This window comes from Calliopsis andreniformis, unplaced genomic scaffold (genome assembly GCF_051401765.1).
Source record: "Calliopsis andreniformis isolate RMS-2024a unplaced genomic scaffold, iyCalAndr_principal scaffold0014, whole genome shotgun sequence".
NCBI lineage: Eukaryota > Metazoa > Arthropoda > Insecta > Hymenoptera > Andrenidae > Calliopsis > Calliopsis andreniformis.
The window spans coordinates 17,177,484-17,249,572 of NW_027480427.1; the positions used below are offsets into that span (position 1 = coordinate 17,177,484).

Consider the following 72,089-nt stretch of genomic DNA (forward strand, 5'->3'; position numbering starts at 1 on the left):
CCAGGTCGTTGTTCCACCAGATCGAATAGTTAGGGCCTAAGAAGTGAACGCCACCAGCATAAAATACAATATAAATACAACAGTTCTTCCATCATATAAAACGAATAATTGCAACCAGTATGAAAGTTATGGTCATTTCTACGTTCCGGGAAACCCAGGCTTCACTCTATGGCGTTCTTCCACCACATCGAATAGCTACGGCCTCAGAAGTCAACGCCTGAAGCATAAAATACAATAAAAATACAACAGCCTTTCCATCCTATAACAGGAATAATTGCAACCAGTTTGATAGTGATGGTCATTTCTACGTTCCGAGCAACCTAGGCTTCACTCTAGGGCGTTGTTCCACCAGTTCGAATTGTTAGGGCCTAAGAAGTCAACGCCAGAAGCATAAGATACAATATAAATATAACAGTTTTTCCATCGTATAGAACGAATAATAGCATCCAGTGTGAAAGTTATGGTCATTTCTACGTTCCGGGCAACCTAGGCTTCACTCTAGGGCGTTGCTCCACCAGATCAAACAGTTAGTTCCTTAGAAGTCAACGCCCGAAGCATAGAATACAAAATAAATAGAACAGTTTTTCCATCGTATAAAACGAATAATAGCAACCAGTGTGAAAGTTATGATCATTTCTACGTTCTGGCAACCTAGGCTTCACCCCAGGGCGTTGTTCCACCAGATCGAATAGTTAGGGCCTAAGAAGTGAACGCCAGCAGCATAAAATACAATATAAATACAACAGTTCTTCCATCATATAAAACGAATAATTGCAACCAGTATGAAAGTTATGGTCATTTCTACGTTCCGGGCAACCTAGGCTTCACTCTATGGCGTTCTTCCAACACATCGAATAGTTGCGGCCTCAGAAGTCAACGCCTGAAGCATAAAATACAATAAAAATACAACAGTCTTTCCATCCTATAACAGGAATAATTGCAACCAGTTTGAAGATGATGGTCATTTCTACGTTCCGGGCAACCTAGGCTTCACTCTAGAGCGTTGCTCCACCAGATCGAATAGTTAGTGCCTTAGAAGTCAACGCCAGAAGCATAAAATACAATATAAATACAACAGGTTTTCCATCGTATAAAACGAATAATTGCAACCAGTATGAAACTTATGGTCATTTCTAAGTTCCGGGCAACCTAGGCCTCACTCTAGCGCGTTGTTCCACCAGACTGAATAATTAGGGCCTAAGGAGTGAACGCCAGCAGCATAAAATACAATATGAATACAACAGTTTTTCCATCATATAAAACGAATAATTGCAACCAGTATGAAAGTTATGGTCATTTCTACGTTCCGGGCAACCTAGGCTTCACTCTATGGCGTTCTTCCACCACATCGAATAGCTACGGCCTCAGAAGTCAACGCCTGAAGCATAAAATACAATAAAAATACAACAGTCTATCCATCCTATAACAGGAATAATTGCAACCCGTGTGAAAGTGATGGTCATTTGTAAGTTCCAGGCAACCTAGGCTTCACTCTAGGGCGTTGTTCCACCAGATCGAATTGTTAGGGGCTAAGAAGTCACCTCCAGAAGCATAAGATTCAATATAAATATCACAGTTTTTCCATCGTATAGAACGAATAATAGCAACCAGTGTGAAAGTTATGGTCATTTCTACGTTCCGGGCAGACTAGGCTTCACTCTAGGGCGTTGGTCCACCAGATCGAATAGTTAGGGCCTAAGAAGTGAACGCCAGAAGCGTAAAATGCAATAAAAATACAACAGTTTTTCCATCGTATAAGAGGATTAATTGCAACCAGTTTGAAAGTGATGGTCATTTCTCCTTTCCGGGCAACCTAGGCTTCACTCTGGGGCGTTGCTCCACTAGGTCGAATAGCTAGGGCCTTAGAAGTCAACGCCAGAAGCGTAAAATACAGTATAAATACAACAGTTTTTCCATTGTATAAAACGAATAATAGCATCCAGTGTGAAAGTTATGGCCATTTCTACGTTCCGGGCAACCTAGGCTTCACTCTACGGCGTTGCTCCACCAGATCAAACAGTTAGGGCCTTAGAAGTCAACGCCCGAAGCATAAAATACAAAATAAATAGAACAGTTTTTCCATTGTATAAAACGAATAATTAGTACCTGTGTAAAAGTTATGGTCATTTCTACGTTCCGGGCAACCTAGGCTTCACCCTAGGGCGTTGTTCCACCAGACCGAATAGTTAGTGCCTTAGAAGTCAACGCCAGAAGCATAAAATACAATATAAATACAACAGTTTTTCATCGTATAAAACGAATAATTGCAACCAGTATGAAAGATAACGTCATTTCTACTTTCCGGGCAACCTAGGCTTCACTCTAGGGCGTTGATTTAACAGATTGAATAGTTAGGGCCTTAGAAGTCAACGCCCGATGCATAAAATACAAAATAAGTAGAACAGTTTTTCAATCGTGTAAAACGAATAATTGCTACCGGTGTGAAAGTTATGGTCATTTCTACGCTCCGGTCAACCTAGGCTTCACCATAGGGCGTTATTCCACCAGATCGAATATTTAGGGCCTAAGAAGTGAACGCCAGAAGCATAAAATACAATATAAATACAACAGTTTTTCCATCATACAAAACGAATAATTGCAACCAGTATGAAAGCTAGGGTCATTTCTACTTTACGGGCAACCTAGGCTACACATTTGGGCGTTGCTCTTACAGATTGAATAGTTAGGGCCTTAGAAGTTAATGCCCGAAGCATAAAATGCAATAAAAATACAACAGTTTTTCCATCATATAACAGGAATATTTGCAACCAGTTTGAAAGTGATGGTAATTGCTACGTTCCGGGCAACTTATGCTTCACTCTAGGGCGTTGCTCCACCAGATCGAATAGTTAGTGCCTTAGAAGTCAACGCCAGAAGCATAAAATGCAATATAAATACAACAGTATTTCCATCGTATAAAACGACTAAGTGCAACCAGTATGAAAGTTAACGTCATTTCTACTTTCCGGGCAACCCAGGCTTCACCCTAGGGCGTTGTTCCAACAGATTGAATAGTTAGGGCCTTAGAAGTCAACGCCGGATGCATAAAATGCAATAGAAATACAACAGTTTTTCCATCGTATAAAAGGATTAATTGCAACCAGTTTGAAAGTGATGGTCATTTCTACGTTCCGGGCAACCTAGGCTTCACTCTAGGGCGTTGCTCCACCAGATCGAATAGTTAGGGCCTTAGAAGTCAACGCCAGAAGCATAAAATGCAATATAAGTACAACAGTTTTTCCATCGTATAAAATGAATAATTGCAAACATTGCGAAAGTAATGGTCATTCCACGTTCCGGGCAACCTAGGCGTCACTCTAGTGCGTTGCTCCACCACATCTAATTGCTACGGCCTTAGACGTCAACGACAGAAGCATAAAATACAATAAAGATGCAACAGCTTTTCCATCGTATAAAACGAATAATTGCACCCAGTGTGAAAGTTATTGTCATTTCTACTTTCTGCGCAACCTAGGCTTCACCCTAGGGCGTTGCTCCAACAGATTGAATAGTTAGGACCTTAGAAGTCAATGCCCGAAGCATAAAATGCAATAAAAATACAACAGTTTTTCCATCATATAACAGGAATAATTGCAACCAGTTTGAAAGTGATGGTCATTTCTACGTTCCGGGCAACCTAGGCTTCACTCGAGGGCGTTGCTCCACCAGATCGAATAGTTAGGGCCTTAGAAGTCAACGCCCGAAGCATAAAATGCAATAAAAATACAACAGTGTTTCCATCATATAACAGGAATAATAGCAACCAGTTTGGAAGTGATGGCCTATTCTACGTTCCGCGCAACCTAGGCTTCACTCCAGGGCGTTGCTCCACCAGATCGAATAGTTACGGCCTAAGAAGACAACGCCAGAAGCATAAAATTCGATATAAATACAACAGCTTTTCCATCGTATAAAACGAACAATTGCAACCAATGTGAAAGTTATGGTCATTGCTACGTTCCGGGAAACCCAGGCTTCACTCTATGGCGTTCTTCCACCACATCGAATAGCTACGGCCTCAGAAGTCAACGCCTGAAGCATAAAATACAATATAAATACAACAGTTTTTCCATCATATAAAACGAGTAATTGCAACCAGTATGAAAGTTGTGGTCATTTCTACTTTCCGGGCAACCTAGGCTACACCCTAGGGCGTTGCTCCAACAGATCGAATAGTTAGTGCCTTAGAAGTCAACGGCCGAAGCATAAAATACAAAATAAATAGAACTGTTTTTCCATCGTATAAAACGAATAATTGCAACCAGTGTGAAAGTTATGAACATTTCTACGTTCTGGCAACCTAGGCTTCACCCCAGGGCGTTGTTCCACCAGATCGAATAGTTATGGCCTAAGAGGTGAACGCCAGCAGCATAAAATACAATATAAATACAACAGTTCTTCCATCATATAAAACGAATAATTGCAACCAGTATGAAAGTTATGGTCATTTCTACGTTCCGGGCAACCTAGGCTTCACTCTATGGCGTTCTTCCACCACATCGAATAGCTACGGCCTCAGAAGTCAACGCCTGAAGCATAAAATACAATAAAAATACAACAGTCTTTCCATCCTATAACAGGAATAATTGCAACCCGTGTGAAAGTGATGGTCATTTGTAAGTTCCAGGCAACCTAGGCTTCACTCTAGGGCGTTGTTCCACCAGATCGAATTGTTAGGGGCTAAGAAGTCAACTCCAGAAGCATAAGATTCAATATAAATATAACAGTTTTTCCATCGTATAGAACGAGTAATAGCAACCAGTGTGAAAGTTATGGTCATTTCTACGTTCCGGGCAGACTAGGCTTCACTCTAGGGCGTTGGCCCACCAGATCGAATAGTTAGGGCCTAAGAAGTGAACGCCAGAAGCGTAAAATGCAATAAAAATACAACAGTTTTTCCATCGTATAACAGGATTAATTGCAACCAGTTTGAAAGTGATGGTCATTTCTCCTTTCCGGGCAACCTAGGCTTCACTCTGGGGCGTTGCTCCACTAGGTCGAATAGCTAGGGCCTTAGAAGTCAACGCCAGAAGCGTAAAATACAATATAAATACAACAGTTTTTCCATTGTATAAAACGAATAATTGCAACCAGTATGAAACTTATGGTCATTTCTAAGTTCCGGGCAACCTAGGCTTCACCCTAGGGCGTTGCTCCAACAGATTGAATAGTTAGGCCATTAGAAGTCAACGCCCGAAGCATAAAATACAATAAAAATGCAACAGTTTTTCCATCGCATAAAAGGATTAATTGCAACCAGTTTGAAAGTGATGGTCATTTCTACGTTCTGCGCAACCTAGGCTTCACTCCAGGGCGTTGCTCCACCAGATCGAATAGTTACGGCCTAAGAAGTCAACGCCAGAAGCATAAAATACGATATAAATACAACAGCTTTTCCATCGTATAAAACGAATAATTGCAACCAGTGTGAAAGTTATGGTCATTTCTACGTTCCGGGCAACCTAGGCATCACCCCAGGTCGTTGTTCCACCAGATCGAATAGTTAGGGCCTAAGAAGTGAACGCCAGCAGAATAAAATACAATATAAGTTCAACAGTTCTTCCATCATATAAAACGAATAATTGCAACCAGTATGAAAGTTATGGTCATTTCTACGTTCCGGGCAACCCAGGCTTCACTCTATGGCGTTCTTCCACCACATCGAATAGCTACGGCCTCTGAAGTCAACGCCTGATGCATAAAATACAATAAAAATACAACAGTCTTTCCATCCTATAACAGGAATAATTGCAACCCGTGTGAAAGTGATGGTCATTTGTACGTTCCAGGCAACCTAGGCTTCACTCTAGGGCGTTGTTCCACCAGATCGAATTGTTAGGGCCTAAGAAGTCAACGCCAGAAGCATAAGATGCAATATAAATACAACAGTTTTTCCATCGTGTAGAACGAATAATAGCAACCAGTGTGAAAGTTATGGTCATTTCTACGTTCCGGGCAGCCTAGGCTTCACTCTAGGGCGTTGCTGCAACAGATGGAATAGTTGGGGCCTTTGAAGTCAACGCCCGATGCATAAAATACAAAATAAATAGAACAGTTTTTCCATCATGTGAAACGAATAATTGCTACCAGTATGGAAGTGATGGTCATTTCTACGTTCCGGGCACCCTAGGCCTCACTCTAGGGCGTTGTTCCACCAGATTGAATAGTTAGGGCCTAAGAAATCAACGCCAGAAGCATAAAATACAATATAAATATAACAGTTTTTCCATCGTATAAAACGAATATTTTCAACCAGTGTGAATGTTATGGTCATTTCTACGTTCCGGGCAACCTAGGCATCACCCCAGGTCGTTGTTCCACCAGATCGAATAGTTAGGGCCTAAGAAGTGAACGCCAGCAGAATAAAATACAATATAGGTTCAACAGTTCTTCCATCATATAAAACGGGTAATTGCAACCAGTATGAAAGTTATGGTCATTTCTACGTCCCGGGCAACCCAGGCTTCACTCTATGGCGTTCTTCCACCACATCGAATAGCTACGGCCTCAGAAGTCAACGCCTGAAGCATAAAATACAATAAAAATACAACAGCCTTTCCATCCTATAACAGGAATAATTGCAACCAGTTTGATAGTGATGGTCATTTCTACGTTCCGGGGATCCTAGGCTTCACTCCAGGGCGTTGCTCCACCAGATCGAATAGTTAGTGCCTTAGAAGTCAACGCCAGAAACATAAAATACAATATAAACACAACAGTTTTTCCATCGTATAAAACGAATAATTGCTACCAGTATGGAAGTGATGCTCATTTCTACGTTCCCGGCAACCTAGGCCTCACTCTAGGGCGTTGTTCCACCAGATTGAATAGTTAGGGCCTAGGAAATCAACGCCAGAAGCATAAAATACAATACAAATATAACAGTCTTTCCATCGTATAAAACGAATAATTTCAACCAGTGTGAATGTTATGATCATTTCTACATTCGGAGCTACCTAGGCTTCACTCTAGGGCGTTGATCCACCAGATAGAATAGTTAGGGCCTTAGAAGTCAACACCAGAAGCATAAAATACAATATAAATACAACAGCCTTTCCATCCTATAACAGGAATAATTGCAACCAGTTTGATAGTGATGGTCATTGCTACGTTCCGGGCAACCTGGGCTTCACCCCAGGTCGTTGTTCCACCAGATCGAATAGTTAGGGCCTTAGAAGTGAACGCCAGCAGCATAAAATACAATATAAATACAACAGTTCTTCCATCATATAAAACGAATAATTGCAACCAGTATGAAAGTTATGGTCATTTCTACGTTCCGGGAAACCCAGGCTTCACTCTATGGCGTTCTTCCACCACATCGAATAGCTACGGCCTCAGAAGTCAACGCCTGAAGCATAAAATACAATAAAAATACAACAGCCTTTCCATCCTATAACAGGAATAATTGCAACCAGTTTGATAGTGATTTTCATTCCTACGTTCCGAGCAACCTAGGCTTCACTCTATGGCGTTCTTCCAACACATCGAATAGTTGCGGCCTCAGAAGTCAACGCCTGAAGCATAAAATACAATAAAAATACAACAGTCTTTCCATCCTATAACAGGAATAATTGCAACCAGTTTGAAGATGATGGTCATTTCTACGTTCCGGGCAACCTAGGCTTCACTCTAGAGCGTTGCTCCACCAGATCGAATAGTTAGTGCCTTAGAAGTCAACGCCAGAAGCATAAAATACAATATAAATACAACAGGTTTTCCATCGTATAAAACGAATAATTGCAACCAGTATGAAACTTATGGTCATTTCTAAGTTCCGGGCAACCTAGGCCTCACTCTAGCGCGTTGTTCCACCAGACTGAATAATTAGGGCCTAAGGAGTGAACGCCAGCAGCATAAAATACAATATGAATACAACAGTTTTTCCATCATATAAAACGAATAATTGCAACCAGTATGAAAGTTATGGTCATTTCTACGTTCCGGGCAACCTAGGCTTCACTCTATGGCGTTCTTCCACCACATCGAATAGCTACGGCCTCAGAAGTCAACGCCTGAAGCATAAAATACAATAAAAATACAACAGTCTTTCCATCCTATAACAGGAATAATTGCAACCCGTGTGAAAGTGATGGTCATTTGTAAGTTCCAGGCAACCTAGGCTTCACTCTAGGGCGTTGTTCCACCAGATCGAATTGTTAGGGGCTAAGAAGTCAACTCCAGAAGCATAAGATTCAATATAAATATAACAGTTTTTCCATCGTATAGAACGAGTAATAGCAACCAGTGTGAAAGTTATGGTCATTTCTACGTCCCGGGCAGACTAGGCTTCACTCTAGGGCGTTGGCCCACCAGATCGAATAGTTAGGGCCTAAGAAGTGAACGCCAGAAGCGTAAAATGCAATAAAAATACAACAGTTTTTCCATCGTATAACAGGATTAATTGCAACCAGTTTGAAAGTGATGGTCATTTCTCCTTTCCGGGCAACCTAGGCTTCACTCTGGGGCGTTGCTCCACTAGGTCGAATAGCTAGGGCCTTAGAAGTCAACGCCAGAAGCGTAAAATACAATATAAATACAACAGTTTTTCCATTGTATAAAACGAGTAATTGCAACCAGTATGAAAGTTGTGGTCATTTCTACTTTCCGGGCAACCTAGGCTACACCCTAGGGCGTTGCTCCAACAGATTGAATAGTTAGGGCCATAGAAGTCAATGCCCGAAGCATAAAATGCAATAAAAATACAACAGTTTTTCCATCGTATAAAAGGATTAATTGCTACCAGTATGGAAGTGATGGTCATTTCTACGTTCCGGGCACCCTAGGCCTCACTCTAGGGCGTTGTTCCACCAGATTGAATAGTTAGGGCCTAAGAAATCAACGCCAGAAGCATAAAATACAATATAAATATAACAGTTTTTCCATCGTATAAAACGAATATTTTCAACCAGTGTGAATGTTATGGTCATTTCTACGTTCCGGGCAACCTAGGCATCACCCCAGGTCGTTGTTCCACCAGATCGAATAGTTAGGGCCTAAGAAGTGAACGCCAGCAGAATAAAATACAATATAAGTTCAACAGTTCTTCCATCATATAAAACGGGTAATTGCAACCAGTATGAAAGTTATGGTCATTTCTACGTCCCGGGCAACCCAGGCTTCACTCTATGGCGTTCTTCCACCACATCGAATAGCTACGGCCTCAGAAGTCAACGCCTGAAGCATAAAATACAATAAAAATACAACAGCCTTTCCATCCTATAACAGGAATAATTGCAACCAGTTTGATAGTGATGGTCATTTCTACGTTCCGGGGATCCTAGGCTTCACTCCAGGGCGTTGCTCCACCAGATCGAATAGTTAGTGCCTTAGAAGTCAACGCCAGAAACATAAAATACAATATAAACACAACAGTTTTTCCATCGTATAAAACGAATAATTGCTACCAGTATGGAAGTGATGCTCATTTCTACGTTCCGGGCAACCTAGGCCTCACTCTAGGGCGTTGTTCCACCAGATTGAATAGTTAGGGCCTAAGAAATCAACGCCAGAAGCATAAAATACAATATAAATATAACAGTCTTTCCATCGTATAAAACGAATAATTTCAACCAGTGTGAATGTTATGATCATTTCTACATTCGGAGCTACCTAGGCTTCACTCTAGGGCGTTGATCCACCAGATAGAATAGTTAGGGCCTTAGAAGTCAACACCAGAAGCATAAAATACAATATAAATACAACAGCCTTTCCATCCTATAACAGGAATAATTGCAACCAGTTTGATAGTGATGGTCATTGCTACGTTCCGGGCAACCTGGGCTTCACCCCAGGTCGTTGTTCCACCAGATCGAATAGTTAGGGCCTTAGAAGTGAACGCCAGCAGCATAAAATACAATATAAATACAACAGTTCTTCCATCATATAAAACGAATAATTGCAACCAGTATGAAAGTTATGGTCATTTCTACGTTCCGGGAAACCCAGGCTTCACTCTATGGCGTTCTTCCACCACATCGAATAGCTACGGCCTCAGAAGTCAACGCCTGAAGCATAAAATACAATAAAAATACAACAGCCTTTCCATCCTATAACAGGAATAATTGCAACCAGTTTGATAGTGATTTTCATTCCTACGTTCCGAGCAACCTAGGCTTCACTCTACGGCGTTCTTCCAACACATCGAATAGTTGCGGCCTCAGAAGTCAACGCCTGAAGCATAAAATACAATAAAAATACAACAGTCTTTCCATCCTATAACAGGAATAATTGCAACCAGTTTGAAGATGATGGTCATTTCTACGTTCCGGGCAACCTAGGCTTCACTCTAGAGCGTTGCTCCACCAGATCGAATAGTTAGTGCCTTAGAAGTCAACGCCAGAAGCATAAAATACAATATAAATACAACAGGTTTTCCATCGTATAAAACGAATAATTGCAACCAGTATGAAACTTATGGTCATTTCTAAGTTCCGGGCAACCTAGGCCTCACTCTAGCGCGTTGTTCCACCAGACTGAATAATTAGGGCCTAAGGAGTGAACGCCAGCAGCATAAAATACAATATGAATACAACAGTTTTTCCATCATATAAAACGAATAATTGCAACCAGTATGAAAGTTATGGTCATTTCTACGTTCCGGGCAACCTAGGCTTCACTCTATGGCGTTCTTCCACCACATCGAATAGCTACGGCCTCAGAAGTCAACGCCTGAAGCATAAAATACAATAAAAATACAACAGTCTTTCCATCCTATAACAGGAATAATTGCAACCCGTGTGAAAGTGATGGTCATTTGTAAGTTCCAGGCAACCTAGGCTTCACTCTAGGGCGTTGTTCCACCAGATCGAATTGTTAGGGGCTAAGAAGTCAACTCCAGAAGCATAAGATTCAATATAAATATAACAGTTTTTCCATCGTATAGAACGAGTAATAGCAACCAGTGTGAAAGTTATGGTCATTTCTACGTCCCGGGCAGACTAGGCTTCACTCTAGGGCGTTGGCCCACCAGATCGAATAGTTAGGGCCTAAGAAGTGAACGCCAGAAGCGTAAAATGCAATAAAAATACAACAGTTTTTCCATCGTATAACAGGATTAATTGCAACCAGTTTGAAAGTGATGGTCATTTCTCCTTTCCGGGCAACCTAGGCTTCACTCTGGGGCGTTGCTCCACTAGGTCGAATAGCTAGGGCCTTAGAAGTCAACGCCAGAAGCGTAAAATACAATATAAATACAACAGTTTTTCCATTGTATAAAACGAGTAATTGCAACCAGTATGAAAGTTGTGGTCATTTCTACTTTCCGGGCAACCTAGGCTACACCCTAGGGCGTTGCTCCAACAGATTGAATAGTTAGGGCCATAGAAGTCAATGCCCGAAGCATAAAATGCAATAAAAATACAACAGTTTTTCCATCGTATAAAAGGATTAATTGCAACCAGTTTGAAAGTGATGGTCATTTCTACGTTCCGGGCAACCTAGGCTTTACTCTAGGGCGTTGCTCCAACAGATCGAATAGTTGGGGCCTTAGAGGTCAACGCCAGAAGCATAAAATGCAATAAAGATGCAACAGCTTTTCCATCGTATTAAACGAATAATTTCAACCAGTGTGAATGTTATTGTCATTTCTACATTCCGAGCAACCTAGGCTTCACTCAAGGGCGTTGATCCAACAGATTGAACAGTTAGGGCCTTAGGAGTCAACGCCCGAAGCATAAAATACAATATAAATATAACAGTTCTTCCATCATATAACAGGAATAATTGCAACCAGTTTGAAGGTGATGGTCATTTCTACGTTCCGGGCAACCTAGGCTTCACCCTAGGGCGTTGTTCCACCAGATGGAATAGCTGGGCCATAAGAAGTCAACGCCAGAAGCATAAAATACAATATAAATATAACTGTTTTTCCATCGTGTAAAACGAATAATTTCAACCAGTGTGAATGTTATGGTCATTTCTACATTCCGAGCAACCTAGGCTTCACTCTAGGTCGTTGATCCACCAGATAGATTAGAGAGGGCCTTAGAAGTCAACGCCAGAAGCATAAAATACAATATAAATATAACAGTTTTTCCATCGTATAAAACGAATATTAGCAATCAGTGTGAAAGTTATGGTCATTTCTAAGATCCGGGCAACCTAGGCTTCACCCAAGGGCGTCGCTCCAACAGATTGAATAGTTAGGGCCTTAGAAGTCATCGCCCGACGCATAAAATGCAATAAAAATGCAACAGTTTTTCCATCGTATAAAAGGATTAATTGCAACCAGTTTGAAAGTGATGGTCATTTCTACGTTCCGGGGAACCTAGGCTTCACCCTAGGGCGTTGTTCCGCCAGATGGAGTAGATAGGGCATAAGAAGTCAACCCCGACGCATAAAATGCAATAAAAATGCAACAGTTTTTCCATCGTATAAAAGGATTAATTGCAACCAGTTTGAAAGTGATGGTCATTTCTACGTTCCGGGCAACCTAGGCTTCACCCTAGGGCGTTGTTCCACCAGATGGAATAGCTGGGCCATAAGAAGTCAACGCCAGAAGCATAAAATACGGTATAAATACAACAGCTTTTCCATCGTATAAAATGTATAATTGCAAACATTGCGAAAGTAATGGTCATTTCTACGTTCCGGGCAACCTAGGCGTCACTCTAGTGCGTTGCTCCACCACATCTAATAGCTACGGCCTTAGAAGTCATCGACAGAAGCATAAAATACAATATAAATACAACATTTTTTCCATCATATAAAACGAATAATTGCAACCAGTATGAAAGCTATGGTCATTTCTACTTTACGGGCAACCTAGACTACACCCTAGGGCGTTGCTCCTACAGATTGAATAGTTAGGGCCTCAGAAGTCAATGCCCGAAGCATAAAATGCAATAAAAATACAACAGTTTTTCCATCATATAACAGGAGTATTTGCAACCTGTTTGAAAGTGATGGTATTTGCTACGTTCCGGGCAACTTAGGCTTAACTCTAGGGCGTTGCTCCACCAGATCGAATAGTTAGTGCCTTAGAAGTCAATGCCAGAAGCATAAAATACAATATAAATACAACAGTTTTTCCATCGTATAAAACGAATAATTGCAACCAGTATGAAAGATAACGTCATCTCTACTTTCCGGGCAACCTAGGCATCACCCTAGGGCGTTGCTTCAACAGATTGAATATTTAGGGCCTTAGAAGTCAACGCCAGAAGCATAAAATACAGTATAAATACAACAGTTCTTCCATCGTATAAAACGAATAATTGCAACCAGTATGAAAGTTAACGTCATTTCTACTTTCCGGGCAACCTAGGCTTCACTCTAGGGCGTTGATCCAACAGATTGAACAGTTAGAGCCTGAGGAGTGAACGCCCGAAGCATAAAATACAATATAAATATAACAGTTCTCCATCATATAACAGGAATAATTGCAACCAGTTTGAAAGTGATGGTCCTTTCTACGTTCCGGGCAACCTAGGCTTCACTCTAGGGCGTTGCTCCACGAGATCGAATAGTTAGTGCCTTAGAAGTCAACGCCAGAAGCATATAATACAATATAAATACAACAGTTTTTCCATCGTATAAAACGAATAATTGCTACCAGTATGGAAGTGATACTCATTTCTACGTTCCGGGCAACCTAGGCTACACTCTAGGGCGTTGCTCCACCAGATCGAATAGTTGGGGCCTTAGAAGTCAACGCCAGAAGCATAAAATACAATAAAGATGCAACAGCTTTTCCATCGTATAACAGGAATATTTGCAACCAGTTTGAAAGTGATGGTCACTTGTACGTTCCGGGCAACCTAGGCTTCACTCTAGGGCGTTGCTCCACCAGATCGAATAGCTAGGGCCGTAGAAGTCAAAGCCCGAAGCATAAAATACAAAATAAATAGTACAGTTTTTCCATTGTATAAAACGTATAATTGCTACCGGTGTGAAAGTTATGGTCATTTCTACGTCCCGGGCAACCTAGGCTTCACCCTAGGGCGTCGCTCCAACAGATTGAATAGTTAGGGCCTTAGAAGTCAACGCCCGAAGCATAAAATACAATATAAATATAACAGTTCTCCATCATATAACAGGAATAATTGCAACCAGTTTGAAAGTGATGGTCCTTTCTACGTTCCGGGCAACCTAGGCTTCACTCTAGGGCGTTGCTCCACGAGATCGAATAGTTAGTGCCTTAGAAGTCAACGCCAGAAGCATATAATACAATATAAATACAACAGTTTTTCCATCGTATAAAACGAATAATTGCTACCAGTACGGAAGTGATGCTCATTTCTACGTTCCGGGCAACCTAGGCTACACTCTAGGGCGTTGCTCCACCAGATCGAATAGTTGGGGCCTTAGAAGTCAACGCCAGAAGCATAAAATACAATAAAGATGCAACAGCTTTTCCATCGTATAACAGGAATATTTGCAACCAGTTTGAAAGTGATGGTCACTTGTACGTTCCGGGCAACCTAGGCTTCACTCTAGGGCGCTGCTCCACCAGATCGAATAGCTAGGGCCGTAGAAGTCAAAGCCCGAAGCATAAAATACAAAATAAATAGTACAGTTTTTCCATTGTATAAAACGTATAATTGCTACCGGTGTGAAAGTTATGGTCATTTCTACGTCGCGGGCAACCTAGGCTTCACCCTAGGGCGTCGCTCCAACAGATTGAATAGTTAGGGCCTTAGAAGTCAACACCCGAAGCATAAAATACAATATAAATATAACAGTTCTCCATCATATAACAGGAATAATTGCAACCAGTTTGAAAGTGATGGTCCTTTCTACGTTCCGGGCAACCTAGGCTTCACTCTAGGGCGTTGCTCCACGAGATCGAATAGTTAGTGCCTTAGAAGTCAACGCCAGAAGCATATAATACAATATAAATACAACAGTTTTTCCATCGTATAAAACGAATAATTGCTACCAGTATGGAAGTGATGCTCATTTCTACGTTCCGGGCAACCTAGGCTACACTCTAGGGCGTTGCTCCACCAGATCGAATAGTTGGGGCCTTAGAAGTCAACGCCAGAAGCATAAAATACAATAAAGATGCAACAGCTTTTCCATCGTATAACAGGAATATTTGCAACCAGTTTGAAAGTGATGGTCACTTGTACGTTCCGGGCAACCTAGGCTTCACTCTAGGGCGCTGCTCCACCAGATCGAATAGCTAGGGCCGTAGAAGTCAAAGCCCGAAGCATAAAATACAAAATAAATAGTACAGTTTTTCCATTGTATAAAACGTATAATTGCTACCGGTGTGAAAGTTATGGTCATTTCTACGTCCCGGGCAACCTAGGCTTCACCCTAGGGCGTCGCTCCAACAGATTGAATAGTTAGGGCCTTAGAAGTCAACGCCCGACGCATAAAATGCAATAAAAATGCAACATTTTTTCCATCCTATAAAAGGATTAATTGCAACCAGTTTGAAAGTGATGGTCATTTCTACGTTCCGGGTAACCTAGGCTTTACTCTAGGGCGTTGCTCCAACAGATCGAATAGTTGGGGCCTTAGAGGTCAACGCCAGAAGCATAAAATGCAATAAAGATGCAACAGCTTTTCCATCGTATTAAACGAATAATTTCAACCAGTGTGAATGTTATTGTCATTTCTACATTCCGAGCAACCTAGGCTTCACTCAAGGGCGTTGATCCAACAGATTGAACAGTTAGGGCCTTAGGAGTCAACGCCCGAAGCATAAAATACAATATAAATATAACAGTTCTTCCATCATATAACAGGAATAATTGCAACCAGTTTGAAGGTGATGGTCATTTCTACGTTCCGGGCAACCTAGGCATCACCCTAGGGCGTTGTTCCACCAGATGGAATAGCTGGGCCATAAGAAGTCAACGCCAGAAGCATAAAATACAATATAAATATAACTGTTTTTCCATCGTGTAAAACGAATAATTTCAACCAGTGTGAATGTTATGGTCATTTCTACATTCCGAGCAACCTAGGCTTCACTCTAGGTCGTTGATCCACCAGATAGATTAGAGAGGGCCTTAGAAGTCAACGCCAGAAGCATAAAATACAATATAAATATAACAGTTTTTCCATCGTATAAAACGAATATTAGCAATCAGTGTGAAAGTTATGGTCATTTCTAAGATCCGGGCAACCTAGGCTTCACCCAAGGGCGTCGCTCCAACAGATTGAATAGTTAGGGCCTTAGAAGTCATCGCCCGACGCATAAAATGCAATAAAAATGCAACAGTTTTTCCATCGTATAAAAGGATTAATTGCAACCAGTTTGAAAGTGATGGTCATTTCTACGTTCCGGGGAACCTAGGCTTCACCCTAGGGCGTTGTTCCGCCAGATGGAGTAGTTAGGGCATAAGAAGTCAACCCCGACGCATAAAATGCAATAAAAATGCAACAGTTTTTCCATCGTATAAAAGGATTAATTGCAACCAGTTTGAAAGTGATGGTCATTTCTACGTTCCGGGCAACCTAGGCTTCACCCTAGGGCGTTGTTCCACCAGATGGAATAGCTGGGCCATAAGAAGTCAACGCCAGAAGCATAAAATACGGTATAAATACAACAGCTTTTCCATCGTATAAAATGTATAATTGCAAACATTGCGAAAGCAATGGTCATTTCTACGTTCCGGGCAACCTAGGCGTCACTCTAGTGCGTTGCTCCACCACATCTAATAGCTACGGCCTTAGAAGTCATCGACAGAAGCATAAAATACAATATAAATACAACATTTTTTCCATCATATAAAACGAATAATTGCAACCAGTATGAAAGCTATGGTCATTTCTACTTTACGGGCAACCTAGACTACACCCTAGGGCGTTGCTCCTACAGATTGAATAGTTAGGGCCTCAGAAGTCAATGCCCGAAGCATAAAATGCAATAAAAATACAACAGTTTTTCCATCATATAACAGGAGTATTTGCAACCTGTTTGAAAGTGATGGTATTTGCTACGTTCCGGGCAACTTAGGCTTAACTCTAGGGCGTTGCTCCACCAGATCGAATAGTTAGTGCCTTAGAAGTCAATGCCAGAAGCATAAAATACAATATAAATACAACAGTTTTTCCATCGTATAAAACGAATAATTGCAACCAGTATGAAAGATAACGTCATCTCTACTTTCCGGGCAACCTAGGCATCACCCTAGGGCGTTGCTTCAACAGATTGAATATTTAGGGCCTTAGAAGTCAACGCCAGAAGCATAAAATACAGTATAAATACAACAGTTCTTCCATCGTATAAAACGAATAATTGCAACCAGTATGAAAGTTAACGTCATTTCTACTTTCCGGGCAACCTAGGCTTCACTCTAGGGCGTTGATCCAACAGATTGAACAGTTAGGGCCTGAGGAGTGAACGCCCGAAGCATAAAATACAATATAAATATAACAGTTCTCCATCATATAACAGGAATAATTGCAACCAGTTTGAAAGTGATGGTCCTTTCTACGTTCCGGGCAACCTAGGCTTCACTCTAGGGCGTTGCTCCACGAGATCGAATAGTTAGTGCCTTAGAAGTCAACGCCAGAAGCATATAATACAATATAAATACAACAGTTTTTCCATCGTATAAAACGAATAATTGCTACCAGTATGGAAGTGATGCTCATTTCTACGTTCCGGACAACCTAGGCTACACTCTAGGGCGTTGCTCCACCAGATCGAATAGTTGGGGCCTTAGAAGTCAACGCCAGAAGCATAAAATACAATAAAGATGCAACAGCTTTTCCATCGTATAACAGGAATATTTGCAACCAGTTTGAAAGTGATGGTCACTTGTACGTTCCGGCAACCTAGGCTTCACTCTAGGGCGTTGCTCCACCAGATCGAATAGCTAGGGCCGTAGAAGTCAAAGCCCGAAGCATAAAATACAAAATAAATAGTACAGTTTTTCCATTGTATAAAACGTATAATTGCTACCGGTGTGAAAGTTATGGTCATTTCTACGTCCCGGGCAACCTAGGCTTCACCCTAGGGCGTCGCTCCAACAGATTGAATAGTTAGGGCCTTAGAAGTCAACGCCCGAAGCATAAAATACAATATAAATATAACAGTTCTCCATCATATAACAGGAATAATTGCAACCAGTTTGAAAGTGATGGTCCTTTCTACGTTCCGGGCAACCTAGGCTTCACTCTAGGGCGTTGCTCCACGAGATCGAATAGTTAGTGCCTTAGAAGTCAACGCCAGAAGCATATAATACAATATAAATACAACAGTTTTTCCATCGTATAAAACGAATAATTGCTACCAGTATGGAAGTGATGCTCATTTCTACGTTCCGGGCAACCTAGGCTACACTCTAGGGCGTTGCTCCACCAGATCGAATAGTTGGGGCCTTAGAAGTCAACGCCAGAAGCATAAAATACAATAAAGATGCAACAGCTTTTCCATCGTATAACAGGAATATTTGCAACCAGTTTGAAAGTGATGGTCACTTGTACGTTCCGGGCAACCTAGGCTTCACTCTAGGGCGCTGCTCCACCAGATCGAATAGCTAGGGCCGTAGAAGTCAAAGCCCGAAGCATAAAATACAAAATAAATAGTACAGTTTTTCCATTGTATAAAACGTATAATTGCTACCGGTGTGAAAGTTATGGTCATTTCTACGTCCCGGGCAACCTACGCTTCACCCTAGGGCGTCGCTCCAACAGATTGAATAGTTAGGGCCTTAGAAGTCAACGCCCGACGCATAAAATGCAATAAAAATGCAACATTTTTTCCATCCTATAAAAGGATTAATTGCAACCAGTTTGAAAGTGATGGTCATTTCTACGTTCCGGGCAACCTAGGCTTTACTCTAGGGCGTTGCTCCAACAGATCGAATAGTTGGGGCCTTAGAGGTCAACGCCAGAAGCATAAAATGCAATAAAGATGCAACAGCTTTTCCATCGTATTAAACGAATAATTTCAACCAGTGTGAATGTTATTGTCATTTCTACATTCCGAGCAACCTAGGCTTCACTCAAGGGCGTTGATCCAACAGATTGAACAGTTAGGGCCTTAGGAGTCAACGCCCGAAGCATAAAATACAATATAAATATAACAGTTCTTCCATCATATAACAGGAATAATTGCAACCAGTTTGAAGGTGATGGTCATTTCTACGTTCCGGGCAACCTAGGCTTCACCCTAGGGCGTTGTTCCACCAGATGGAATAGCTGGGCCATAAGAAGTCAACGCCAGAAGCATAAAATACAATATAAATATAACTGTTTTTCCATCGTGTAAAACGAATAATTTCAACCAGTGTGAATGTTATGGTCATTTCTACATTCCGAGCAACCTAGGCTTCACTCTAGGTCGTTGATCCACCAGATAGATTAGAGAGGGCCTTAGAAGTCAACGCCAGAAGCATAAAATACAATATAAATATAACAGTTTTTCCATCGTATAAAACGAATATTAGCAATCAGTGTGAAAGTTATGGTCATTTCTAAGATCCGGGCAACCTAGGCTTCACCCAAGGGCGTCGCTCCAACAGATTGAATAGTTAGGGCCTTAGAAGTCATCGCCCGACGCATAAAATGCAATAAAAATGCAACAGTTTTTCCATCGTATAAAAGGATTAATTGCAACCAGTTTGAAAGTGATGGTCATTTCTACGTTCCGGGGAACCTAGGCTTCACCCTAGGGCGTTGTTCCGCCAGATGGAGTAGTTAGGGCATAAGAAGTCAACCCCGACGCATAAAATGCAATAAAAATGCAACAGTTTTTCCATCGTATAAAAGGATTAATTGCAACCAGTTTGAAAGTGATGGTCATTTCTACGCTCCGGGCAACCTAGGCTTCACCCTAGGGCGTTGTTCCACCAGATGGAATAGCTGGGCCATAAGAAGTCAACGCCAGAAGCATAAAATACGGTATAAATACAACAGCTTTTCCATCGTATAAAATGTATAATTGCAAACATTGCGAAAGTAATGGTCATTTCTACGTTCCGGGCAACCTAGGCGTCACTCTAGTGCGTTGCTCCACCACATCTAATAGCTACGGCCTTAGAAGTCATCGACAGAAGCATAAAATACAATATAAATACAACATTTTTTCCATCATATAAAACGAATAATTGCAACCAGTATGAAAGCTATGGTCATTTCTACTTTACGGGCAACCTAGACTACACCCTAGGGCGTTGCTCCTACAGATTGAATAGTTAGGGCCTCAGAAGTCAATGCCCGAAGCATAAAATGCAATAAAAATACAACAGTTTTTCCATCATATAACAGGAGTATTTGCAACCTGTTTGAAAGTGATGGTATTTGCTACGTTCCGGGCAACTTAGGCTTAACTCTAGGGCGTTGCTCCACCAGATCGAATAGTTAGTGCCTTAGAAGTCAATGCCAGAAGCATAAAATACAATATAAATACAACAGTTTTTCCATCGTATAAAACGAATAATTGCAACCAGTATGAAAGATAACGTCATCTCTACTTTCCGGGCAACCTAGGCATCACCCTAGGGCGTTGCTTCAACAGATTGAATATTTAGGGCCTTAGAAGTCAACGCCCGAAGCATAAAATACAATATAAATACAACAGTTTTTCCATCGTATAAAACGAATAATTGCAACCAGTATGAAAGTTAAAGTCATTTCTACTTTCCGGGCAACCTAGGCTTCACACTTGCGCGTTGCTCCAACAGATTGAATAGTTAGGGCCTTAGAAGTCAACGCCGGAAGCATAAAATACAATATAAATACAACAGTTTTTCAATCGTATAAAACGAGTAATTGCAACCAGTACGAAAGTTAACGTCATTTCTACGTTCCGGACAACCTAGGCTTCACCCTAGAGCGTTGCTCCAACAGATTGAATAGTTAGTGCCTTAGAAGTCAACGCCAGAAGCATAAAATACAATATAAACACAACAGTTTTTCCATCGTATAAAACGAATAATTGCTACCTGTATGGAAGTGATGGTCATTTCTACGTTCCGGGCAACCTAGGCCTCACTCTAGGGCGTTGTTCCACCAGATTGAATAGTTCGGGCCTAAGAAATCAAAGCCAGAAGCATAAAATACAATATAAATATAACAGTTTTTCCCTCATATAAAACGAATAATTTCAACCAGTGTGAATGTTATGGTCATTTGTACGTTCCAGGCAACCTAGGCTTCACTCTATGGCGTTCTTCCACCACGTCGAACAGCTACGGCCTCAGAAGTCAACGCCTGAAGGATAAAATACAATAAAAATACAACAGTCGTTGCATCCTATAACAGGAATAATTGCAACCCGTGTGGAAGTGAAGGTCATTTGAACGTTCCAGGCAACCTAGGCTTCACTCTAGGGCGTTGCTCCACCAGATCAAACAGTTAGTTCCTTAGAAGTCAACGCCCGAAGCACAAAATACAAAATAAATAGAACAGTTTTTCCATCGTATAAAACGAATAATAACAACCAGTGTGAAAGTTATGGTCATTTCTACGTTCCGGCAACCTAGGCTTCACACCAGGGCGTTGTTCCACCAGATCGAATAGTTAGGGCCTAAGAAGTGAACGCCAGAAGCATAAAATACAACATAAATACAACAGTTTTTCTATCATATAAAACGAGTAATTGCCACCAGTATGAAGGTTGTGGTCATTTCTACTTTCCGGGCAACCTAGGCTACACCCTAGGGCGTTGCTCCAACAGATTGAATAGTTAGGGCCTTAGAAGTGAATGGCCGAAGCATAAAATGCAATAAAAATGCAACAGTTTTTCCATCGTATAAAAGGATTCGTTGCAACCAGCTTGAAAGTGATGGTCATCTCTACGTTCCGGGCAACCTAGGCTTCACTCTAGGGCGTTGTTCCACCAGATCGAATTGTTAGGGCCTAAGAAGTCAACGCCAGAAGCATAAGATACAATATAAGGATAACAGTTTTTCCATCGTATAGAACGAATAATAGCAACCAGTGTGAAAGCTATGGTCACTTCTACGTTCCGGGCAACCTAGGCTTCACTCTAGGGCGTTGCTCCACCAGATCAAACAGTTAGGGCCTAAGAAGTCAACGACCGAAGCTTAAAATACAAAATAATTAGAACAGTTTTTGCATCGTGTAAAACGAATAATTGCTACCGGTGTGAAAATGATGGTCATTTCTACGTTCCGGGCAACCTAGGCTTCACCCTAGGGCGTTGCTCCAACAGATCGAATAGTTAGTGCCTTAGAAGTCAACGGCCGAAGCATAAAATACAAAATAAATAGAACTGTTTTTCCATCGTATAAAACGAATGATTGCTACCGGTGTGAAAGTTACTTGCATTTCTACGTTCCGGGCAATCTAGGCTTCACCCTAGGGCGTTGTTCCACCAGATGGAATAGTTAGGGCATAAGAAGTCAACGCCAGAAGCATAAAAGACGATATAAGTACAACAGTTTTTCCATCGTATAGAATGTATAATTGCAAACATTGCGAAAGTAATGGTCATTTCTACGTTCCGGGCAGCCTAGGCGTCACTCTAGTGCGTTGCTCCACCACATCTAATAGCTACGGCCTTAGACGTCAACGACAGAAGCATAAAATACAAAATAAATAGAACAGTTTTTCCATCGTACTAAACGAATAATTGCTACCGGTGTGAAAGTTATGGTCATTTATACGTTCCGGGCAACCTAGGCTTCACCATAGGGCGTTACTCCACCAGATCGAATAGTTAGGGCCTAAGAAGAGGACCCCAGAAGCATAAAATACAATATAAATACAACAGTTTTTCCATCATAAAAAACGAATTATTGCAACCAGTGTGAAAGTTATGGTCATTTCTACGTTCCGGGCAACCTAGGTGTACAGGAAAAGAATTGCCTCTTTTCTCTTTATTTGTCCACACACAGGGCTTATTGCTGATCGATTGATTCTTTCATACTGATCCTCACAGTTTATATCTCCTTAGCGCCATTGTTTCGCAGGTAACCGGAGAGCCAGAGCGGTCGACCCGTCGTGACCCAAACTTGTCATTAAACATAAATATTTTCAATTAACCCCATTAGCGATTCTCGTGACTCTTCCTGTAGCCTGGCGGCCCCGGATTGACCATTTTTGATCTCACCGTGCACGCTTTTTAACCTTCACACTCAGGGAGATGGCCTCCCTCTTGTGGTTTATGGCGGCCTAAGGTCGACGTTTTCACGTCTACCTTTGCACGCTTGGCTTGAACCACGACTAAACGCTGCTGCGTAGTCGAGTGTTTCTGTCAGCGAGAATTCGCGCGTTTTTTAGGGTAAACCCGCGCGTTTGAAGCCAATTCATCCGCAGATGCATACATGTCGGGACATTAATTTTCACTCCGGACCCCCCCGCTATGGCTCTTTTTTTGGACCTTCCTAGCCGCGTATATTCTCATCCTCATACAATTTCGCGCTTAATCTTACACATTCATCGGATTCAATCATCTTACAATGTTTTGATCACGTCAACGCACTCACATTGGACGCGGAAGCATTCACTCCATTCAGAGCTTCTCGGATAATTTGGAAACGGTGTTCCTTGGCGAGCTTCTTTTAGTTCACTTTGAACTAAACATAATCCGTACCACGATGCGAGTGAGTCAATCACACTCCACACTCTCTTACCTTTCCGCAACAAAAAGAACACACTTATACCTATCCGCAACATTCTCCCCCTCAAATTAAACATATTTAATTTTTAATTCAAACAAATGCTTCTTTCTTCTTGGAGTTAATTGAACTAGGAGGCTTAGCACCTAATTTTTATATCAACCAAAAATAATAATAATTAATTTTTCTTTGCGAATAGCAAATTATCATCCGAGCTCCATTACTTTCCAGCTATGCTAGCCCCGTTGTTCACTTGAACCACTTAATCTAATTAATTTTCGCGCGGGTCGTGTGAATACGCCCGCCGAGGTGCGCACTTTCGCGATCCTAACTACGCCGTCCGGTCCAGGGAATACTTCCGTCACTGTCCCTGTTTTCCACAAATTTCGCGGCGCCTGCAGATCGACGATAAGGACCAGGTCTCCCTTCTCTAGAGAATTTTCTGTTTCATGCCACTTCGCACGCGGTATCAATCCGTGTAGATACTCACGCAGCCAACGCCGCCAGTACGCGTTGGCGAAGGATTGCGCAATTTGCCACTGTTTTCTCAGGCAGGTCGCTTGTAGATCATACTTCTTTATCTTTATCTCGCCGGATGATGCTCCTATGAGGAAGTGATTCGGGGTCAGCGCTTCCTCATCTCGCGGATCCAAGGACACGTCTGTCAGCGGTCGCGAATTGACCGAATGTTCAATCTCTACCAGTAACGTGCTTAAAACTTCCTCGCTGGGAACTTGATTTAGCAGGGTTGCATTCAGGGCCACCTTTACCGACCGAATCAACCTCTCCCATGCTCCGCCCATATGGGGCGCGTCCGGTGGGTTAAATACCCATTTTATTTGTTTACTTAATGCATGGTCCACCAAGGCTTCGGTATCGATTGCCTTGGTCGCATCCCGAAGTTCTTTACTCGCACCCTTGAAGTTCGTACCGTTGTCGCTATAAACGACTAATGGCGTGCCTCTACGTGCTGCAAATCGTTGCAGAGCCATAATGGCAGAGCTCGCGCTCAGACTGTTGGCCAACTCTAAGTGAATCGCTCGCGTGGTAAGGCAAGTAAAAAGTACTCCCCAGCGTTTTTCTCTACGCCTTCCGATCTTAACTAACATCGGGCCAAAGTAATCAACGCCACAGTGTCTAAATGGTCTTTGTCCAAGCGCGACGCGTCCAGCTGGCAAAGCGGACATTGTCGGGTTCTGAGGTTTCGCCCGCCTCAGCCTACATATAATACACTTGCTTATTAACGAGCGTAGCACGCGTCTAAGACCGATTATGTAATACTTCTGCCGCATTTCATTGACGACCGTGTTATTGCTTCCATGATAATATCGTCGGTGGTAATTTTGTATCAGCAATCTAGTTGCGGCATGTTTGGCGTCTAAAATTATTGGTTGGTTGCAGAACTCCTCGTCTGCGAGTTTAATTACCCGTCCACTCGCTCTCAATATTCCAATTGCGTCTAGGAACGGTTTTAACGCTACAATTCGGCTTCCCTTGTTAACACTTTTTCCGGTCATTAATGCCTTCAGTTCATCCGCGAAAACGTCAGATTGTATCACGCGGTACCAATAGTTTTCCGCCTCGCTCACCGTCTCTACTGTAATCTGCGCTTGCGCTTTTCCCTTCCAACGATTAAACGCCGCTCTTACCCGTCGCGCAACTACAAGCAACCCTGGCCATCCCAGAAATTTCGCGACGAGCGGAATTTCGTACTCAGCACTGTGTATGACATACACTTGTGCTTTTCGTAACTCCATGCCGTCAATTGCTATCTTCTCCGCCTCGTCTATGGGTCTGTCCGTTGGCCAATTAGACTCCGCAAGTTGCAAAAACTCTGGGCCCACGAACCAACGTCCCGCAGGATCCAAGGCCTCGCTAGACCAGCGAGTCGCATCGTCGGCAGGATTCAATCTGGACGGGACCCATCGCCACTCTGAACTCAACGTCAGCTCGCCAATTTCGCCTAATCGATGAGCGACGAATACTTGGCGTATCCGCGGTTCCGACTTTATCCACCGAATGACTGTGATGGAATCGGACCATAAATATCGTCGGTTCACGTCCATCTTAAGCTCCTCCGTAACCGTTTTCGCTAACCTCGCCCCTAACAATGCAGCCTGTAGTTCCAATCGTGGCACGGATAACGGTTTTAAAGGTGCTACCCTCGTCTTCGCCATAACTAGCGCCACCCGCGTCCCGCTTTCCGTTGCTACCCGCAAGTAAGCGACCGCTGCGTAGCCCTTCAGGCTTGCATCACAGAACACGTGTATCTGCGTATCGCCGTAATGAAATCCCGCCGGTACATAGCAACGCGGTACCCGACAATTCTTTATGTTCATTAGGCCTTTCAGCCACGACAACCAGCCTATCTGTTCGTCGTCCCTTAGTTGGTGGTCCCACCCTATACCGCTGCGCCATACTTCCTGCATTAATATTTTCGCATTGAGCGTAAATGGTGAGAGGAAGCCCAATGGATCGTACACCGACATAATTATCCGAAGAAATTCTCGCTTAGTTGGTTTAATCGTCCCCATTAGTATTTTCTTCGGAATTCTCGCCATTCCTACATTGAATTCTAGCTTATCGTTTTGCGTGTCCCATATAAGGCCTAATACTCTCTCTCCCCCTCGGTCACACAAGCGCATCCCCTTCTCATTACCCGGTCGTGGAATTTCCGGTATCGAACTCACTAGACCCACGACATTGCTAGCCCAGTCGTGCATTTCAAAATCCGCCTCAGAATTAATTCTAATTGCGTCGCGAATAAGTCTCTTGGCCTCTTCACTAGTCCTCCGACTCGCTAAATAATCATCCATGTAGCTATCGTTGATGATACTTTTCACCGCATCAGGATACAACCCGGCATTCTCGCGGGCGTTTTTATTTTTTACGTATATCGCGGTACACGGCGACGACTTCGCCCCGAATATCAAACGCGTCATTTCGTAGGTTTCCGGGCTTCCTTGCCTATTCTTACCACGCCACAGAAACCTTTGCGCTCCACGATCCTCTTCTCTAATCTTTATCCGCAGGAACATGTCCTTTATATCCGCTTTAAACGCACATTCATGTAGTCTGAAACGCAACAATATACCTGGCAACGATTGTAACAAATCCGGCCCGGATTCGAGTTGGCCGTTTAAACTGACCCCCGTCGTCTTCGCGGCAGCATCGAACACGAGCCGAACTTTTCCCGGCTTAGTACTGCTTCGCACTCCAAAATGCGGCAAGTACCACGGTCGTGATGTAGTTACTTGGTCATTTACCTTCACCGCGTAACCATTTTCAATAAAGCGCTCCATCTCCGCGTGATATAATGACGCGTACTCCGGTTCGCGATCGAGTTTCCTTTCTAACGATATAAGCCTCTTTTGTGCGACGATTTTACCATTTACGTTCGGCGCGCACTTTTCGTTCCACAGTAGACCTGCTTCCCATGATTTTCCTACGCGACGGCTTGTCTCATCCAATAACCTTAGCGCGCGTTCGTGTTCATTAGCGTTTTTCATTTTTTCGCAAACTCCGAGACTGTCTATTTCAAAATATTGCCGAATCAATTGGTCCAGGTGTTCGTTGGGATCAAGCGCGATGTCCCCGTCTGGATCCCCTCGGTCCATCTGCTGCGTCCCGTACGTATTCAAAGTCGTTCCTGACGCTCCGCAGCCCGTCACAAGCCCATGCAACGCCCATCCCAAGGAACAGCGCGAAAGCGCGAGGCTCCTTCCTACCATCTCACGTAATTCTCGAGCAACTATCAAGTCCCAGTTGTCTTGTCCAATAAGTATCGTGGGCCGTGCATCGTGGTAGGATTTTATGTCTACATTTTCGACAGCCCTAACGTATCGCGCGATGTTTCCTGAAATGGACTGGACAGGAAGACTCAGCACACTTACCGCGACGGCTCTGTTTATTTTATACAAACTAAAGGCTCCTTCTATTTCAAATTCGACCCTCTCACAGTCGGGCATAATCTTCGCTCTAGGATCGATACTCTTTAAAGCTATTTTCATAGGCCTTCCTATTGCGCCTACGTCTCGAGATATCTTACGATCGATCAACGTTATTGTCGAGCCCTCGTCCAATAAGGCGAACGTGTTTACAGCATTTTTCGGCCCTACTATCCGAACGGGTAATATCTTTAGTAACACACGCGGTAACTCTAGTCAAATCTCTTCGGTCGCGTTGGCCACATTGACCTCTGTTCGCGATGTGTCTCGAGTGCGAGTCTCTCGGGTGGTCGGTTTGCTCGCCCTTCTCGCTGCTCTATAACAGGATCTCGGATCATGCAGAAGGCTGTGGTGGTTCCCTCTACAGACCGAACAGTTAGTGTCTCTGCAGTCTCCGCGGACATGTCCCTCACACAAACATTTGAAGCAAAGCTTATGTTTTTTCACTAAGAACCATCGCCGAGCCGCCCCCTCGCGCGCAAACCCTCTGCATTCCGCCGATCTATGGTTTGATCTATCGCAAAATACGCAGCTGGGGACTGACTTCCCGATGGAACTCTTACGGGCACTCGTTGCGCTGACTCCGAACACTTTCGCGCTTGAAGCAATCGGTTTTCTCGCTCCGCCACGGCCCTTCGAGACAATCGTCATTTGCGACGTTGACGTCGATCTAGGTTCTAGGCCAAATACACCTGCTGCCACAGCGAGCTCAGCTTCTTTGTACACAAAATCCGACAATTTTTCGAGTTCTGTTTTCTCCTGGGGTGCTTCTGCCGAATATTTGTGATACGCGTATCTAAGAGCGGATGGTAATTTACTTCCCACATTTTGTATCAAATCGGGGCTATGTAGATACCCTATAAGCTTGAGAGATCGGAAAGCTGTGACGGCACCTCGGAGTTTCGTTGCGAACTGTGCTATATTTATTTTACCAGTGTCTAGTTCCGGTAATTCCCTGATATCTGCGATGATTTTTCGCGCTATTATGTTCTTATTTCCGAAATTCAGCTCAAGGGTACGCATAATAGTCGCTGCGTCTTGACCCGTCGCCAGCAACGTGCTTACTGCATCCCTTGCTTCACCTTTTAGTGCCGCAAAAAGCCTCACAATATTTTCGCGGTCTGTATACGCCCCCATTTCCGAAGTTAAATCGTATGTTTCTTTGAAGTGGAGCCATTCTAACGGGTCCCCTGCGAATTTAGGCAACGAACCTGCTAATGTCAGGCGGTTCGCGACTCGCGAGCCCTCTCCGACTACAGATGCATCGCGTATTACACGCAAAGTGGACTCTATCGCATCCACCAAACGCGCGGTTGGGTCGATCGCGGGTCGCGGTTGTTCATTATTACGTTCTCCTGGAAGAGCCGTACTATTTACCCACTCCTGGAATCTGTCACCAGCGACTGCTGCTCTAGGTTCCTCATCCATGTAGGCACGCATGTTGTTTCCGGCAACCAAGGATCTCGAGGACGTGTCTGTAACGGGGGCCGCCATCTGCACTACGCTGGATTGTCGTTGCTCCTCTTCGGTATCTCTTGACTGCGACCTCCTCCTTTCCGACGATGGACGTCTCCTCAGACCCATTTGAATACCGGAGGGACCTGCACGTTCTTCACCGGATTGCTCGCCGGAGGTCCTCGCCATTTCTTCTCCGCTCAAATTTCGTGACCTCTTTGCCTGTCCACGAGTTGCTGCCGCTGGTCCTGGCGCGGCTCTCTTCTTGCTTCCCCGAGCAATGGAGCAACAAATCTTCCCAAACCGCACTCGCGAGAAACCCGCTCACTGAATATCGGACACCTTTCCTATTCTCAACCGGCGAAAGTCCCGGGTTTCGGCACCAAAAATGTACAGGAAAAGAATTGCCTCTTTTCTCTTTATTTGTCCACACACAGGGCTTATTGCTGATCGATTGATTCTTTCATACTGATCCTCACAGTTTATATCTCCTTAGCGCCATTGTTTCGCAGGTAACCGGAGAGCCAGAGCGGTCGACCCGTCGTGACCCAAACTTGTCATTAAACATAAATATTTTCAATTAACCCCATTAGCGATTCTCGTGACTCTTCCTGTAGCCTGGCGGCCCCGGATTGACCATTTTTGATCTCACCGTGCACGCTTTTTAACCTTCACACTCAGGGAGATGGCCTCCCTCTTGAGGTTTATGGCGGCCTAAGGTCGACGTTTTCACGTCTACCTTTGCACGCTTGGCTTGAACCACGACTAAACGCTGCTGCGTAGTCGAGTGTTTCTGTCAGCGAGAATTCGCGCGTTTTTTAGGGTAAACCCGCGCGTTTGAAGCCAATTCATCCGCAGATGCATACATGTCGGGACATTAATTTTCACTCCGGACCCCCCCGCTATGGCTCTTTTTTTGGACCTTCCTAGCCGCGTATATTCTCATCCTCATACAATTTCGCGCTTAATCTTACACATTCATCGGATTCAATCATCTTACAATGTTTTGATCACGTCAACGCACTCACATTGGACGCGGAAGCATTCACTCCATTCAGAGCTTCTCGGATAATTTGGAAACGGTGTTCCTTGGCGAGCTTCTTTTAGTTCACTTTGAACTAAACATAATCCGTACCACGATGCGAGTGAGTCAATCACACTCCACACTCTCTTACCTTTCCGCAACAAAAAGAACACACTTATACCTATCCGCAACACTAGGCTTCACCCTAGGGCTTTGCTCCAACAGATCGAATAGTTAGTGCCTTAGAAGTCAACGGCCGAAGCATAAAATACAATATAAATACAACAGTTTTTCCATCATATAAAACGAATAATTGCAACCAGGATGAAAGATAACGTCATTTCTACTTTCCGGGCAACCTAGGCATCACCTAGGGCGTTGCTCCAACAGATTGAATAGTTAGGGCCTAAGAAGTGAACGCCAGCAGCATAAAATACAATATAAATACAACAGTTCTTCCATCATATAAAACGAATAATTGCAACCAGTATGAAAGTTATGGTCATTTCTACGCTCCGGGCAACCCAGGCTTCACTCTATGGCGTTCTTCCACCACATCGAATAGCTACGGCCGCAGAAGTCAACGCCAGAAGCATAAAATACAATATAAACACAACAGTTTTTCCATCGTATAAAACGAATAATTGCTACCAGTATGGAAGTGATGGTCATTTCGGCGTTCCGGGCAACCTAGGCTTCACCCTAGGGCGTTGCTCCAACAGATCGAGTAGTTAGTGCCTTAGAAGTCAGCGGCCGAAGCATAAAATACAAAATAAATAGAACTGTTTTTCCATCGTATAAAACGACTAATTGCTACCGGTATGAAAGCTATTTCCATGTCTACGTTCCGGGCAACCTAGGCTTCACCCTAGGGCGTTGTTCCACCAGATGGAATAGTTAGGGCATAAGAAGTCAACGCCAGAAGCATAAAAGACGATATAAGTACAACAGTTTTTCTATCATATAAAACGAGTAATTGCAACCAGTATGAAAGTTGTGGTCATTTCTACTTTCCGGGCAACCTAGGCTACACCCTAGGGCGATGCTTCAACAGATTGAATAGTTAGGGCCTTAGAAGTCAATGGCCGAAGCGTAAAATGCAACAAAAATACAACAGTTTTTCCATCGTATAAGTGGATTAATTGCAACCAGCTTGAAAGTGATGGTCATTTCTACGTTCCGGGCAACCTAGGCTTCACTCTAGGGCGTTGCTCCACCAGATCGAATAGTTAGGGCCTTAGAAGTCAACGCCAGAATCATAAAATAGAATATAAATACAACAGTTTTTCCATCATATAACAGGAATAATTGCAACCAGTTTGAAAGTGATGGTCATTTCTACGTTCCGGGCAACCTAGGCTTCACTCTAGGGCGTTGCTCCACCAGATCGAATAGTTAGTGCCTCAGAAGTCAACGCCAGAAGCATAAAATACAATATAAATACAACAGTTTTTCCGACGTATAAAACGAATAATTGCAACCAGTATGAAAGTTATGGTCATTTCTACGTTTCGGGCAACCTAGGCTTCAGTCTATGGCGTTCTTCCTCTACATCGAATAGCAACGGCATCAGAAGTCAACGCCTGAAGCATAAAATACAATAAAAATACAACAGTCTTTCCGTCCTATAACAGGAATAATTGCAACCCGTGTGTAAGTGATGGTCATTTGTACGTTCCAGGCAACCTAGGCTTCACTCTAGGGCGTTGTTCCACCAGATCAAACAGCTAGGGCCTTAGAAGTCAACGCGCGAAGCATAAAATACAATATAAATATAACAGTTTTTCCATCGTGTAGAACGAATAATAGCAACCAGTGTGAAAGTTAACGTCATTTCTACTTTCCGGGCAACATAGGCTTCACCCTAGGGCGTTGCTCCAACAGATTGAATAGTTAGGGCCTTAGAAGTCAACGCCCGATGCATAAAATACAAAATAAATAGAACAGTTTTACCATCGTGTAAAACGAATAATTGCTACCGGTGTGAAAATTATGGTCATTTCTACGTTCCGGTCAACCTAGGCTTCACCATAGGGCGTTACTCCACCAGATCGAATAGATAGGGCCTAAGAAGTGAACGCCAGAAGCATAAAATACAATATAAATGCAACAGGTTTTCCATCATACAAAACGAATAATTGCAACCAGTATGAAAGCTAGGGTCATTTCTACTTTACGGGCAACCTAGGCTACAACCTAGGGCGTTTCTCTTACAGATTGAATAGTTGGGGCCCTAGAAGTTAATGCCCGAAGCATAAAATGCAATAAAAATACAACAGTTTTTCCATCGTATAAAAGGATTAGTTGCAACCAGTTTGAAAGTGATGGTCATTTCTACGTTCCGGGCAACCTAGGCTTCACTCGAGGGCGTTGCTCCACCACATCGAAATGTTACGGCCTAAGAAGTCAACGCCAGAAGCATAAAATACGATATAAATACAAGAGATTTTCCATCGTATAAAACGAATAATTGCAACCAGTGCGAAAGTTATAGTCACTTCTACGTTCCGGGCAACCTAGTCTTCACCCCAGGTCGTTGTTCCACCAGATCGAATTGTTAGGGCCTAAGAAGTCAACGCAAGAAGCATAAGATACAATATAAATATAACAGTTTTTCCATCATATAAAACGAATAATTGCAACCAGTATGAAAGTTATGATCTTTTCTACGTTCCGGGCAACCTAGGCTTCACTCTATGGCGTTCTTCCACCACATCGAATAGCTGCGGCCTCAGAAGTCAACGCCAGAATCATAAAATACAATGAAGATGCAACACCTTTTCCATCGTATTAAACGAATAATTTCAACCAGTGTGAATTTTATGGCCATTTCTACATTCCGAGCAACCTAGGCTTCACTCTAGGGCGTTGATCCAACAGATTGAATAGTTAGGGCCTTAGCAGTCAACGCCCGAAGCATAAAATACAATATAAGTACAACAGTTTTACCATCATATAACAGGAATAATTGCAACCAGTTTGAAAGTGATGGTCATTTCTACGTTCCGGGCAACCTAGGCTTCACTCTAGGGCGTTGCTCCACCAGATCGAATAGTTAGTGCCTTAGAAGTCAACGGCAGAAGCATAATATACAATATAAATACAACAGTTTTTCCGACGTATAAAACGAATAATTGCAACCAGTATGAAAGTTATGGTCATTTCTACGTTCCGCGCAACCTAGGCTTCCCTCTATGGCGTTCTTCCACTACATCGAACAGCAACGGCCTCAGAAGTCAACGCCTGAAGCATAAAATACAGTAAAAATACATCAGTCTTTCCGCCCTATAACAGGAATAATTGCAACCCGTGTGAAAGTGATGGTCATTTGTACGTTCCAGGCAACCTAGGCTTCACTCTAGGGCGGTGTTCCACCAGATCGAATTGTTAGGGCCTAAGAAGTGAACGCCAGCAGCATAAAATACAATATAAATACAACAGTTCTTCCATCATATAAAACGAATAATTGCAACCAGTATGAAAGTTATGGTCATTTCTACGTTCCGGGCAACCTAGGCTTCACTCTATGGCGTTCTTCCACCACATCGAATAGCTACGGCCTCAGAAGTCAACGCCTGAGGCATAAAATACACTAAAAATACAACAGTCTTTCCATCCCATAACAGGAATAATTGCAACCCGTGTGAAAGTGATGGTCATTTGTACGTTCCAGGCAAGCTAGGCTTCACTCTAGGGCGGTGTTCCACCAGATCGAATTGTTAGGGCCTAAGAAGTCAACGCCAGAAGCATAAGATACAATATAAACATGACAGTTTTTCCATCGTATAGAACGGATAATAGCATCCAGTGTGAACATTATGGTCATTTCTACGTTCCGGGCAACCTAGGCTTCACTCTAGGGCGTTGCTCCAACAGATCAAACAGTTAGTTCCTTAGAAGTCAACGCCCGAAGCATAAAGTACAAAATAAATAGAACAGTTTTTCCATCGTATAAAACGAATAATAGCAACCAGTGTGAGAGTTATGGTCATTTCTACGTTCGGGCAACCTGGGCTTCACTCTAGGGCGTTGTTCCACCAGATCAAGCAGCTAGGGCCTTAGAAGTCAACGCCCGAAGCATAAAATACAAAATAAATAGAACAGTTTTCCCATCGTGTAAAACGAATAATTGCTACCGGTGTGAAAATTATGGTCATTTCTACGTTCCGGTCAACCTAGGCTTCACCATAGGGCGTTACTCCACCAGATCAAACAGTTAGTTCCTTAGAAGTCAACGCCCGAAGCATAAAATACAAAATAAATAGAACAGTTTTTCCATCGCATAAAACGAATAATAGCAACCAGTGTGAAAGTTGTGGTCATTTCTACGTTCCGGGCAACCTAGGCTTCACCCTAGGTCGTTGTTCCACCAGAAGGAATAGTTAGGGCCTTAGAAGTCAACGCCCGAAGTATAAAATACAAAATAAATAGAACAGTTTTTCCATCTTATAAAACTAGTAATTTCAACCAGTGTGAAAGTAATGGGCATTTCTACGTTCCGGACAACCTAGGCTTCACTCTAGGGCGTTGCTCTACCACATCGAATAGCTACGGCCTTAGAAGTCAACGCCAGAAGCATAAAATACAATAAATATACAAGAGTTTTTCCATCGTATATCAGGAATAATTGCAACCAGTGTGAAAGTGATGGTCATTTCTCCGTTCCGGGCAACGTAGGCTTCACTCTAGGGCGTTGTTCCAACAGATCGAACACTTAGGGCCTAAGAAGGCACCGCCAGGAGCATAAAATACAATATAAATATAACAGTTTTTCCATCGTATAAAACGAATAATAGCAATCAGTGTGAAAGTTATGGTCATTTCTAAGTTCCGGGCAACCTAGGCTTCACCCTAGGGCGTCGCTCCAACAGATTGAATGGTTAGGGCCTTAGAAGTCAACGACCGACGCATAAAATGCAATAAAAATACATCAGTTTTTACATCGTATAAAAGGATTAATTGCAAACAGTTTGAAAGTGATGGTCATTTCTACGTTCCGGGCAACCTAGGCTTCACTCTAGGGCGTTGTTCCAGCAGATCGAATAGTTAGTGCCTCAGAAGTCAACGCCAGAAGCATAAAATACAATATAAATACAACAGTTTTTCCAACGTATAAAACGAATAATTGCAACCAGTATGAAAGTTATGGTCATTTCTACGTTCCGGGCAACCTAGGCCTCACTCTAGGGCGTTGTTCCACCAGATTGAATAGTTAGGGCCTTAGAAGTCAACGCCGGAAGCATAAAATGCAATAAAAATACATCAGTTTTTACATCGTATAAAAGGATTAATTGCAAACAGTTTGAATGTGATGGTCACTTCTACGTTCCGGACAACCTAGGCTTCACCCCAGGGCGCTGTTCCAACAGATTGAATAGTTAGGGCCTTAGAAGTCAACGCCAGAAGCATAAAATACAATATAAATACAACAGTTATTCTATCATATAAAACGAGTAATTGCAACCAGTATGAAGGTTGTGGTCATTTCTACTTTCCGGGCAACCTAGGCTACACCCTAGGGCGTTGCTCCAACAGATTGAATAGTTAGGGCCTTAGAAGTGAATGGCCGAAGCATAAAATGCAATAAAAATGCAACAGTTTTTCCATCGTATAAAAGGATTAGTTGCAACCAGCTTGAAAGTGATGGTCATTTCTACGTTCCGGGCAACCTAGGCTTCACTCTAGGGCGTTGCTCCACCAGATCGAATAGTTAGTGCCTTAGAAGTCAACGCCAGAAGCTTAAAATACAATATAAACACACCAGTTTTTCCATCGTATAAAACGAATAATTGCTACCAGTATGGAAGTGATGGTCATTTCCACGTTCCGGGCAACCTAGGCCTCACTCTAGGGCGTTGTTCCACCAGATCGAATTGTTAGGGCCTATGAAGTCAACGCCCGAAGCATAAAATACAAAATAAATAGAACAGTCTTCCCATCGTATAAAACGAATAATATCAACCAGTGTGAAAGTTATGGTCATTTCTACGTTCCGGGCAACCTAGGGTTCACCACAGGGCGTTGTCCCACCAGATCGAATAGTTAGGGCCTAAGAAGTGAACGCCAGCAGCATAAAATGCAATATAAATACAACAGTTTTTCCATCATATAAAACGAATAATTGCAACCAGTATGAAAGATAACGTCATTTCTACATTCCGAGCAACCTAGGCTTCACTCTAGGTCGTTGATCCACCAGATAGAATAGTGAGGGCCTTAGAAGTCAACGCCAGAAGCATAAAATTTAATGAAGATGCAACAGTTTTTCCATCATATAAAACGAATAATTGCAACCAGTATGAAGGCTATGGTCATTTCTACTTTACGGGCAACCTAGGCTACACCCTAGGGCGTTGCTCCTACAGATTGAATAGTTAGGGCCTTAGAAGTCAATGCCCGAAGCATCAAATGCAATAAAAATACAACAGTTTTTCCATCATATAACAGGAATATTTGCAACCAGTTTGAAAGTGATGGTCACTTGTACGTTCCGGGCAACCTAGGCTTCCCTCTAGGGCGTTGCTCCACCAGATCGAATAGCTAGGGCAGTAGAAGTCAACGCCCGAAGCATAAAATACAAAATAAATAGTACAGTTTTTCCATTGTATAAAACGTATAATTGCTACCGGTGTGAAAGTTATGGTCATTTCTACGTCCCGGGCAACCTAGGCTTCACCCTAGGTCGTTGTTCCACCAGATGGAATAGTTAGGGCCTTAGAAGTGAACGCCAGCAGCATAAAATGCAATATAAATACAACAGTTTTTCCATCATATAAAACGAATAATTGCAGCCAGTATGAAAGTTATGGTCATTTCTACTTGCCGGGCAACCTAGGCTACACCATAGGGCGTTGCTCCAGCAGTTTGAATAGTTAGGGCCTTAGAAGACAATGCCCGAAGCATAAAATGCAATAAAAATACAACAGTTTTTCCATCATATAACAGGAATAATTGCAACCAGTTTGAAAGTGATGGTCATTTCTACGTTCCGGGAAACCTCGGCTTCACTCTAGGGCGTTGCTCCGCCAGATCGAATAGTTAGTGCATTACAAGTCAACGCCAGAAGCATAAAATACAATATAAATACAACAGTTTTTCCATCGTATAAAACGAATAATTGCAACCAGTATGAAAGTTAACGTCATTTCTACTTTCCGGCCAACCTAGGCTTCACCCTTGCGCGTTGCTCCAACAGATTGAATAGTTAGGGCCTTAGAAGTCAACGCCGGAAGCATAAAATGCAATAAAAATACAACAGTTTTTCCATCGTATAAAAGGATTAATTGCAACCAGTTTGAAAGTGATGGTCATTTCTACGTTCCGGGCAACCTAGGCTTCACTGTAGGGCGTTGCTCCACCAGATCGAATAGTTGGGGCCTTAGAAGTCAACGCCAGAAGCATAAAATACAATAAAGATGCAACAGCTTTTCCATCGTATTAAACGAATAATTTCAACCAGTGTGAATGTTATTGTCATTTCTACATTCCGAGCAACCTAGGCTTCACTCAAGGACGTTGATCCAACAGATTGAACAGTTACGGCCTTAGGAGTCAACGCCCGAAGCATAAAATACAATATAAATATAACAGTTCTTCCATCATATAACAGGAATAATTGCAACCAGTTTGAAGGTGATGGTCACTTCTACGTTCCGGGCAACCTAGGCTTCACTCTAGGGCGCTGGTCCACGAGATCGAATAGTTAGTGCCTTAGAAGTCAACGCCAGAAGCATAAAATACAATATAAACACAACAGTTTTTCCATCGTATAAAACGAATAATTGCTACCAGTATGGAAGTGATGGTCATTTCTACGTTCCGGGCAACCTACGCCTCACTCTAGGGCGTTGTTCCACCAGATTGAATAGTTAGGGCCTAAGAAATCAACGCCAGAAGCATAAAATACAATATAAATATAACAGTTTTTCCATCGTATAAAACGAATAATTGCAGCCAGTATGAAAGTTATGGTCATTTCTACTTGCCGGGCAACCTAGGCTACACCATAGGGCGTTGCTCCAGCAGTTTGAATAGTTAGGGCCTTAGAAGACAATGCCCGAAGCATAAAATGCAATAAAAATACAACAGTTTTTCCATCATATAACAGGAATAATTGCAACCAGTTTGAAAGTGATGGTCATTTCTACGTTCCGGGAAACCTCGGCTTCACTCTAGGGCGTTGCTCCGCCAGATCGAATAGTTAGTGCATTACAAGTCAACGCCAGAAGCATAAAATACAATATAAATACAACAGTTTTTCCATCGTATAAAACGTATAATTGCAACCAGTATGAAAGTTAACGTCATTTCTACTTTCCGGCCAACCTAGGCTTCACCCTTGCGCGTTGCTCCAACAGATTGAATAGTTAGGCCCTTAGAAGTCAACGCCGGAAGCATAAAATGCAATAAAAATACAACAGTTTTTCCATCGTATAAAAGGATTAATTGCAACCAGTTTGAAAGTGATGGTCATTTCTACGTTCCGGGCAACCTAGGCTTCACTCTAGGGCGTTGCTCCACCAGATCGAATAGTTAGTGCCTTAGAAGTCAACGGCAGAAGCATAATATACAATATAAATACAACAGTTTTTCCGACGCATAAAACGAATAATTGCAACCAGTATGAAAGTTATGGTCATTTCTACGTTCCGCGCAACCTAGGCTTCCCTCTATGGCGTTCTTCCACTACATCGAACAGCAACGGCCTCAGAAGTCAACGCCTGAAGCATAAAATACAGTAAAAATACATCAGTCTTTCCGCCCTATAACAGGAATAATTGCAACCCGTGTGAAAGTGATGGTCATTTGTACGTTCCAGGCAACCTAGGCTTCACTCTAGGGCGGTGTTCCACCAGATCGAATTGTTAGGGCCTAAGAAGTGAACGCCAGCAGCATAAAATACAATATAAATACAACAGTTCTTCCATCATATAAAACGAATAATTGCAACCAGTATGAAAGTTATGGTCATTTCTACGTTCCGGGCAACCTAGGCTTCACTCTATGGCGTTCTTCCACCACATCGAATAGCTACGGCCTCAGAAGTCAACGCCTGAGGCATAAAATACACTAAAAATACAACAGTCTTTCCATCCCATAACAGGAATAATTGCAACCCGTGTGAAAGTGATGGTCATTTGTACGTTCCAGGCAAGCTAGGCTTCACTCTAGGGCGGTGTTCCACCAGATCGAATTGTTAGGGCCTAAGAAGTCAACGCCAGAAGCATAAGATACAATATAAACATGACAGTTTTTCCATCGTATAGAACGGATAATAGCATCCAGTGTGAACATTATGGTCATTTCTACGTTCCGGGCAACCTAGGCTTCACTCTAGGGCGTTGCTCCAACAGATCAAACAGTTAGTTCCTTAGAAGTCAACGCCCGAAGCATAAAGTACAAAATAAATAGAACAGTTTTTCCATCGTATAAAACGAATAATAGCAACAAGTGTGAGAGTTATGGTCATTTCTACGTTCGGGCAACCTGGGCTTCACTCTAGGGCGTTGTTCCACCAGATCAAGCAGCTAGGGCCTTAGAAGTCAACGCCCGAAGCATAAAATACAAAATAAATAGAACAGTTTTCCCATCGTGTAAAACGAATAATTGCTACCGGTGTGAAAATTATGGTCATTTCTACGTTCCGGTCAACCTAGGCTTCACCATAGGGCGTTACTCCACCAGATCAAACAGTTAGTTCCTTAGAAGTCAACGCCCGAAGCATAAAATACAAAATAAATAGAACAGTTTTTCCATCGCATAAAACGAATAATAGCAACCAGTGTGAAAGTTGTGGTCATTTCTACGTTCCGGGCAACCTAGGCTTCACCCTAGGTCGTTGTTCCACCAGAAGGAATAGTTAGGGCCTTAGAAGTCAACGCCCGAAGTATAAAATACAAAATAAATAGAACAGTTTTTCCATCTTATAAAACTAGTAATTTCAACCAGTGTGAAAGTAATGGGCATTTCTACGTTCCGGACAACCTAGGCTTCACTCTAGGGCGTTGCTCTACCACATCGAATAGCTACGGCCTTAGAAGTCAACGCCAGAAGCATAAAATACAATAAATATACAAGAGTTTTTCCATCGTATATCAGGAATAATTGCAACCAGTGTGAAAGTGATGGTCATTTCTCCGTTCCGGGCAACGTAGGCTTCACTCTAGGGCGTTGTTCCAACAGATCGAACACTTAGGGCCTAAGAAGGCACCGCCAGGAGCATAAAATACAATATAAATATAACAGTTTTTCCATCGTATAAAACGAATAATAGCAATCAGTGTGAAAGTTATGGTCATTTCTAAGTTCCGGGCAACCTAGGCTTCACCCTAGGGCGTCGCTCCAACAGATTGAATGGTTAGGGCCTTAGAAGTCAACGACCGACGCATAAAATGCAATAAAAATACATCAGTTTTTACATCGTATAAAAGGATTAATTGCAAACAGTTTGAAAGTGATGGTCATTTCTACGTTCCGGGCAACCTAGGCTTCACTCTAGGGCGTTGTTCCAGCAGATCGAATAGTTAGTGCCTCAGAAGTCAACGCCAGAAGCATAAAATACAATATAAATACAACAGTTTTTCCAACGTATAAAACGAATAATTGCAACCAGTATGAAAGTTATGGTCATTTCTACGTTCCGGGCAACCTAGGCCTCACTCTAGGGCGTTGTTCCACCAGATTGAATAGTTAGGGCCTTAGAAGTCAACGCCGGAAGCATAAAATGCAATAAAAATACATCAGTTTTTACATCGTATAAAAGGATTAATTGCAAACAGTTTGAATGTGATGGTCACTTCTACGTTCCGGACAACCTAGGCTTCACCCCAGGGCGCTGTTCCAACAGATTGAATAGTTAGGGCCTTAGAAGTCAACGCCAGAAGCATAAAATACAATATAAATACAACAGTTATTCTATCATATAAAACGAGTAATTGCAACCAGTATGAAGGTTGTGGTCATTTCTACTTTCCGGGCAACCTAGGCTACACCCTAGGGCGTTGCTCCAACAGATTGAATAGTTAGGGCCTTAGAAGTGAATGGCCGAAGCATAAAATGCAATAAAAATGCAACAGTTTTTCCATCGTATAAAAGGATTAGTTGCAACCAGCTTGAAAGTGATGGTCATTTCTACGTTCCGGGCAACCTAGGCTTCACTCTAGGGCGTTGCTCCACCAGATCGAATAGTTAGTGCCTTAGAAGTCAACGCCAGAAGCATAAAATACAATATAAACACAACAGTTTTTCCATCGTATAAAACGAATAATTGCTACCAGTATGGAAGTGATGGTCATTTCCACGTTCCGGGCAACCTAGGCCTCACTCTAGGGCGTTGTTCCACCAGATCGAATTGTTAGGGCCTATGAAGTCAACGCCCGAAGCATAAAATACAAAATAAATAGAACAGTCTTCCCATCGTATAAAACGAATAATATCAACCAGTGTGAAAGTTATGGTCATTTCTACGTTCCGGGCAACCTAGGGTTCACCACAGGGCGTTGTCCCACCAGATCGAATAGTTAGGGCCTAAGAAGTGAACGCCAGCAGCATAAAATGCAATATAAATACAACAGTTTTTCCATCATATAAAACGAATAATTGCAACCAGTATGAAAGATAACGTCATTTCTCCATTCCGAGCAACCTAGGCTTCACTCTAGGTCGTTGATCCACCAGATAGAATAGTGAGGGCCTTAGAAGTCAACGCCAGAAGCATAAAATTTAATGAAGATGCAACAGTTTTTCCATCATATAAAACGAATAATTGCAACCAGTATGAAGGCTATGGTCATTTCTACTTTACGGGCAACCTAGGCTACACCCTAGGGCGTTGCTCCTACAGATTGAATAGTTAGGGCCTTAGAAGTCAATGCCCGAAGCATCAAATGCAATAAAAATACAACAGTTTTTCCATCATATAACAGGAATATTTGCAACCAGTTTGAAAGTGTTGGTCACTTGTACGTTCCGGGCAACCTAGGCTTCCCTCTAGGGCGTTGCTCCACCAGATCGAATAGCTAGGGCAGTAGAAGTCAACGCCCGAAGCATAAAATACAAAATAAATAGTACAGTTTTTCCATTGTATAAAACGTATAATTGCTACCGGTGTGAAAGTTATGGTCATTTCTACGTCCCGGGCAACCTAGGCTTCACCCTAGGTCGTTGTTCCACCAGATGGAATAGTTAGGGCCTTAGAAGTGAACGCCAGCAGCATAAAATGCAATATAAATACAACAGTTTTTCCATCATATAAAACGAATAATTGCAGCCAGTATGAAAGTTATGGTCATTTCTACTTGCCGGGCAACCTAGGCTACACCATAGGGCGTTGCTCCAGCAGTTTGAATAGTTAGGGCCTTAGAAGACAATGCCCGAAGCATAAAATGCAATAAAAATACAACAGTTTTTCCATCATATAACAGGAATAATTGCAACCAGTTTGAAAGTGATGGTCATTTCTACGTTCCGGGAAACCTCGGCTTCACTCTAGGGCGTTGCTCCGCCAGATCGAATAGTTAGTGCATTACAAGTCAACGCCAGAAGCATAAAATACAATATAAATACAACAGTTTTTCCATCGTATAAAACGAATAATTGCAACCAGTATGAAAGTTAACGTCATTTCTACTTTCCGGCCAACCTAGGCTTCACCCTTGCGCGTTGCTCCAACAGATTGAATAGTTAGGGCCTTAGAAGTCAACGCCGGAAGCATAAAATGCAATAAAAATACAACAGTTTTTCCATCGTATAAAAGGATTAATTGCAACCAGTTTGAAAGTGATGGTCATTTCTACGTTCCGGGCAACCTAGGCTTCACTGTAGGGCGTTGCTCCACCAGATCGAATAGTTGGGGCCTTAGAAGTCAACGCCAGAAGCATAAAATACAATAAAGATGCAACAGCTTTTCCATCGTATTAAACGAATAATTTCAACCAGTGTGAATGTTATTGTCATTTCTACATTCCGAGCAACCTAGGCTTCACTCAAGGATGTTGATCCAACAGATTGAACAGTTAGGGCCTTAGGAGTCAACGCCCGAAGCATAAAATACAATATAAATATAACAGTTCTTCCATCATATAACAGGAATAATTGCAACCAGTTTGAAGGTGATGGTCACTTCTACGTTCCGGGCAACCTAGGCTTCACTCTAGGGCGCTGGTCCACGAGATCGAATAGTTAGTGCCTTAGAAGTCAACGCCAGAAGCATAAAATACAATATAAACACAACAGTTTTTCCATCGTATAAAACGAATAATTGCTACCAGTATGGAAGTGATGGTCATTTCTACGTTCCGGGCAACCTACGCCTCACTCTAGGGCGTTGTTCCACCAGATTGAATAGTTAGGGCCTAAGAAATCAACGCCAGAAGCATAAAATACAATATAAATATAACAGTTTTTCCATCGTATAAAACGAATAATTGCAGCCAGTATGAAAGTTATGGTCATTTCTACTTGCCGGGCAACCTAGGCTACACCATAGGGCGTTGCTCCAGCAGTTTGAATAGTTAGGGCCTTAGAAGACAATGCCCGAAGCATAAAATGCAATAAAAATACAACAGTTTTTCCATCATATAACAGGAATAATTGCAACCAGTTTGAAAGTGATGGTCATTTCTACGTTCCGGGAAACCTCGGCTTCACTCTAGGGCGTTGCTCCGCCAGATCGAATAGTTAGTGCATTACAAGTCAACGCCAGAAGCATAAAATACAATATAAATACAACAGTTTTTCCATCGTATAAAACGTATAATTGCAACCAGTATGAAAGTTAACGTCATTTCTACTTTCCGGCCAACCTAGGCTTCACCCTTGCGCGTTGCTCCAACAGATTGAATAGTTAGGGCCTTAGAAGTCAACGCCGGAAGCATAAAATGCAATAAAAATACAACAGTTTTTCCATCGTATAAAAGGATTAATTGCAACCAGTTTGAAAGTGATGGTCATTTCTACGTTCCGGGCAACCTAGGCTTCACTGTAGGGCGTTGCTCCACCAGATCGAATAGTTGGGGCCTTAGAAGTCAACGCCAGAAGCATAAAATACAATAAAGATGCAACAGCTTTTCCATCGTATTAAACGAATAATTTCAACCAGTGTGAATGTTATTGTCATTTCTACATTCCGAGCAACCTAGGCTTCACTCAAGGACGTTGATCCAACAGATTGAACAGTTAGGGCCTTAGGAGTCAACGCCCGAAGCATAAAATACAATATAAATATAACAGTTCTTCCATCATATAACAGGAATAATTGCAACCAGTTTGAAGGTGATGGTCACTTCTACGTTCCGGGCAACCTAGGCTTCACTCTAGGGCGCTGGTCCACGAGATCGAATAGTTAGTGCCTTAGAAGTCAACGCCAGAAGCATAAAATACAATATAAACACAACAGTTTTTCCATCGTATAAAACGAATAATTGCTACCAGTATGGAAGTGATGGTCATTTCTACGTTCCGGGCAACCTACGCCTCACTCTAGGGCGTTGTTCCACCAGATTGAATAGTTAGGGCCTAAGAAATCAACGCCAGAAGCATAAAATACAATATAAATATAACAGTTTTTCCATCGTATAAAACGAATAATTTCAACCAGTGTGAATGTTAAGGTCATTTCTACATTCCGAGCAACCTAGGCTACACTCTAGGGCGTTGATCGTCCAGAGAGAATAGTTAGGGCCTTAGAAGTCAACGCCAGAAGCATAAAATTCAATAAAGATGCAACAGTTTTTCCATCGTATAGCAGGAATAATTGCAAACAGTGTGAAAGTACTGGTCATTTCTACGTTCCGGGAAACCTCGGCTTCACTGTAGGGCGTTGCTCCGCCAGATCGAATACCTAGTGCATTAGAAGTCAACGCCAGAAGCATAAAATACAATATAAACACAACAGATTTTCCATCGTATAAAACGAATAATTGCTACCAGTATGGAAGTGATGGTCATTTCTACGTTCCGGGCAACCTACGCCTCACTCTAGGGCGTTGTTCCACCAGATTGAATAGTTAGGGCCTAAGAAATCAACGCCAGAAGCATAAAATACAATATAAATATAACAGTTTTTCCATCGTATAAAACGAATAATTTCAACCAGTGTGAATGTTATGGTCATTTCTACATTCCGAGCAACCTAGGCTACACTCTAGGGCGTTGATCGTCCAGAGAGAATAGTTAGGGCCTTAGAAGTCAACGCCAGAAGCATAAAATTCAATAAAGATGCAACAGTTTTTCCATCGTATAGCAGGAATAATTGCAAACAGTGTGAAAGTACTGGTCATTTCTACGTTCCGGGAAACCTCGGCTTCACTCTAGGGCGTTGCTCCGCCAGATCGAATACCTAGTGCATTAGAAGTCAACGCCAGAAGCATAAAATACAATATAAATACAACAGATTTTCCATCGTATAAAACGAATAATTGCAACCAGTATGAATGTTAACGTCATTTCTACTTTCCGGGCAACCTAGGCTTCACCCTTGCGCGTTGCTCCAACAGATTGAATAGTTAGGGCCTTAGAAGTCAACGCCGGAAGCATAAAATGCAATAAAAATACAACAGTTTTTCCATCGTACAAAAGGATTACTTGCAACCAGTTTGAAAGTGATGGTCATTTCTACGTTCCGGGCAACCTAGGCTTCACTCAATGGCGTTCTTCCACCACGTCGAATAGCTACGGCCTTAGAAGTCAACGCCTAAAGCAGAAAATACAATAAAAAAAAACAGTCTTTCCATCCCGTAACAGGAATAATTGCAACCCTTGTGAAAGTGATGGTCATTTGTACGTTCCAGGCAACCTAGGCTTCACTCTAGGGCGTTGTTCCACCAGATCGAATTGTTAGGGCCTATGAAGTCAACGCCAGAAGCATAAGATACAATATAAATATAACAGTTTTTCCATCGTATAGAACGAATAATAGCACCCAGTGTGAAAGTTATGGCCATTTCTACGTTCCGGGCAACCTAGGCTTCACTCTAGGGCGTTGCTCCACCAGATCAAACAGTTAGGGCCTTAGAAGTCAACGCCCGAAGGATAAAATACAAAATAAATACAACAGTTTTTCCATCATATAAAACGAGTAATTGCAACCAGTATGAAAGTTGTGGTCATTTCTACTTTCCGGGCACCCTAGGCTACACCCTGGGGCGTTGCTCCAACAGATCGAATAGTTAGTTCCTTAGAAGTCAACGGCCGAAGCATAAAATACAAAATAAATAGAACTTTTTTTCCATCGTATAAAACGAATAATTGCAACCAGTATGAAGGTTAACGTCATTTCTACGTTCCGGGCAACCTAGGCTTCACTCTAGGGCGTTGCTCCACCAGATCGAATAGTTAGGGCCTTAGAAGTCAACGCCAGAATCATAAAATACAATAAAGATGCAACAGCTTTTCCATCGTATTAAACGAATAATTTCAACCAGTGTGAATGTTATGGTCATTTCTACATTCCCAGCAACCTAGGCTTCACTCTAGGGCGTTGATCCACCAGATCGAATAGTTAGTGCATCAGAAGTCAACGCCAGAAGCATAAAATACAATATGAATACAACAGTTTTTCCATCGTATAAAACGAATAATTGCAACCAGTATGAAAGTTATGGTCATTTCTACGTTCCGGGCAACCTAGGCTTCACTCTATTGCGTTCTTCCACTACATCGAATGGCAACGGCCTCAGAAGTCAACGCCTGAAGCATAAAATACAATAAAGATACAACAGTCTTTCCGTCCTATAACAGGAATAATTGCAACCCGTGTGAAAGCGATGGTCATTTGTACGTTCCAGGCAACCTAGGCTTCACTCTAGGGCGTTGTTCCACCAGATCAAACAGTTAGGGCCTTAGAAGTCAACGCCCGAAGCATAAAATACAAAATAAATACAACAGTTTTTCCATCATATAAAACGAGTAATTGCAACCAGTATGAAAGTTGTGGTCATTTCTACTTTCCGGGCACCCTAGGCTACACCCTAGGGCGTTGCTCCAACAGATCGAATAGTTAGTGCCTTAGAAGTCAACGGCCGAAGCATAAAATACAAAATAAATACAACAGTTTTTCCATCGTATAGAACGAATAATTGCAACCAGTATGAAAGTTATGGTCATTTCTACGTTCCGGGCAACCTAGGCCTCACTCTATGGCGTTCTTCCACTACATCGAATAGTAACGGCCTCAGAAGTCAACGCCTGAAGCATAAAATACAATAAAAATACAACAGTCTTTCCGTCCTATAACAGTAATAATTGCAACCCGTGTGAAAGTGATGGTCATTTGTACGTTCCAGGCAACCTAGGCTTCACTCTAGGGCGTTGCTCCAACAGATCGAATAGTTAGTGCCTTAGAAGTCAACAGCCGAAGCATAAAATACAAAATAAATAGAACTGTTTCTCCATCGTATAAAACGAATAATTGCAACCAGTATGAAAGTTAACGTCATTTCTACGTTCCGGGCAACCTAGGCCTCACTCTAGGACGTTGCTCCACCAGATCAAACAGTTAGGGCCTTAGAAGTCAACGTACGAAGCATAAAATACAAAATAAGTAGAACAGTTTTTCTATTGTGTAAAACGAATAATAGCAACCAGTGTGAAAGTTATAGTCATTTCTACGTTCCGGGCAAACTAGGCTTCATTCTACGGCGTTGCTCCACCAGATCAAACAGCTAGGGCCTTAGAAGTCAACGCCCGAAGCATAAAATACAATATAAATATAACAGTTTTTCCATCGTATAGAACGAATAATAGCAACCAGCGTGAAAGTTATCGTCATTTCTACTTTCCGGGCAACCTAGGCTTCACCCTAGGGCGTTGCTCCAACAGATTGAATAGTTAGGGCCTTAGAAGTCAACGCCCGATACATAAAACACAAAATTAATAGAACAGTTTTTCCATCGTGTAAAACGAATAATTGCCACCGGTGTGAAAGTTATGGTCATTTCTACGTTCCGGTCAACCTAGGCTTCACCATAGGGCGTTGTTCCACCAGACCGAATAGTTAGGGCCTAAGAAGTGAACACCAGATGCATAAAATACAATATAAATACAACAGTTTTTCCATCATACAAAACGAATAATTGCAACCAGTATGAAAGCTAGGGTCATTTCTACTTTACGGGCAACCTAGGCTACACATTTGGACGTTGCTCTTACAGATTGAATAGTTAGGGCCTTAGAAGTTAATGCCCGAAGCATAAAATGCAATAAAAATACAACAGTTTTTCCATCATATAACAGGAATATTTGCAACCAGTTTGAAAGTAACGGTAATTGCTACGTTCCGGGCAACTTATGCTTCACTCTAGGGTGTTGCTCCACCAGATCGAATAGTTAGTGCCTTAGAAGTCAACGCCAGAAGCATAAAATGCAATATAAATACAACAGTTTTTCCATCGTATAAAACGACTAAGTGCAACCAGTATGAAAGTTAACGTCATTTCTACTTTCCGGGCAACCCAGGCTTCACCCTAGGGCGTTGTTCCAACAGATTGAATAGTTAGGGCCTTAGAAGTCAACGCCGGATGCATAAAATGCAATAAAAATACAACAGTTTTTCCATCGTATAAAAGGATTAACTGCAACCAGTTTGAAAGTGATGGTCATTTCTACGTTCCGGGCAACCTAGGCCTCACTCTAGCGCGTTGTTCCACCAGATTGAATAGTTAGGGCCTAAGAAATGAACGCCAGCAGCATAAAATACAATATAAATACAACAGTTCTTCCATCATATAATACGAATACTTGCAACAAGTATGAAAGTTATGGTCATTTGTACGTTCCAGGCAACCTAGGCTTCACTCTAGGGCGTTGTTCCACCAGATCGAATTGTTAGGGCCTAAGAAGACAACGCCAGAAGCATAAGATACAATATAAATATAACAGTTTTTCCATCGTATAGAACGAATAATGGCATCCAGTGTGAAAGTTATGGCCATTTCTACGTTCCGGGCAACCTAGGCTTCACTCTAGGGCGTTGCTCCACCAGATCAAACAGTTAGGGCCTTAGAAGTCAACGCCCGAAGCATAAAATACAAAATAAATAGAACAGTTTTTCCATTGTATAAAACGAATAATTAGTACCTGTGTAAAAGTTATGGTCATTTCTACGTTCCGGGCGACCTAGGCTTGACCCAAGAGCGTTGTTCCACCAGACCGAATAGTTAGGGCCTAAGAAGTGAACGCCAGAATCATAAAATACAATAAAGATGCAACGGCTTTTCCATCGTATTAAACGAATAATTTCAACCAGTGTGAATGTTATGGTCATTTCTACATTCCGAGCAACCTAGGCTTCACTCTAGGGCGTTGATCCACCAGATAGAATAGTTAGGGCCTTAGAAGTCAACGCCTGAAGCATAAAATACTTTAAAAGTACAACAGTCTTTCCGTCCTATAACAGGAATAATTGCAACCCGTGTGAAAGTGATGGTCATTTGTACGTTCCAGGCAACCTAGGCTTCACTCTAGGGCGTTGTTCCACCAGGTCGAATTGTTAGGGCCTAAGAAGTCAACGCGAGAAGCAAAAGATACAATATAAATATAACAGTTTTTCCATTCTGTAAAACGAATAATAGCAACCAGTGTGAAAGTTATAGTCATTTCTACGTTCCGGGCAAACTAGGCTTCACTCTACGGCGTTGCTCACACCAGATCAAACAGCTAGGGCCTTAGAAGTCAACGCCCGAAGCATAAAATACAATATAAATATAACAGTTTTTCCATCGTATAGAACGAATAATAGCAACCAGCGTGAAAGTTATCGTCATTTCTACTTTCCGGGCAACCTAGGCTTCACCCTAGGGCGTTGCTCCAACAGATTGAATAGTTAGGGCCTTAGAAGTCAACGCCCGATGCATAAAACACAAAATTAATAGAACAGTTTTTCCATCGTGTAAAACGAATAATAGCAACCAGTGTGAAAGTTATAGTCATTTCTACGTTCCGGGCAAACTAGGCTTCACTCTACGGCGTTGCTCCACCAGATCAAACAGCTAGGGCCTTAGAAGTCAACGCCCGAAGCATGAAATACAATATAAATATAACAGTTTTTCCATCGTATAGAACGAATAATTGCAACCAGTATGAAAGCTAGGGTCATTTCTACTTTACGGGCAACCTAGGCTACACATTTGGGCGTTGCTCTTACAGATTGAATAGTTAGGGCCTTAGAAGTTAATGCCCGAAGCATAAAATGCAATAAAAATACAACAGTTTTTCCATCATATAACAGGAATATTTGCAACCAGTTTGAAAGTAATGGTAATTGCTACGTTCCGGGCAACTTATGCTTCACTCTAGGGCGTTGCTCCACCAGATCGAATAGTTAGTGCCTTAGAAGTCAACGCCAGAAGCATAAAATGCAATATAAATACAACAGTTTTTCCATCGTATAAAACGACTAAGTGCAACCAGTATGAAAGTTAACGTCATTTCTACTTTCCGGGCAACCCAGGCTTCACCCTAGGGCGTTGTTCCAACAGATTGAATAGTTAGGGCCTTAGAAGTCAACGCCGGATGCATAAAATGCAATAAAAATACAACAGATTTTCCATCGTATAAAAGGATTAATTGCAACCAGTTTGAAAGTGATGGTCATTTCTACGTTCCGGGCAACCTAGGCTTCACTCTAGGGCGTTGCTCCACCAGATCGAATAGTTAGGGCCTTAGAAGTCAACGCCAGAAGCATAAAATGCAATATAAGTACAACAGTTTTTCCATCGTATAAAATGAATAATTGCAAACATTGCGAAAGTAATGGTCATTCCACGTTCCGGGCAACCTAGGCGTCACTCTAGTGCGTTGCTCCACCACATCTAATTGCTACGGCCTTAGACGTCAACGACAGAAGCATAAAATACAATAAAGATGCAACAGCTTTTCCATCGTATAAAACGAATAATTGCACCCAGTGTGAAAGTTATTGTCATTTCTACTTTCTGCGCAACCTAGGCTTCACCCTAGGGCGTTGCTCCAACAGATTGAATAGTTAGGACCTTAGAAGTCAATGCCCGAAGCATAAAATGCAATAAAAATACAACAGTTTTTCCATCATATAACAGGAATAATTGCAACCAGTTTGTAAGTGATGGTCATTTCTACGTTCCGGGCAACCTAGGCTTCACTCGAGGGCGTTGCTCCACCAGATCGAATAGTTAGGGCCTTAGAAGTCAACGCCAGCAGCATAAAATACAATATAAATACAACAGTTCTTCCATCATATAAAACGAATAATTGCAACCAGTATGAAAGTTATGGTCATTTCTACGTTCCGGGAAACCCAGGCTTCACTCTATGGCGTTCTTCCACCACATCGAATAGCTACGGCCTCAGAAGTCAACGCCTGAAGCATAAAATACAATAAAAATACAACAGCCTTTCCATCCTATAACAGGAATAATTGCAACCAGTTTGATAGTGATGGTCATTTCTACGTTCCGGGCAACCTAGGCCTCACTCTAGCGCGTTGTTCCACCAGATTGAATAGTTAGGGCCTAAGAAATGAACGCCAGCAGCATAAAATACAATATAAATACAACAGTTCTTCCATCATATAAAACGAATAATTGCAACCAGTTTGAAAGTGATGGTCATTTCTACGTTCCGGGCAACCTAGGCCTCACTCTAGCGCGTTGTTCCACCAGATTGAATAGTTAGGGCCTAAGAAATGAACGCCGGCAGCATAAAATACAATATAAATACAACAGTTCTTCCATCATATAAAACGAATAATTGCAACCAGTATGAAAGTTATGGTCATTTGTACGTTCCAGGCAACCTAGGCTTCACTCTAGGGCGTTGTTCCACCAGATCGAATTGTTAGGGCCTAAGAAGACAACGCCAGAAGCATAAGATACAATATAAATATAACAGTTTTTCCATCGTATAGAACGAATAATAGCATCCAGTGTGAAAGTTATGGCCATTTCTACGTTCCGGGCAACCTAGGCTTCACTCTAGGGCGTTGATGCACCAGATAGAATAGTTAGGGCCTTAGAAGTCAACGCCTGAAGCATAAAATACTTTAAAAGTACAACAGTCTTTCCGTCCTATAACAGGAATAATTGCAACCCGTGTGAAAGTGATGGTCATTTGTACGTTCCAGGCAACCTAGGCTTCACTCAAGAGCGTTGTTCCACCAGATCGAATTGTTAGGGCCTAAGAAGTCAACGCGAGAAGCATAAGATACAATATAAATATAACAGTTTTTCCATCGTATAGAACGAATAATAGCAACCAGTGTGAAAGTTATGGTCACTTCTACGTTCCGGGCAACCTAGGCTTCACTCTAGGGCGTTGCTCCACCAGATCAAACAGTTAGGGCCTAAGAAGTGAACGCTAGAAGCATAAAATACAATATAAATACAACAGTTTTTCCATCATATAAAACGAGTAATTGCAACCAGTATGAAAGTTGTGGTCATTTCTACTTTCCGGGCAACCTAGGCTACACCCTAGGGCGTTGCTCCAACAGATCGAATAGTTAGTGCCTTAGAAGTCAACGGCCGAAGCATAAAATACAAAATAAATAGAACTGTTTTTCCATCGTATAAAACTAATAATTGCAACCAGTTTGAAAGTTAACGTCATTTCTACGTTCCGGGCAACCTATGCTTCACTCTAGGGCGTTGCTCCACCAGATCGAATAGTTAGGGCCTTAGAAGTCTACGCCAGAATCATAAAATACAATAAAGATGCAACAGATTTTCCATCGTATTAAACGAATAATTTCAACCAGTGTGAATGTTATGGTCATTTCTACATTCCGAGCAACCTAGGCTTCACTCTAGGGCGTTGATCCAACAGATTGAATAGTTAGGGCATTAGCAGTCAACGCCCGAAGCATAAAATACAATATAAATACAACAGTTTTTCCATCATATAACAGGAATAATTGCAACCAGTTTGAAGGTGATGGTCATTTCTGCGTTCCGGGCAACCTAGGCTTCACTCTAGAGCGTTGCTCCACCAGATCGAATAGTTAGTGCCTTAGAAGTCAACGCCAGAAGCATAAAATACAGTATAAATACAACAGTTTTTCCATCGTATAGAACGAATAATTGCAACCAGTATGAAAGTTATGGTCATTTCTACGTTCCGGGCAACCTAGGCTTCACTCCATGGCGTTCTTCCACTACATCGAATGGCAACGGCCTCAGAAGTCAACGCCTGAAGCATAAAATACAATAAAAATACAACAGTCTTTCCGTCCTATAACAGGAATAATTGCAACCCGTGTGAAAGTGATGGTCATTTGTACGTTCCAGGCAACCTAGGCTTCACTCTAGGGCGTTGCTCCAACAGATCGAATAGTTAGTGCCTTAAAAGTCAACGTACGAAGCATAAAATACAAAATAAGTAGAACAGTTTTTCCATTGTGTAAAACGAATAATAGCAACCAGTGTGAAAGTTATAGTCATTTCTACGTTCCGGGCAAACTAGGCTTCACTCTACGGCGTTGCTCCACCAGATCAAACAGCTAGGGCCTTAGAAGTCAACGCCCGAGGCATAAAATACAATATAAATATAACAGTTTTTCCATCGTATAGAACGAATAATAGCAACCAACGTGAAAGTTATCGTCATTTCTACTTTCCGGGCAACCTAGGCTTCACCCTAGGGCGTTGCTCCAACAGATTGAATAGTTAGGGCCTTAGAAGTCAACGCCCGATGCATAAAACACAAAATTAATAGAACAGTTTTTCCATCGTGTAAAACGAATAATTGCCACCGGTGTGAAAGTTATGGTCATTTCTACGTTCCGGTCAACCTAGGCTTCACCATAGGGCGTTGTTCCACCAGACCGAATAGTTAGGGCCTAAGAAGTGAACACCAGATGCATAAAGTACAATATAAATACAACAGTTTTTCCATCATACAAAACGAATAATTGCAACCAGTATGAAAGCTATGGTCATTTCTACTTTACGGGCAACCTAGGCTACACCATAGGGCGTTGCTCTTACAGATTGAATAGTTAGGGCCTTAGAAGTTAATGCCCGAAGCATAAAATGCAATAAAAATACAACAGTTCTTCCTTCATATAACAGGAATATTTGCAACCAGTTTGAAAGTGATGGTAATTGCTACGTTCCGGGCAACTTAGACTTCACTCTAGGGCGTTGCTCCACCAGATCGAATAGTTAGTGCCTTAGAAGTCAACGCCAGAAGCATAAAATACAATATAAATACAACAGTTTTTCATCGTATAAAACGAATAATTGCAACCAGTATGAAAGTTAACGTCATTTCTACTTTCCGGGCAACCTAGGCTTCACTCTAGGGCGTTGATTCAACAGATTGAATAGTTAGGGCCTTAGAAGTCAACGCCCGATGCATAAAATACAAAATAAGTAGAACAGTTTTTCAATCGTGTAAAACGAATAATTGCTACCGGTGTGAAAGTTATGGTCATTTCTACTCTCCGATCAACCTAGGCTTCACCATAGGGCGTTATTACACCAGATCGAATATTTAGGGCCTAAGAAGTGAACGCCAGAAGCATAAAATACAATATAAATACAACAGTTTTTCCATCATACAAAACGAATAATTGCAACCAGTATGAAAGCTAGGGTCATTTCTACTTTACGGGCAACCTAGGCTACACATTTGGGCGTTGCTCTTACAGATTGAATAGTTAGGGCCTTAGAAGTTAATGCCCGAAGCATAAAATGCAATAAAAATACAACAGTTTTTCCATCATATAACAGGAATATTTGCAACCAGTTTGAAAGTGATGGTAATTGCTACGTTCCGGGCAACTTATGCTTCACTCTAGGGCGTTGCTCCACCAGATCGAATAGTTAGTGCCTTAGAAGTCAACGCCAGAAGCATAAAATGCAATATAAATACAACAGTTTTTCCATCGTATAAAACGACTAAGTGCAACCAGTATGAAAGTTAACGTCATTTCTACTTTCCGGGCAACCCAGGCTTCACCCTAGGGCGTTGTTCCAACAGATTGAATAGTTAGGGCCTTAGAAGTCAACGCCGGATGCATAAAATGCAATAGAAATACAACAGTTTTTCCATCGTATAAAAGGATTAATTGCAACCAGTTTGGAAGTGATGGCCTATTCTACGTTCCGCGCAACCTAGGCTTCACTCCAGGGCGTTGCTCCACCAGATCGAATAGTTACGGCCTAAGAAGACAACGCCAGAAGCATAAAATTCGATATAAATACAACAGCTTTTCCATCGTATAAAACGAACAATTGCAACCAGTGTGAAAGTTATGGTCATTGCTACGTTCCGGGCAACCTGGGCTTCACCCCAGGTCGTTGTTCCACCAGATCGAATAGTTAGGGCCTAAGAAGTGAACGCCACCAGCATAAAATACAATATAAATACAACAGTTCTTCCATCATATAAAACGAATAATTGCAACCAGTATGAAAGTTATGGTCATTTCTACGTTCCGGGAAACCCAGGCTTCACTCTATGGCGTTCTTCCACCACATCGAATAGCTACGGCCTCAGAAGTCAACGCCTGAAGCATAAAATACAATAAAAATACAACAGCCTTTCCATCCTATAACAGGAATAATTGCAACCAGTTTGATAGTGATGGTCATTTCTACGTTCCGAGCAACCTAGGCTTCACTCTAGGGCGTTGTTCCACCAGTTCGAATTGTTAGGGCCTAAGAAGTCAACGCCAGAAGCATAAGATACAATATAAATATAACAGTTTTTCCATCGTATAGAACGAATAATAGCATCCAGTGTGAAAGTTATGGTCATTTCTACGTTCCGGGCAACCTAGGCTTCACTCTAGGGCGTTGCTCCACCAGATCAAACAGTTAGTTCCTTAGAAGTCAACGCCCGAAGCATAGAATACAAAATAAATAGAACAGTTTTTCCATCGTATAAAACGAATAATAGCAACCAGTGTGAAAGTTATGATCATTTCTACGTTCTGGCAACCTAGGCTTCACCCCAGGGCGTTGTTCCACCAGATCGAATAGTTAGGGCCTAAGAAGTGAACGCCAGCAGCATAAAATACAATATAAATACAACAGTTCTTCCATCATATAAAACGAATAATTGCAACCAGTATGAAAGTTATGGTCATTTCTACGTTCCGGGCAACCTAGGCTTCACTCTATGGCGTTCTTCCAACACATCGAATAGTTGCGGCCTCAGAAGTCAACGCCTGAAGCATAAAATACAATAAAAATACAACAGTCTTTCCATCCTATAACAGGAATAATTGCAACCAGTTTGAAGATGATGGTCATTTCTACGTTCCGGGCAACCTAGGCTTCACTCTAGAGCGTTGCTCCACCAGATCGAATAGTTAGTGCCTTAGAAGTCAACGCCAGAAGCATAAAATACAATATAAATACAACAGGTTTTCCATCGTATAAAACGAATAATTGCAACCAGTATGAAACTTATGGACATTTCTAAGTTCCGGGCAACCTAGGCCTCACTCTAGCGCGTTGTTCCACCAGACTGAATAATTAGGGCCTAAGGAGTGAACGCCAGCAGCATAAAATACAATATGAATACAACAGTTTTTCCATCATATAAAACGAATAATTGCAACCAGTATGAAAGTTATGGTCATTTCTACGTTCCGGGCAACCTAGGCTTCACTCTATGGCGTTCTTCCACCACATCGAATAGCTACGGCCTCAGAAGTCAACGCCTGAAGCATAAAATACAATAAAAATACAACAGTCTATCCATCCTATAACAGGAATAATTGCAACCCGTGTGAAAGTGATGGTCATTTGTAAGTTCCAGGCAACCTAGGCTTCACTCTAGGGCGTTGTTCCACCAGATCGAATTGTTAGGGGCTAAGAAGTCAACTCCAGAAGCATAAGATTCAATATAAATATCACAGTTTTTCCATCGTATAGAACGAATAATAGCAACCAGTGTGAAAGTTATGGTCATTTCTACGTTCCGGGCAGACTAGGCTTCACTCTAGGGCGTTGGTCCACCAGATCGAATAGTTAGGGCCTAAGAAGTGAACGCCAGAAGCGTAAAATGCAATAAAAATACAACAGTTTTTCCATCGTATAACAGGATTAATTGCAACCAGTTTGAAAGTGATGGTCATTTCTCCTTTCCGGGCAACCTAGGCTTCACTCTGGGGCGTTGCTCCACTAGGTCGAATAGCTAGGGCCTTAGAAGTCAACGCCAGAAGCGTAAAATACAATATAAATACAACAGTTTTTCCATTGTATAAAACGAATAATAGCATCCAGTGTGAAAGTTATGGCCATTTCTACGTTCCGGGCAACCTAGGCTTCACTCTACGGCGTTGCTCCACCAGATCAAACAGTTAGGGCCTTAGAAGTCAACGCCCGAAGCATAAAATACAAAATAAATAGAACAGTTTTTCCATTGTATAAAACGAATAATTAGTACCTGTGTAAAAGTTATGGTCATTTCTACGTTCCGGGCAACCTAGGCTGCACCCTAGGGCGTTGTTCCACCAGACCGAATAGTTAGGGTCTAAGCAGTGAACGCCAGAAGCATAAAAAACAATATAAATACAACAGTTTTTCCATCATATAAATCGAGTAATTGCAACCAGTATGAAAGTTGTGGTCATTTCTACTTTCCGGGCAACCTAGGCTACACCCTAGGGCGTTGCTCCAACAGATCGAATAGTTAGTGCCTTAGAAGTCAACGGCCGAAGCATAAAATACAAAATAAATAGAACTGTTTTTCCATCGTATAAAACGAATAATTGCAACCAGTATGAAAGTTAACGTCATTTCTACGTTCCGGGCAACCTAGGCTTCACTCTAGGGCGTTGCACCACCAGATCGAATAGTTAGTGCCTTAGAAGTCAACGCCAGAAGCATAAAATACAATATAAATACAACAGTTTTTCATCGTATAAAACGAATAATTGCAACCAGTATGAAAGTTAACGTCATTTCTACTTTCCGGGCAACCTAGGCTTCACTCTAGGGCGTTGATTCAACAGATTGAATAGTTAGGGCCTTAGAAGTCAACGCCCGATGCATAAAATACAAAATAAGTAGAACAGTTTTTCAATCGTGTAAAACGAATAATTGCTACCGGTGTGAAAGTTATGGTCATTTCTACGCTCCGGTCAACCTAGGCTTCACCATAGGGCGTTATTCCACCAGATCGAATATTTAGGGCCTAAGAAGTGAACGCCAGAAGCATAAAATACAATATAAATACAACAGTTTTTCCATCATACAAAACGAATAATTGCAACCAGTATGAAAGCTAGGGTCATTTCTACTTTACGGGCAACCTAGGCTACACATTTGGGCGTTGCTCTTACAGATTGAATAGTTAGGGCCTTAGAAGTTAATGCCCGAAGCATAAAATGCAATAAAAATACAACAGTTTTTCCATCATATAACAGGAATATTTGCAACCAGTTTGAAAGTGATGGTAATTGCTACGTTCCGGGCAACTTATGCTTCACTCTAGGGCGTTGCTCCACCAGATCGAATAATTAGTGCCTTAGAAGTCAACGCCAGAAGCATAAAATGCAATATAAATACAACAGTATTTCCATCGTATAAAACGACTAAGTGCAACCAGTATGAAAGTTAACGTCATTTCTACTTTCCGGGCAACCCAGGCTTCACCCTAGGGCGTTGTTCCAACAGATTGAATAGTTAGGGCCTTAGAAGTCAACGCCGGATGCATAAAATGCAATAGAAATACAACAGTTTTTCCATCGTATAAAAGGATTAATTGCAACCAGTTTGAAAGTGATGGTCATTTCTACGTTCCGGGCAACCTAGGCTTCACTCTAGGGCGTTGCTCCACCAGATCGAATAGTTAGGGCCTTAGAAGTCAACGCCAGAAGCATAAAATGCAATATAAGTACAACAGTTTTTCCATCGTATAAAATGAATAATTGCAAACATTGCGAAAGTAATGGTCATTCCACGTTCCGGGCAACCTAGGCGTCACTCTAGTGCGTTGCTCCACCACATCTAATTGCTACGGCCTTAGACGTCAACGACAGAAGCATAAAATACAATAAAGATGCAACAGCTTTTCCATCGTATAAAACGAATAATTGCACCCAGTGTGAAAGTTATTGTCATTTCTACTTTCTGCGCAACCTAGGCTTCACCCTAGGGCGTTGCTCCAACAGATTGAATAGTTAGGACCTTAGAAGTCAATGCCCGAAGCATAAAATGCAATAAAAATACAACAGTTTTTCCATCATATAACAGGAATAATTGCAACCAGTTTGAAAGTGATGGTCATTTCTACGTTCCGGGCAACCTAGGCTTCACTCGAGGGCGTTGCTCCACCAGATCGAATAGTTAGGGCCTTAGAAGTCAACGCCCGAAGCATAAAATGCAATAAAAATACAACAGTGTTTCCATCATATAACAGGAATAATAGGAACCAGTTTGGAAGTGATGGCCTATTCTACGTTCCGCGCAACCTAGGCTTCACTCCAGGGCGTTGCTCCACCAGATCGAATAGTTACGGCCTAAGAAGACAACGCCAGAAGCATAAAATTCGATATAAATACAACAGCTTTTCCATCGTATAAAACGAACAATTGCAACCAGTGTGAAAGTTATGGTCATTGCTACGTTCCGGGAAACCCAGGCTTCACTCTATGGCGTTCTTCCACCTCATCGAATAGCTACGGCCTCAGAAGTCAACGCCTGAAGCATAAAATACAATATAAATACAACAGTTTTTCCATCATATAAAACGAGTAATTGCAACCAGTATGAAAGTTGTGGTCATTTCTACTTTCCGGGCAACCTAGGCTACACCCTAGGGCGTTGCTCCAACAGATCGAATAGTTAGTGCCTTAGAAGTCAACGGCCGAAGCATAAAATACAAAATAAATAGAACTGTTTTTCCATCGTATAAAACGAATAATTGCAACCAGTGTGAAAGTTATGAACATTTCTACGTTCTGGCAACCTAGGCTTCACCCCAGGGCGTTGTTCCACCAGATCGAATAGTTATGGCCTAAGAAGTGAACGCCAGCAGCATAAAATACAATATAAATACAACAGTTCTTCCATCATATAAAACGAATAATTGCAACCAGTATGAAAGTTATGGTCATTTCTACGTTCCGGGCAACCTAGGCTTCACTCTATGGCGTTCTTCCACCACATCGAATAGCTACGGCCTCAGAAGTCAACGCCTGAAGCATAAAATACAATAAAAATACAACAGTCTTTCCATCCTATAACAGGAATAATTGCAACCCGTGTGAAAGTGATGGTCATTTGTAAGTTCCAGGCAACCTAGGCTTCACTCTAGGGCGTTGTTCCACCAGATCGAATTGTTAGGGGCTAAGAAGTCAACTCCAGAAGCATAAGATTCAATATAAATATAACAGTTTTTCCATCGTATAGAACGAGTAATAGCAACCAGTGTGAAAGTTATGGTCATTTCTACGTTCCGGGCAGACTAGGCTTCACTCTAGGGCGTTGGCCCACCAGATCGAATAGTTAGGGCCTAAGAAGTGAACGCCAGAAGCGTAAAATGCAATAAAAATACAACAGTTTTTCCATCGTATAACAGGATTAATTGCAACCAGTTTGAAAGTGATGGTCATTTCTCCTTTCCGGGCAACCTAGGCTTCACTCTGGGGCGTTGCTCCACTAGGTCGAATAGCTAGGGCCTTAGAAGTCAACGCCAGAAGCGTAAAATACAATATAAATACAACAGTTTTTCCATTGTATAAAACGAATAATTGCAACCAGTATGAAACTTATGGTCATTTCTAAGTTCCGGGCAACCTAGGCTTCACCCTAGGGCGTTGCTCCAACAGATTGAATAGTTAGGCCATTAGAAGTCAACGCCCGAAGCATAAAATACAATAAAAATGCAACAGTTTTTCCATCGCATAAAAGGATTAATTGCAACCAGTTTGAAAGTGATGGTCATTTCTACGTTCCGCGCAACCTAGGCTTCACTCCAGGGCGTTGTTCCACCAGATCGAATAGTTACGGCCTAGGAAGTCAACGCCAGAAGCATAAAATACGATATAAATACAACAGCTTTTCCATCGTATAAAACGAATAATTGCAACCAGTGTGAAAGTTATGGTCATTTCTACGTTCCGGGCAACCTAGGCATCACCCCAGGTCGTTGTTCCACCAGATCGAATAGTTAGGGCCTAAGAAGTGAACGCCAGCAGAATAAAATACAATATAAGTTCAACAGTTCTTCCATCATATAAAACGAATAATTGCAACCAGTATGAAAGTTATGGTCATTTCTACGTTCCGGGCAGCCCAGGCTTCACTCTATGGCGTTCTTCCACCACATCGAATAGCTACGGCCTCTGAAGTCAACGCCTGATGCATAAAATACAATAAAAATACAACAGTCTTTCCATCCTATAACAGGAATAATTGCAACCCGTGTGAAAGTGATGGTCATTTGTACGTTCCAGGCAACCTAGGCTTCACTCTAGGGCGTTGTTCCACCAGATCTAATTGTTAGGGCCTAAGAAGTCAACGCCAGAAGCATAAGATGCAATATAAATACAACAGTTTTTCCATCGTGTAGAACGAATAATAGCAACCAGTGTGAAAGTTATGGTCATTTCTACGTTCCGGGCAGCCTAGGCTTCACTCTAGGGCGTTGCTCCAACAGATGGAATAGTTGGGGCCTTTGAAGTCAACGCCCGATGCATAAAATACAAAATAAATAGAACAGTTTTTCCATCATGTGAAACGAATAATTGCTACCAGTATGGAAGTGATGGTCATTTCTACGTTCCGGGCACCCTAGGCCTCACTCTAGGGCGTTGTTCCACCAGATTGAATAGTTAGGGCCTAAGAAATCAACGCCAGAAGCATAAAATACAATATAAATATAACAGTTTTTCCATCGTATAAAACGAATATTTTCAACCAGTGTGAAAGTTATGGTCATTTCTACGTTCCGGGCAGACTAGGCTTCACTCTAGGGCGTTGGTCCACCAGATCGAATAGTTAGGGCCTAAGAAGTGAACGCCAGAAGCGTAAAATGCAATAAAAATACAACAGTTTTTCCATCGTATATAAGGATTAATTGCAACCAGTTTGAAAGTGATGGTCATTTCTCCTTTCCGGGCAACCTAGGCTTCACTCTGGGGCGTTGCTCCACTAGGTCGAATAGCTAGGGCCTTTGAAGTCAACGCCAGAAGCGTAAAATACAATATAAATACAACAGTTTTTCCATTGTATAAAACGAATAATAGCATCCAGTGTGAAAGTTATGGCCATTTCTACGTTCCGGGCAACCTAGGCTTCACTCTACGGCGTTGCTCCACCAGATCAAACAGTTAGGGCCTTAGAAGTCAACGCCCGAAGCATAAAATACAAAATAAATAGAACAGTTTTTCCATTGTATAAAACGAATAATTAGTACCTGTGTAAAAGTTATGGTCATTTCTACGTTCCGGGCAACCTAGGCTTCACCCTAGGGCGTTGTTCCACCAGACCGAATAGTTAGGGTCTAAGAAGTGAACGCCAGAAGCATAAAAAACAATATAAATACAACAGTTTTTCCATCATATAAATCGAGTAATTGCAACCAGTATGAAAGTTGTGGTCATTTCCACTTTCCGGGCAACCTAGGCTACACCCTAGGGCGTTGCTCCAACAGATCGAATAGTTAGTGCCTTAGAAGTCAACGGCCGAAGCATAAGATACAATATAAATATAACAGTTTTTCCATCGTATAGAACGAATAATAGCAACCAGTGTGAAAGTTATGGTCACTTCTACGTTCCGGGCAACCTAGGCTTCACTCTAGGGCGTTGCTCCACCAGATCAAACAGTTAGGGCCTTAGAAGTCAACGTACGAAGCATAAAATACAAAATAAGTAGAACAGTTTTTCCATTGTGTAAAACGCATAAGAGCAACCAGTGTGAAAGTTATAGTCATTTCTACGTTCCGGGCAAACTAGGCTTCACTCTACGGCGTTGCTCCACCAGATCAAACAGCTAGGGCCTTAGAAGTCAACGCCCGAAGCATAAAATACAATATAAATATAACAGTTTTTCCATCGTATAGAACGAATAATAGCAACCAGCGTGAAAGTTACCGTCATTTCTACTTTCCGGGCAACCTAGGCTTCACCCTAGGGCGTTGCTCCAACAGATTGAATAGTTAGGGCCTTAGAAGTCAACGCCCGATGCATAAAACACAAAATTAATAGAACAGTTTTTCCATCGTGTAAAACGAATAATTGCCACCGGTGTGAAAGTTATGGTCATTTCTACGTTCCGGTCAACCTAGGCTTCACTCTAGGGCGTTGATTCAACAGATTGAATAGTTAGGGCCGTAGAAGTCAACGCCCGATGCATAAAATACAAAATAAGTAGAACAGTTTTTCAATCGTGTAAAACGAATAATTGCTACCGGTGTGAAAGTTATGGTCATTTCTACGCTCCGGTCAACCTAGGCTTCACCATAGGGCGTTATTCCACCAGATCGAATATTTAGGGCCTAAGAAGTGAACGCCAGAAGCATAAAATACAATATAAATACAACAGTTTTTCCATCATACAAAACGAATAATTGCAACCAGTATGAAAGCTAGGGTCATTTCTACTTTACGGGCAACCTAGGCTACACATTTGGGCGTTGCTCTTACAGATTGAATAGTTAGGGCCTTAGAAGTTAATGCCCGAAGCATAAAATGCAATAAAAATACAACAGTTTTTCCATCATATAACAGGAATATTTGCAACCAGTTTCAAAGTGATGGTAATTGCTACGTTCCGGGCAACTTATGCTTCACTCTAGGGCGTTGCTCCACCAGATCGAATAGTTAGTGCCTTAGAAGTCAACGCCAGAAGCATAAAATGCAATATAAATACAACAGTTTTTCCATCATATAAAACGAGTAATTGCAACCAGTATGAAAGTTAACGTCATTTCTACTTTCCGGGCAACCCAGGCTTCACCCTAGGGCGTTGCTCCAACAGATCGAATAGTTAGTGCCTTAGAAGTCAACGGCCGAAGCATAAAATACAAAATAAATAGAACTGTTTTTCCATCGTATAAAACGAATAATTGCAACCAGTGTGAAAGTTATGATCATTTCTACGTTCTGGCAACCTAGGCTTCACCCCAGGGCGTTGTTCCACCAGATCGAATAGTTATGGCCTAAGAAGTGAACGCCATCAGCATAAAATACAATATAAATACAACAGTTCTTCCATCATATAAAACGAATAATTGCAACCAGTATGAAAGTTATGGTCATTTCTACGTTCCGGGCAACCTAGGCTTCACTCTATGGCGTTCTTCCACCACATCGAATAGTTGCGGCCTCAGAAGTCAACGCCTGAAGCATAAAATACAATAAAAATACAACAGTCTTTCCATCCTATAACAGGAATAATTGCAACCAGTTTGAAGATGATGGTCATTTCTACGTTCCGGGCAACCTAGGCTTCACTCTAGAGCGTTGCTCCACCAGATCGAATAGTTAGTGCCTTAGAAGTCAACGCCAGAAGCATAAAATACAATATAAATACAACAGGTTTTCCATCGTATAAAACGAATAATTGCAACCAGTATGAAACTTATGGTCATTTCTAAGTTCCGGGCAACCTAGGCCTCACTCTAGCGCGTTGTTCGACCAGACTGAATAATTAGGGCCTAAGGAGTGAACGCCAGCAGCATAAAATACAATATGAATACAACAGTTTTTCCATCGTGTAGAACGAATAATAGCAACCAGTGTGAAAGTTATGGTCTTTTCTACGTTCCGGGCAGCCTAGGCTTCACTCTAGGGCGTTGCTCCAACAGATGGAATAGTTGGGGCCTTTGAAGTCAACGCCCGATGCATAAAATACAAAATAAATAGAACAGTTTTTCCATCATGTAAAACGAATAATTGCTACCAGTATGGAAGTGATGGTCATTTCTACGTTCCGGGCACCCTAGGCCTCACTCTAGGGCGTTGTTCCACCAGATTGAATAGTTAGGGCCTAAGAAATCAACGCCAGAAGCATAAAATACAATATAAATATAACAGTTTTTCCATCGCATAAAACGAATAATTTCAACCAGTGTGAATGTTATGGTCATTTCTACATTCCGCGCAACCGAGGCTTCACCCTGCGGCGTAGCTCCAACAGATTGAATAGTTAGGACCTTAGAAGTCAATGCCCGAAGCATAAAATGCAATAAAAATACAACAGTTTTTCCATCATATGACAGGAATAATTGCAACCAGTTTGAAAGTGAGGGTCATTTCTACGTTCCGGGCAACCTAGGTTTCACTCTAGGGCGGTGCTCCACCAGATCGAATAGTTAGGGCCTTAGAAGTCAACGCCCGAAGCATAAAATGCAATAAAAATACAACAGTGTTTCCATCATCTAACAGGAATAATTGCAACCAGTTTGAAAGTGATGGCCAATTCTATGTTCCGGGCAACCTAGGCTTCACTCCAGGGCGTTGCTCCACCAGATCGAATAGTTACGGCCGAAGAAGGCAACGCCAGAAGCATAAAATACGATATAAATACAACAGCCTTTCCATCGTATAAAACGAATAATTGCAACCAGTGTGAAAGTTATGGTCATTTCTACGTTCCGGGAAATCTAGGCTTCACCCCAGGCCGTTGTTCCACCAGATCGAATATTTAGGGCCTAAGAAGTGAACGCCAGCAGCATAAAATACAATATAAATGCAACAGTTCTTCCATCATATAAAACGAATAATTGCAACCAGTATGAAAGTTATGGTCATTTCTACGTTCCGGGCAACTCAGGCTTCACTCTATGGCGTTCTACCACCACATCGAATAGCTACGGCCTCAGAAGTCAACGCCTGAAGCATAAAATACAATAAAAATACAACAGCCTTTCCATCCTATAACAGGAATAATTGCAACCAGTTTGATAATGATGGTCATTTCTACGTTCCGGGGATCCTAGGCTTCACTCTAGGGCGTTGCTCCACCAGATCGAATAGTTAGTGCCTTAGAAGTAAACGCCAGAAACATAAAATACAATATAAACACAACAGTTTTTCCATCGTATAAAACGAATAATTGCTACCAGTATGGAAGTGATGCTCATTTCTACGTTCCGGGCAACCTAGGCCTCACTCTGGGGCGTTGCTCCACCAGATCGAATAGTTACGGCCGAAGAAGACAACGCCAGAAGCATAAAATACGATATAAATACAACAGCCTTTCCATCGTATAAAACGAATAATTGCAACCAGTGTGAAAGTTATGGTCATTTCTACTTTCTGCGCAACCTAGGCTTCACCCTAGGGCGTTGCTCCAACAGATTGAATAGTTAGGACCTTAGAAGTCAATGCCCGAAGCATAAAATGCAATAAAAATACAACAGTTTTTCCTTCATATAACAGGAATAATTGCAACCAGTTTGAAAGTGATGGCCTATTCTACGGTCCGCGCAACCTAGGCTTCACTCCAGGGCGTTGCTCCACCAGATCGAATAGTTACGGCCAAAGAAGACAACGCCAGAAGCATAAAATTCGATATAAATACAACAGCTTTTCCATCGTATAAAACGAACAACTGCAACCAGTGTGAAAGTTATGGTCATTGCTACGTTCCGGGCAACCTAGGCTACACCCTAGGGCGTTGCTCCAACAGATCGAATAGTTAGTGCCTTAGAAGTCAACGGCCGAAGCATAAGATACAATATAAATATAACAGTTTTTCCATCGTATAGAACGAATAATAGCAACCAGTGTGAAAGTTATGGTCACTTCTACGTTCCGGGCAACCTAGGCTTCACTCTAGGGCGTTGCTCCACCAGATCAAACAGTTAGGGCCTTAGAAGTCAACGTACGAAGCATAAAATACAAAATAAGTAGAACAGTTTTTCCATTGTGTAAAACGCATAAGAGCAACCAGTGTGAAAGTTATAGTCATTTCTACGTTCCGGGCAAACTAGGCTTCACTCTACGGCGTTGCTCCACCAGATCAAACAGCTAGGGCCTTAGAAGTCAACGCCCGAAGCATAAAATACAATATAAATATAACAGTTTTTCCATCGTATAGAACGAATAATAGCAACCAGCGTGAAAGTTACCGTCATTTCTACTTTCCGGGCAACCTAGGCTTCACCCTAGGGCGTTGCTCCAACAGATTGAATAGTTAGGGCCTTAGAAGTCAACGCCCGATGCATAAAACACAAAATTAATAGAACAGTTTTTCCATCGTGTAAAACGAATAATTGCCACCGGTGTGAAAGTTATGGTCATTTCTACGTTCCGGTCAACCTAGGCTTCACTCTAGGGCGTTGATTCAACAGATTGAATAGTTAGGGCCGTAGAAGTCAACGCCCGATGCATAAAATACAAAATAAGTAGAACAGTTTTTCAATCGTGTAAAACGAATAATTGCTACCGGTGTGAAAGTTATGGTCATTTCTACGCTCCGGTCAACCTAGGCTTCACCATAGGGCGTTATTCCACCAGATCGAATATTTAGGGCCTAAGAAGTGAACGCCAGAAGCATAAAATACAATATAAATACAACAGTTTTTCCATCATACAAAACGAATAATTGCAACCAGTATGAAAGCTAGGGTCATTTCTACTTTACGGGCAACCTAGGCTACACATTTGGGCGTTGCTCTTACAGATTGAATAGTTAGGGCCTTAGAAGTTAATGCCCGAAGCATAAAATGCAATAAAAATACAACAGTTTTTCCATCATATAACAGGAATATTTGCAACCAGTTTCAAAGTGATGGTAATTGCTACGTTCCGGGCAACTTATGCTTCACTCTAGGGCGTTGCTCCACCAGATCGAATAGTTAGTGCCTTAGAAGTCAACGCCAGAAGCATAAAATGCAATATAAATACAACAGTTTTTCCATCATATAAAACGAGTAATTGCAACCAGTATGAAAGTTAACGTCATTTCTACTTTCCGGGCAACCCAGGCTTCACCCTAGGGCGTTGCTCCAACAGATCGAATAGTTAGTGCCTTAGAAGTCAACGGCCGAAGCATAAAATACAAAATAAATAGAACTGTTTTTCCATCGTATAAAACGAATAATTGCAACCAGTGTGAAAGTTATGATCATTTCTACGTTCTGGCAACCTAGGCTTCACCCCAGGGCGTTGTTCCACCAGATCGAATAGTTATGGCCTAAGAAGTGAACGCCAGCAGCATAAAATACAATATAAATACAACAGTTCTTCCATCATATAAAACGAATAATTGCAACCAGTATGAAAGTTATGGTCATTTCTACGTTCCGGGCAACCTAGGCTTCACTCTATGGCGTTCTTCCACCACATCGAATAGTTGCGGCCTCAGAAGTCAACGCCTGAAGCATAAAATACAATAAAAATACAACAGTCTTTCCATCCTATAACAGGAATAATTGCAAACAGTTTGAAGATGATGGTCATTTCTACGTTCCGGGCAACCTAGGCTTCACTCTAGAGCGTTGCTCCACCAGATCGAATAGTTAGTGCCTTAGAAGTCAACGCCAGAAGCATAAAATACAATATAAATACAACAGGTTTTCCATCGTATAAAACGAATAATTGCAACCAGTATGAAACTTATGGTCATTTCTAAGTTCCGGGCAACCTAGGCCTCACTCTAGCGCGTTGTTCGACCAGACTGAATAATTAGGGCCTAAGGAGTGAACGCCAGCAGCATAAAATACAATATGAATACAACAGTTTTTCCATCGTGTAGAACGAATAATAGCAACCAGTGTGAAAGTTATGGTCTTTTCTACGTTCCGGGCAGCCTAGGCTTCACTCTAGGGCGTTGCTCCAACAGATGGAATAGTTGGGGCCTTTGAAGTCAACGCCCGATGCATAAAATACAAAATAAATAGAACAGTTTTTCCATCATGTAAAACGAATAATTGCTACCAGTATGGAAGTGATGGTCATTTCTACGTTCCGGGCACCCTAGGCCTCACTCTAGGGCGTTGTTCCACCAGATTGAATAGTTAGGGCCTAAGAAATCAACGCCAGAAGCATAAAATACAATATAAATATAACAGTTTTTCCATCGCATAAAACGAATAATTTCAACCAGTGTGAATGTTATGGTCATTTCTACATTCCGCGCAACCGAGGCTTCACCCTGCGGCGTAGCTCCAACAGATTGAATAGTTAGGACCTTAGAAGTCAATGCCCGAAGCATAAAATGCAATAAAAATACAACAGTTTTTCCATCATATGACAGGAATAATTGCAACCAGTTTGAAAGTGAGGGTCATTTCTACGTTCCGGGCAACCTAGGTTTCACTCTAGGGCGGTGCTCCACCAGATCGAATAGTTAGGGCCTTAGAAGTCAACGCCCGAAGCATAAAATGCAATAAAAATACAACAGTGTTTCCATCATCTAACAGGAATAATTGCAACCAGTTTGAAAGTGATGGCCAATTCTATGTTCCGGGCAACCTAGGCTTCACTCCAGGGCGTTGCTCCACCAGATCGAATAGTTACGGCCGAAGAAGGCAACGCCAGAAGCATAAAATACGATATAAATACAACAGCCTTTCCATCGTATAAAACGAATAATTGCAACCAGTGTGAAAGTTATGGTCATTTCTACGTTCCGGGAAATCTAGGCTTCACCCCAGGCCGTTGTTCCACCAGATCGAATAGTTAGGGCCTAAGAAGTGAACGCCAGCAGCATAAAATACAATATAAATGCAACAGTTCTTCCATCATATAAAACGAATAATTGCAACCAGTATGAAAGTTATGGTCATTTCTACGTTCCGGGCAACTCAGGCTTCACTCTATGGCGTTCTACCACCACATCGAATAGCTACGGCCTCAGAAGTCAACGCCTGAAGCATAAAATACAATAAAAATACAACAGCCTTTCCATCCTATAACAGGAATAATTGCAACCAGTTTGATAATGATGGTCATTTCTACGTTCCGGGGATCCTAGGCTTCACTCTAGGGCGTTGCTCCACCAGATCGAATAGTTAGTGCCTTAGAAGTAAACGCCAGAAACATAAAATACAATATAAACACAACAGTTTTTCCATCGTATAAAACGAATAATTGCTACCAGTATGGAAGTGATGCTCATTTCTACGTTCCGGGCAACCTAGGCCTCACTCTAGGGCGTTGCTCCACCAGATCGAATAGTTACGGCCGAAGAAGACAACGCCAGAAGCATAAAATACGATATAAATACAACAGCCTTTCCATCGTATAAAACGAATAATTGCAACCAGTGTGAAAGTTATGGTCATTTCTACTTTCTGCGCAACCTAGGCTTCACCCTAGGGCGTTGCTCCAACAGATTGAATAGTTAGGACCTTAGAAGTCAATGCCCGAAGCATAAAATGCAATAAAAATACAACAGTTTTTCCTTCATATAACAGGAATAATTGCAACCAGTTTGAAAGTGATGGCCTATTCTACGGTCCGCGCAACCTAGGCTTCACTCCAGGGCGTTGCTCCACCAGATCGAATAGTTACGGCCAAAGAAGACAACGCCAGAAGCATAAAATTCGATATAAATACAACAGCTTTTCCATCGTATAAAACGAACAACTGCAACCAGTGTGAAAGTTATGGTCATTGCTACGTTCCGGGCAACCTGGGCTTCACCCCAGGTCGTTGTTCCACCAGATCGAATAGTTAGGGCCTAAGAAGTGAACGCCAGCAGCATAAAATACAATATAAATACAACAGTTCTTCCATCATATAAAACGAATAATTGCAACCAGTATGAAAGTTATGGTCATTTCTACGTTCCGGGAAACCCAGGCTTCACTCTATGGCGTTCTTCCACCACATCGAATAGCTACGGCCTCAGAAGTCAACGCCTGAAGCATAAAATACAATAAAAATACAACAGCCTTTCCATCCCATAACAGGAATAATTGCAACCAGTTTGATAGTGATGGTCATTTCTACGTTCCGAGCAACCTAGGCTTCACTCTAGGGCGTTGTTCCACCAGTTCGAATTGTTAGGGCCTAAGAAGTCAACGCCAGAAGCATAAGATACAATATAAATATAACAGTTTTTCCATCGTATAGAACGAATAATAGCATCCAGTGTGAAAGTTATGGTCATTTCTACGTTCCGGGCAACCTAGGCTTCACTCTAGGGCGTTGCTCCACCAGATCAAACAGTTAGTTCCTTAGAAGTCAACACCCGAAGCATAAAATACAAAATAAATAGAACAGTTTTTCCATCGTATAAAACGAATAATAGCAACCAGTGTGAAAGTTATGATCATTTCTACGTTCTGGCAACCTAGGCTTCACCCCAGGGCGTTGTTCCACCAGATCGAATAGTTAGGGCCTAAGAAGTGAAGGCCAGCAGCATAAAATACAATATAAATACAACAGTTCTTCCATCATATAAAACGAATAATTGCAACCAGTATGAAAGTTATGGTCATTTCTACGTTCCGGGCAACCTAGGCTTCACTCTAGGGCGTTGCTCCACCAGATCAAACAGTTAGTTCCTTAGAAGTCAACACCCGAAGCATAAAATACAAAATAAATAGAACAGTTTTTCCATCATGTAAAACGAATAATTGCTACCAGTATGGAAGTGATGGTCATTTCTACGTTCCGGGCACCCTAGGCCTCACTCTAGGGCGTTGTTCCACCAGATTGAATAGTTAGGGCCTAAGAAATCAACGCCAGAAGCATAAAATACAATATAAATATAACAGTTTTTCCATCGCATAAAACGAATAATTTCAACCAGTGTGAATGTTATGGTCATTTCTACATTCCGCGCAACCGAGGCTTCACCCTGCGGCGTAGCTCCAACAGATTGAATAGTTAGGACCTTAGAAGTCAATGCCCGAAGCATAAAATGCAATAAAAATACAACAGTTTTTCCATCATATGACAGGAATAATTGCAACCAGTTTGAAAGTGAGGGTCATTTCTACGTTCCGGGCAACCTAGGTTTCACTCTAGGGCGGTGCTCCACCAGATCGAATAGTTAGGGCCTTAGAAGTCAACGCCCGAAGCATAAAATGCAATAAAAATACAACAGTGTTTCCATCATCTAACAGGAATAATTGCAACCAGTTTGAAAGTGATGGCCAATTCTATGTTCCGGGCAACTCAGGCTTCACTCTATGGCGTTCTACCACCACATCGAATAGCTACGGCCTCAGAAGTCAACGCCTGAAGCATAAAATACAATAAAAATACAACAGCCTTTCCATCCTATAACAGGAATAATTGCAACCAGTTTGATAATGATGGTCATTTCTACGTTC

The 72,089-nt window shown here is 42.0% G+C and overlaps 1 protein-coding gene across 1 annotated transcript; it reads right to left on the bottom strand.

Moving 5' to 3' along the window:
- Window positions 1-23,585: 23,585 nt before the first annotated feature.
- Window positions 23,586-29,534, bottom strand: LOC143186590 (uncharacterized). The gene is made up of 6 exons (XM_076390273.1): window positions 29,501-29,534; window positions 29,394-29,447; window positions 29,223-29,340; window positions 27,683-29,162; window positions 23,746-27,628; window positions 23,586-23,638 (listed from the first exon to the last, which is right to left on the bottom strand). Exons 1-6 carry the CDS (start codon window positions 29,532-29,534, stop codon window positions 23,586-23,588), a joined length of 5,622 nt encoding a protein of 1,873 aa, XP_076246388.1.
- Window positions 29,535-72,089: the final 42,555 nt, after the last annotated feature.

Coding starts and splice junctions, on each gene's coding strand:
- LOC143186590 (XM_076390273.1), bottom strand. CDS start 29,534: ATGGTCAATCCGGGGCCGCCAGGCTACAGGAAGA. Junction 29,341..29,393: donor CGGTTACCTGCGAAACAATG/GCGCTAAGGAGA, acceptor TCAATCGATCAG/CAATAAGCCCTGTGTGTGGA. Junction 23,639..23,745: donor AATTAGATTAAGTGGTTCAA/GTGAACAACGGG, acceptor TATAAAAATTAG/GTGCTAAGCCTCCTAGTTCA.